Raw genomic sequence first — 69477 nt, 5'->3', positions numbered from 1 at the left:
AAAAAACATTTACCATCACTGGTATGGTGTTGAAAGTCTTAATAGGTTCTCATTAAACAATGAAAATTTGTTTGGAAGTAATAAAAACTTTATGCTAAGAGAAAGCATTTCAATAAAAATACAATATTAGCCCCTTGAAGTTCTAAATTCTTATGCACAGGCTTAACTCTAAGCACATGAGTAGTGAAATTGAAGCCGACAGAATTAGTCATGTATTTGCTTAAGTGTTCGCAAGATGAGGCCTTAGTTTTCAATATTTTGGTTTTTACCTATAGTAGTTTTGTAAAATTTTAATAAGATACCCTACTAGTAGCAGCATTTTAAAAATTTTATTTAAAAAATCCCAACATTTAAAAATTTAATTCATTATAAGTTTAAATCTAAAATTCCAATAGCATTTTTAAAATTAGTTTTACAATCCCCAACCTGTTGAAATCATTCCCCTCCCCCAAAGTTAAGTGATTGAAGTTCCTCCACTCTGACAAAGGGAAATATACTTTAGCAAATATTCCTGGAGTTTGCACACACAAATTGATCGTGCACAATTTGCACGCACATCATTGCAATAATATTGGGCCATGTACTTGTAGTCTCAAAAGGGTGATGTAAAAATGGAATTCTCTTACTTGCTGGATACCAAGGTGGAGTCTTATGTACTTGCTTTTCTGGTACTGAAAAAAAAAAAAAAAAAGAAACTTCTGGCTCCATTAAAGTCAATGGGAGTTGTGACACAGACTTCAAGGAAGCCAGGATTTCACCCCAAATTTTACATCTATTACTGTAAAATCAGTATGGCTATGAAAGTGCAAACATTTCTTTTCTGCCTCAAGTACCAATTAAAGATACTATATATACAAGGAATGCAGAAAGTAAATTATTAATTTCCATACAAGAAAAATAAAAAGATGCATCTGGATTCATGACTCAGGCAACCCCATTCACATAGCATTTGAGATACTGTCACAGACTCACCATGCTATTACAGACTGCTGTCTCCCTGTAGATCTGGCTCTTCCTGAGCCGTTGACATTCAGAGCTTCTCCCTTGCAGTTTCTTCTCCCAGGCCTGCTTTAGGAGTTCTTGTATTTTCCCTGAAGGAAGAGGGAAAATACAAGAACCCTTTGCAATTCCTTTCCCAGAACAAAAGACTCTCCTATAGCTCTCCTCTCCCTATTATCTTGCTGTCATTTAAAACACACAGCAGCCATCCAGGTTCTCCAAATTGGGTCTAATATCTAATTACCTGTCTCCCCTTCAGGTGTCACAGACTGGGCTAATTGGGCTCTCCAGTTCCCCTTTACTCTGTCACTGTCATCATGGGGTATACACCTGTGACAAATAGAATGACCCAAGGACAGAGGGCAAGAGCACCCTGATCCTTAGCAGTGAGTTTCAGCTGGCCTGACCAGTCAGGTTGCCAGGTGTTCAGTTTTCGATCGGAAGCCTGGTTGAAAAGGGACCCTGATGGCTACAGTCAGCACTGTTGACCGGGCCATTAAATGTCTGATTGGCGGCGCAGTGAGGCTAAGCTACGCTCCTTGCCTGCCATGGCTCCGTGCAGCTCTGGGAAGCAGTGGCATGTCTCCCATCTGGCTCCTAGGCATAGGGGCAGCCAGGTGGCTCCATGCACTGCTCCTGCCCCAAGCGACTACTTCACAGCTCCCATTGGCTGGGAACCATGGTCAATGGGAACTGTAAGGGCGGTACCTATGGAAAGGGCAGCATGCAGAGCCGTCTGACTGCGACTCTGCATAGGAGCCGGACAGGGGACATACCGCTGCTTCCGGTTCCTGCCTGAGGTAAATGCATCCTGTACCCCTGACTCTCTCCTTCACCCCATGCCCCTGCCCCATCCCTGATACCCCCCACACCACTTCTTCCCCTCTTCCCCAGCCCCACCCCCACCCCAGAGCCCACACCCCCAGCCAGAGCCCTCACTCCCACCATGCCGCAACCCCCTGCCCGATCCATGATCCCCTTCCCACCCTCTGAACCCCTTGGTCCCAGCCTGGAGCCCCTTCGTTCATCCCAAATCCCTCATCCCCATCCCCACACCAGAGCCTGCACCCCCAGCTGGAGCCCTCATCCCCTCCTGCATCCCAGCCCCCTGCCTCAGCCCGGGGCCCCCTCCCACACTCTGAACTCCTCGTATCTGGCCCCACTCCAGAGCCCACACCCCCAGCCAGAGCCCTCATCCCCTCTCGCACCCCAACCCCCTGAGCCAGCCCCGTTAAAATGAGTGAGTGAGGGTGGGGAGAATGAGCAACAGTGGGAGTTGGGGATGGAGTGAGCAGGGGCAGGGCCTGGGAGGAGGGGCAGGACAAAGGCCTTCAGTTTTGTGCACGTAGGAAGTTGGCAACCCTACTAACCAGCCCAGTGTGCCCCAACTATCGTTATAATTGCAATCTAAAAAGGTGCCATATAATGGTAATGGGTCACTGGAAAACTCATAATGCTCTAGTTATTACAATCCTTGTGTAATGGAGGTGCAAGCAACTGATGCAAAGTTATGGACATCAGCTGAAACTGTTACTCTTAAAATGTGTGTGTTAGTCAAACAGGAGTTACTCCATCCTAAACAAAGGGATGTGGTTGCTCCACGGGACTGTTGTCTTCAAAGTATTTAGAAAGTAATGAGAATGTATTTACAACGGGGGGAGGAGAAGAGAGTGGGGGCTACACCCCTGCAGAGCAGAGAAACTTTATCTCAGTTTTAAAGTCAGGGGGTCTAAATCTCAAATAAGCAATTGAATCAACTGATTAAATCCAGTATTAGTGTATCATGTCAGGTCTTTAAAGAATGCCAGTAACATACTGGTGATTAATAGCATTGTAAAATATATGTGTATACTAACACTGTAGAAAGAGTTATTAATACTCATTGATCCTATATTCTAAAGTGAGCGGCCATACAAAGGAAAGAACATTTTCTGCCAAGAGAGGAGGAAAAGTCCCAGATATTTATGTGAGGATGGGAAGCACTGCATGTGGTCATCCTGCCGTGTGAAACAAGTTCATTGAACTTTGGAAGATATAAGTAAAGACAGAAGCCATCTTTGGCACCCATCACTAGACAGAAACAAGGCAACAGAGCCGTTTGAAGCTGAGGAGGATGGGTGCTTCAACCAAGGGGGTTGAGTCTTTGGGAATTGAAGATAGGTGACATATTTGCTTAGGCAAATATTTAATCTAACAAGGATGAGTTATAGAAGCATATTTTCTTGTAACTATATCTTCATGCCTTATACTTGAATATACTATAACCTTGTGTATATTTTGTTAATAAATATGTTTCCTTTTTTACCATAAAACTACTGTGTTGTGTTTAAAAGGAAGATTTTTTTTTACCCCCAGTTAAATTAATAAGCTGTGATATGGTTTTTCTCTTTACAGAAAGAACAAACCTTATTATTTCTCTGAACTGTCCAGGAGAGGACTGGACACTGCAGGGTGCACAGTTTTGGGGGAATTAGGAACTAGAAGTAGGTTGGGATCATCTTATCTATTGTAACCAAGGTTGGTAGAGGCCACAGTGTGACTGGTGTGTTGTTGGCAGCCTGTGGGGGTAGGATCTGTAGCTATAAACAGACATGAAGAGTGTGACTGGTAGGCTGGTTGTGAGCACCTGAGATTGGGAGCTATGGCAGTAAAGCATTGTGAAGCATCCAGGATTACAGGGTATGCAGTGACAACCCCTCATTGGTCTGGATTTGCACTCCAAGCCCCCACTGGACTGTGGTAACACTACAGCCACATTCAGAATTTTTGGATTTAGAAAAAGGCTGTCTGTCATATTTATTGCTCAAGGTCTTGTTAGAAATTCACATCTGAATTACTATGGGATTATTAAATAACTCTGGATGAAAGAATCCTGCTATCCCTGTAAAATCTACCCTTTAAAACTATCACACTGAGGAGCATGTCATAACCAAAGCTGCACGCCATAAGACGTTTTTTATTAGTACAACCACAGTGACTTAACATTTACTCCAGAGGATAAGCAAACAGATAAGATTCATTTTTTCCATCTTGCGTAAAATGCTTATTAGGGAAGGATTATGCTTTAGCTTTGTACATGGTCTGGTAGCTTTGATAAATCGACAGCATTACAGAAAATAGAAGTGTGAAGATTTATCAGAAGAGCATGGGTGTGTGCGCGTCTTGGCAGCCGCTGCAACCCTATGGTAAAACAAGACTGAGGGATACAGAATAGGTCTAATTGGAACCTCAGATAACATTGGACGTCCTATTTCTTTCTCTATTAGAGGGAGCATGGTCTAGTGGGTGCGGCAGGTAAGTGGGAGACAACTCCTGGCTCTTTTCTCACTATTACCATATTATGCATTGTGAGCTCATGCCAGTTAACTAACTTTTCTGTTCTTCCATTTATTCATTTGTGAATTGGGACAATGCCCTCTTTATGGGGGTTTGAGAGATTCTGATCATTGATATTTGTGAAGTGCTTTAACAACTTCAGAGGAAAAAAGCCTTTTAATGTCTAAGTTCAAAATAGCACTCAGCTCCTACTGAGGGAAAGATACAAATGATACATGAAATTTAAGATCATGTAGGAAGTGAAATATCTCAAGTTACAAACGTGGGGTAAGCTTTAAAGCTTATTAACCCCACATCCACTGAACTCTAACCAATCAGTGACACTATCACACCTGGACTCTTGAGAATACAGAACAACCACTCAAACTGTGAGCCGGGGAGAAGGATATGTACCTTCCAATGTAATGAAATCTCTACTTCTAACTTTATCCTTTGAAAGTTTATTTGAGGTTTCCAGAAAGTCAGCCAGGGAATCATTCACTATCCCTCTTTCGCAACTACTGCTCTCCAGTCCTACTATTGAGTGGGGTGGAAAAATTGACACAGACATTTCCTAAAGTGTTTAATGTATTCATTTCCTCAGACAAACCTATTTATTCATAACCCAACTTTCCAGCCAAGCTAACCTTCCTCAGGGCTCTGCATTACTGACACAGTTTAATTACTATTTAAATAGAACAATTTGGTGCTCACGCGTGATTTTTCCTTGGCATTATTGTGTTCCCTGTGTGTGTTCCTATCAGCCCTGGACTGATTTGTAGCCATCAATAGTTCAGTAATGACATGTCTATCAGGCATCAAAGCCCACTTTTGTTTTAATAGCTTCAGCATATGAACAAACATTTTATTCTAACATAGAACTCTGATAGGGCCTGTCGGCCTTTGGGGATAAAAGGGAGAACCATGTCAAAATACGAGCATCACACTGTGACGGGGTTCACTCAGAGTGGCAGCTTCTGCTGGCCATATCGGGGATTAGCTCTCTCAGCCAGTTGGTACCTCTCCTGTCACTTTCTCTGCCTGCAGACCATCTCTAAATACTGCAGTGTCCTTTTCATGACTTAGCCCACCAGGCATGCCAACATGCATACTTCCTTCCCCCTGCCCCTTGAAAGGGGGAAATGCATCTCCCAGTTTTATAGTTCAGCCACTTCCCCAGTGGTGAGTGGGAGAAACCTGGACCCACCCACTGTTCCAGGTCCCAACCCAGGGACCCTATAGATAGCAGCCTCCTGCTGCCTCTCCTAAACTCCTTCACCAGTGCTGCTTCAATTCCCTGAGCCATTTCCTTGCAGCCCCAGCACCACCTTCACCCTCTTCTCAGGGTCTTCAGCCAGTAAGTACCAGCAGCCAGCATGTCCCTCTTGCTCCTCCAATCCCTGCCAGCAACTGCTCTGTCCAAGGTGCTACCTTCCTCCACCCCCTAGGAACACAATCCTCTCTCCTTAGGCTCCCTGCAGCAAGTGACCCAGTTCTTCCCTGCAGCTCCCTTTTATGTGATCCCATTGGGCCCTGATTGGTTGCACCGTGCAGCTTCTCTCTGATTGGCTGCTTCCTACACAGCCTCCCTAGGCTATTTGGAGGACTTACCCTCATTGCCCCTCTCAGACAGTGTGTAGCAGGCCAATGAGGCCTCCATTAACCCCTTGCTCTTCAGTGTGGGATGAACACCCCATCACACGCACCTAAAATTGCTCCCTGCAAAGACATCTTTCAACATGCACCTGTTCCACAGGATTTTACCTCTGTATTGGGTCCTGTGACCCAGAGTCCTCATAGTAAGACCTCCAGCTCCAAGAAGGGCTGTAGCCTTCTAGGATACCTAATTAGCAGAGAAATGAAAACCAGCTTCCAATCACATCTGCTTATTTAAGCCTTCTCACGTCAGAGACAAGCCCAAATGGGAGAGACTCTTTTGTGGGACCAGCTTGAGATGGAGTTCTATTAGCTCAAAGGTCTTTCCCCCTGCACACTCCAATGCCAGTACACAGAAACCACTGAATTAAGTAATTTTTACAATCAGTAAATAATAGTGAGCCAAATCAAGAGGGCCTTCATCAGTCCTTACACGACTAGCCCAATCCACATTTAGGCACCTAAATAAGCACTCTGATTTTAGGGGTGCTGAACAACCACAGATGTCCCTTTTGATAGTTAAGTGTCCAAATCACATTCCCTCAAAATCTCCTCAGGAAAAATCTGTGGTTTGCCTAAACAGATATTAGTCTCTCACTGGAGCATCTGCCTTCAGCAGCTTGGCATTTTCCTTGACAAAGCAGGGTGAGGAAGGCCCCTATCCTTACTAGTCTCTAGTACCCTTCAGTAACTGTAAGCTGATCCTTAATCACATGAGCAAGAGTAAAAGTACCCGCTACATTAGTATTCAGTCTCCCTGAGGCTTAGTACTTCAGAATTCTACAGTTACCATTTCTGCTTAAATAATAGTTTGTGATTACATTACCTCAAATCAGTGTGAACCATTCAGATAGAGCATCCAGAGACTGAAAAGCATTCACCAATCACATAAACATACAAGAACTTTGTGAAACACAGCTTTGATGAGACATGTGAGAATATTTACTGTTTTTGATTCACATGGGTTAACATCCCCCGTCCAGCAAAAAAACAAAACAAAAAACAAAACAAAAAAAGTCACCTTGAAAATCATCCCAAAAGGAATACTCCATTGACAAGGATATTTCATCTAGTTTTCACATTGAAAACCTCTTGGTTTCATATTATTTCATAATTCAAAATCCATAAGCAGACCTAGACTCTGAACTGGGTCTGCTACCTCATTCAAAAGATCCATGCATCTTATGGAATCTTTCAATGAAGAGAACTGGATCTGACATTCTAGTCTGAGATGAAATTCAAAATCAGCTCAGTTGTGCCAGTATCAAGTTTTGATGTGAACACAGTTATATTTATTAGACTTTTCAGAGGCTAATGTTTATTGGACTGACTTAATGATGCTTGGAAACTTATCATAATACTATTAACATACAGACAAACCAAAACAGAGTTTGTTCTAAGGCTTGAGATTTTATGTTGGCCTTTTTAAGTGAGCATGACACCTGATTCTTTTCCAGAGATCTAAATATCTGAAAACTGACACAATGCATTGGACGCCAGATTCAAAACTTTATTGCCATTTCCTAATTATGCAAAGAACTGAACTCAGCTTGATCATACATTTTATTCCATGTACTATAGAGTTAACCTCCATTCTAAAATGATGTATAAAGAGACAGTGAAAAATCAATTGCTCTTAGAAATATTCCTGAGAAAACAATCTGTCACCAGTACATCCATGGGATTTTAGTACTCAGTACTATTTGTGCAGCCTTTTAGGTATGTCACATTCACACCTAGGCATGAGATTTCTGAGGAAGATGATGTTATCACTCACAAAGTAACAAGGCAGATGTCAACGTGGCATAAGCAGACAACTGCATGCCTGCTTGCTCCATAAAAGCATAGCTTCATGTCACCAATTAATGGTACTGTCTCCAAGGAAGGTGGTCCTATTTACTTACACAAGCACATAATTTGGTCCATATAGGTTTGAGCTCCAGTCTAGTATGTGTACACAGGTATACACTACATATATACCATGAAGTACCACGTTTAATGGTTTGGAGTCAACGTTTCCTATGGGATGCTGCATGGCTAGGGTGCTCTGATCCACCACCATACCTTTTGTTAACAATGTTAGTAATCTCAGTGTACACATGCTGTTCAGGGATCATATATTGCCTGACCCAACACTGGTACATTGATAGATTATGGGCTAGCTGTGGGCCAGACAGAAGCAACAGACTGGACAGTTTGTATAAACATTTCAAATTGCTAGATACCTCTACCCATCCCTCTGCTCATCTGTTTGTAGTGAGGCCACCATCATGGTATCTGGCCTCTCCTAAACACCATCTATAGAGCTCTTTTTCCCCCTCCATCAAATTTGTGTATAGAAAGTTTTAAGTTACACATCCTTTGACTTTGCATTTGGCCTGCCTAGTAAGACAGTGGAGTTAATATATCGTAATAGTTTTTACTTTTGGCTATATTTTGTCCTTTAATTTGCTGTGATTATATAAAACAAGATAGGAGTGAACATTATACTCTAAATTAATGTACTTCACAAGTGCCCATAGCAAATATAACAATTTTATAAAACAAAGCAAATGTTAGCATTGCCAAGAGCCTAATGATAGATTACTGCATACATTAACTAACACTAACGTTAAAACATAGCAAAATTGCAGATCGACCCAACTGCTTTAAACTCAATGGTGCTGTGCAAGCCATTAAGCACTTGATTAATTATAATTTTATTTGACATTGTTAATACATAAAAGGTAAAGTATTGCCTTTTCCTAGTCTAAAATAAAATTAAGATATCTTAAATAACCTTAACATGATGAATTCATTTTAAATTAAGTCCCAGAACTGGAAGTTCTAAACTCTCAGATTTAATCTTACCTCATTAGACAAGAACAATAATCCTCCAACCAAAGATATGCTTTTACCAAAGCCTCATTGAGCTTTCTTAGGTTAAATTTCCACTTATTTAACAAGAGGCTTACTGCAAAGAAAAAAAATGCACAATTCTGTACTTACAAGATGAACTCAGCTTGCAGGTCATGGTAGTACCAAGATCTGAACTCTTTGCGCAAAATTATGCAGGCATTTTGCCATGTTAAATATGAATACTGCATTTAATACCTATAAACACACTGATACAGGGAAGGGCAGCTCTCAGGAGCAGAATGGATTAAAAAACAGCCTCTCTTCACAAGAGACCCAAATTCTGCTTGTAATTTATGTCACAAGTTTGCTTCTCTTCTCCTATCCTTTAACATCACTGCACAATCTTTAGTGCAATTTGGCATAATTAGCTTTCTCTCTTAAGCAGGGCAGGACTGGAACAACAGGGTTAATGCAGGTCAGGATTGAGGTGAATTAGCAGATCTGTGCAAAATCTTACATATTATGCTTAATTTCATAGTTTAAAAACCAGCTGGGACCACTGAGATCACTTTAAACACAGAGCTATTATTCAATTTCATGAGCAACAAATTCACTCAAATTATAAAATGGCTTTATTAATTATATGTTAATTATCACTTAACTAGTGGAACTCATTGCCACAAGACACTAATAAGAAAAAAAAGCAAGGTAAGGATTTTAAAAATCAACGTTCATAAGCCGCGTATGCTTATTGAAAACCCCTATGGAATTTAATAGGAATTAAACCAATAGGAATCTACAAAATTTAACAAGGTTCTATGAAAATTATTCTAAAAAATATATATAATTTAATAGACTATAATCTTGCTATAGATTTATTGTGAACCATCCTATAGAATTCTGTAGCGGGAACATACCCCTCTACTTCATTCTACAGGATAAGTCAAAAAGGTTATGGGGAAAATATTTTCTATTCAATTTTTCAGGACTTCTTCATAAACTAAATAAAAATAGTACATACAATTACACAGTACAAGATAGCATTACTTTTTCTGTCTCGGCATATAAAAAGCCATGCTTTCTCAATACATAGCAAAACATCAAAAAATGTTTTGGCTATATGGCTTGTATTTTAAATCACATTTTTAATAAATGTAAGGAATCACTAATTGCATGATGAGCGATTTATATAAAGCCAAATCTCAGCACTAGTGAGCCAGGCATAGCATCTAGCTGTACCTGTGCCACCCAATATAAAATCAGAAATCTATTTATAACCTGGTAGCACAGACTACTATCCAGGGATTGTCCACACATACAAGCAATACGTGCCTTGAAGAACTTGCATTTGAATGCACCTGCACATTGTTCCATGAGGGCAGAGCCCTACTGAAGAGAACATGCTGGATTCAGGCCTCAGAAAACAAGTAACATTTGAAGGATGGAGGAGGGAGATTTAAGAAAAAAAATTTGATTGTAAGAAAACTATATCCAAATGCCCCTCAACCTACCCATTATTTGTTGGTTAATTTCTTGAAAAAGTCTTGAAAAGATGGATTTTTTGGGTGAGTCCAGGGAGGATGTTTCTGGCGTTGGCACAGTGCAGAAGACGATGTGGAACTTTTTATTCTACTTTGAATTTCAGATGTTCCAAAGGATGGTGCTTAGCTCCCTACCCTTGAAAGAATATTCCATAACCTAATATCTCTGCTTATCACTAACATGTTCTTGATTTTCTTTACCAAAAAGGTTTTTTGGTCTTAATTTCATTCCACTATTTCTAAAATGGGTTCATGTACTGGAGTTAATAATTTCTCTCCATCTTTAGCATGTATACTGTATTTCTAGACCATTATCATGTCTTTAACTGTTTCTTAGCCAGCACACAAATATTTAGGGTCAAGTCTAATCCTAATGTAAGCTATCATAGCTCCACTGAGTCAAATCCTTAGCTAAGGAGTAGATTATTAGCTCTAATTTCTCTCACTTGTTCCTTCAGTCCCTACATTTTTATTGCTTGTCTCTGATTTCTGTCCAGTTTGTCCACTGTTTTTTCTTAATGATATGTAAAGAATGGAATGGAGCATCCTAAACCTGATCTCTACAATCCTAAAGACCCTAACCCTGTTCCCTCTGATTACAGGCCCTTAACCACACTATGACAGGATGTCTCTGTTTATTCAGCTAGAATTACACTGTTTTCCCTGCCGCTGGTGTATCACAATGCAAACTCAACTCGAATGGATTCTTCCTTATCATCCCTATGTTTCTTTTGGAATTACTAATCTCCCAGTTTTTTCTGTTCCATCAAATAATGTACTAAATCAACAGGGACTTAGTGTATGGCAAGCCAGAGTATAAATCAACAGCGCACTAACCTGCCACACACTAACTGGTTCTGTGGACCCTGCTACTGTGCACTGAAAGTTCAAAATTCTTAATGCACAGTGGCAGAGCCAATTAGTGCATGACAGGCTAGTACACTGTACATTGAGACATGGGCTTGCCATGCGCTAAGTCTCCCCATAGACAAACATCCTGGGTCTTAGTTGTTTCCCCAACACCATAGTGTACTGAGTTGTATTTTTACAAAATGACTTTTCTTGGGTTATTTCCTCTGCACATGCTGTAGTCTCTCTAGGCTCTTTTTAGTATTCCCCCTATACTACTTGTACTCTAATACCTCCCAATTTAGTCCCTGTAATTTGATATGCTGTTTGAGCTCTCCTTCAAGGAGATTACAGAGATGCTAAATAAGAATGACTGATCCTTGCACTATTGCCCCACTATCCTCAACGTGATACACCTCATCACCCTTTGACTGTAGTCCTTCAGCCAGATTTCAGTCCATAGGACAGTACTTTCATGCAAGTCAGTGTGACAGGTTGCTCTCTGCCTCCCAGGGTGCCACCTAATGTACCACTGAGACCCCTGGTTCCACCAGTCTGGGTTCCCTTACACTGCCCTGCTGAGTCAGGCCCTCAAGCTCCTCCAGCAAACATGCAGGTAGGGCCACAGCCAGCTGCAGAAAGACAAACACTGAGATCAGCTTGGGACTTTCACAGCACTCAATTGCACACCCCTCTGGGGTGCAAACTCAAAATTGTATTGTCTTGCGCTGCAAAGAGAACTGTACAGCGTAAGCTCATGAAAATCACCCCCTCCCTCAATGTGGAAGAAGATATGCACTCCTCCCCCACTGTGAATTGCACAAACTGGTTTAGAGAAAACAAAAACAAGTTTAGTAACGACAAAGGGTAGATTTTAGGTGATTATAAAGGGACAGAAAACAGATCAAAGTAGATTAATGAGCAAATAAAGCAAACAAATAAACTAAGCCTAAATATTGTTTTAAGCAGGTTGCTTTGTTTCTTGAAGACAAACTGTTCTTGCTTGCAGTATAGAACTCCAGGTATTCGTTTCACAGGCCAGACACCTTCTAGCCTGGGTATAGTCCTTTCTTCCCTAGATCACTTTTAGGTGTTTTCAGCAGTCATCTTGGGCGGGGATCCAGAGAAGAAGGAACCCTGATTTACTCACTTCCCTGCCTTAAATAGGATTTACATATGGCAAGAATCCTTTGTTTCCCAGTTTGATCCCCACCTCCTCTTAGTAGAAAAATACTAGTAGTCCAACATGGAGTCCAGTACCAAGTGACATGATCACATGACCCTGCAGTATCAAAGCAGCCATAAATACTCAGGAAGACTTCCCAGGAAGGTGGAAGATTAGCATCTTCAAAGTTCTGTTGTTTTCCCTAATGGCCCATTGGCTAACCAGCCAGACCAATTGCATTTTGTCTGGTGGGCGTTCCCCAGGTGCAAACACTTTTGTAATTGATACAGAGTCCATATTCCTAACTTTAGATACAGACATGATACATGCATACAAATAGGATAATCATATTCAGTAAATCATAACCTTTCCAATGATATCTCACAAGGCCCATCTTGCAAAAAATAAATCTTAGATATGCCATATTCATACCATAACAATATCTCCATGAAGAATATGGGGCATAATGTCAGTCAGTCTGAATTTTGGTGAACTGGTAAACATACACAGAAACCCAGCCCCACAAGCTCTTTCAGTGTGCAACATCTGCTGGCAACATGTCATAAAGACTAAGACCCTGATCCTTCCAACAGTTACACATCTGTTTTACATTTATACATGAATTGCCCTGTCCAACTCAATGGGACTAGTCACATAAAGTTAAGTGTGTGTGTAAGTGCCAGCAGGACCAGGGCCTGATATCTAGATTTATCACTCTCAGGAAACACAGAGATATACAGTGTGAATGTCTAAACTAAAGGAAAATATCTCAAAGAATAACAGTCAAAAGATTTCACAGGTTTCTAATAAGGGGTTAAAAGTTTATCAGAAATATTTTACATAAAGTAGAATAATTTATGTGTCTTAAGAAAAGGCCTGTGGTGGCTCACAATGCAGTGGAGATCTTTGAAAGTAATAGAGTAAATCACACGGCTACAATGCCAAGCAGCTTTCTGAATATATGCTTCTTCTCATCAGGGAAACATCTTTACCACAGAAAAACAGTGACCTCAAAAAGAAGAGTAGGCTTCAACCTTTTAAAGGGTGAGAGAAACACCTATACCTTTAATGAGACCAAATGAACACTCCAGGCCGAAAACCTGATTCATTTATAGTACAGAAAGTATATATTTAAAAAAAAAATCTACATTCCATATGCTCAAAAGAAACCTCTATGATACCTCAGACAAGACAGGCAAATTAAATTACTAGATTATTATGAGGAGGAGGCAGATGCATGTTTTATTCCATCCATTAAAACTGAAATGAGTAATAATATTGCTACAGATGAAAAAAAATTAATAATGTTTTTTTAAACTGTTACAAGAACTTGTACACCACACAAATGACTAAAGCTTCCATGGAGGAGATTGATTTGCTTTTACTAAAACAAAAATTGCGATACCTCATTGAAGATAGAATTGGTCTAATTAAATTCTGTTTAACAAGAGAAACATATACAGCTATTATATCATTAAGTGTAGGCAATGTGCCAAGGGTTATGGCTTGCAACTGGAGACTTTTAAAGTCTTCCTGTATCACTTCACTGCTCCACTATTTAACGTGTTTAATAACATTTCTTATTGATTTAGGGAGGCCTGTGACCATAACCAGCTTGGGTTGCATCAGTTCTCACCAGCTAAGGATAGTTGGGGCTGGTCAATACTTGGGATGGGAGATTTCCATGTGTTGCAGGAAAAGGTATTGAGGTATAGGTATGTTAGGTAGCACCATCTTCTCTGAGTCGGTTGTGAACTAATGCCTACATGTGCAGCTAGATGTTTATGCAATATGGGAAGTATTGGTCTTTCAGATAAAATATAAACTGTAGATCCTGACCTCCTATGGTCCTATTAAAGTCCCACAATATTTTGTTCTGCAGATTTAGAGGTAACAACTTGGCCAAATCTCAAAATGGGCAATCGTATTCTGCTGACTTAAGTGACACCCCAGTTTCACAGAGAACTTTGCTCCCTTCCTTCTGCCCCATGACATGTACAGGAATGTTCCTTCCCATAGATAAACAGATTCTGAGACCTACCAAAGAGATTTCCTCCACTTCTGAATTGCGATAGTCATTTCCATATATAGTTTTACATTGTTTTGCTAAGTTTGTGAAACACTTTGGGACAGTTCAGAATGAAAGCTATTATGTGAATGTAAGAATTATGGACCCAGGCAGAAGGAAGTCTCCAGTATTTTCTCCAGAGATTATAAACTGCTAAGTAGCTGAGGTTGAAGGCATTTAGTTACTGTACTACAGAGAAATAAGCCCCGGAAAGAAAGATAGGCATTTGTTTGATGATCATCTTGACTACAGATTTGGTTTGCACCACATATCATGTTGGTAATATAACAGACAGAAACAGATGCACATATACACACACTCTGTGTGTGTGGGTGGGGGGGTAGTGACATCTATAATAAATATAGTTTCACATGGCTCTGCAATGTATCAGGCACCTTTGACTGCTTTGCCTACTTCCCCTCGGTTAATGCATTTCTGCTAGGGCTACTTTCCAAATCATCATCGCCAAATGTTGATGTTTAATGGCTTCTACGGTACTAGTATATTTTGCCATTCACTACTGCTGTTGAGTTTGAACAAAGCTTTCCAAGTGAGTTGGTTTTATACAGATTCTCTTTCTGGGGCTTTGTCTTTCATTATCTTGTTCTTCTATCACGTTAGCCTTTGGTAGGGACATCTTCTCCCTCTTATTTCACCCTAGACATTCAGGGGCTCGGCTACTTTGAAGGGGCTCTACCAGAATTTTGTAATTGTTTTTGGGATCTCTTTTCTGGTACAAATCCTCCATCTACTCTGAACTGATCGTGCTCTTACTGAAGTCCTGGCCTAAGTTCAACCCTGTGATTATTTAGAAGAACTTGATTGTGACGTGGAGCCTTCCCCTGAAAGTTAAAACCAGCCTAGAAAGGCTGAGCCATAGGCAGCCAAAGGAGTGGCTGCAGGGGAAACAGCCAATTAGGGCAGTGGCTGCAGACAATTAGGGTGATGGCTGGACCACCCAATCAGGGCACAGCTGGCCCCTATAAAAGGAAGCTGCAGACCAGATGGAGGGGATCTGCTGCACGGAGCCCTAGGGAGAAGACTGGCTTCCTAGAGAGCTCCTGATGGGCTGCCAGGACTTACAGGCTCGAGACCCTGGGAAAAGGAGCTGGAGCCAGAGGCAGGAGCAGAAGGAACTGAGGCTGTGGGGAAGTGGCCCAGGGAATAGAGACAGTGATCTGGAAGGAAGAGGCAGCAGGAAGCTGCTGTTTGCAGGCTCCCTGGGCCAGGGCCTGGAGTTGGCAGCCCCCAGCTGGGCCACTAGCTGCTGAAGGAGTGGCCCAGCTGGGGACTGCCAACCTGCTGCAAGGAGTGGCTGGACTCCTGGTGGAGGAGTCCCCCAAAAGGGCAGGAAAGCAGATGGTGACATGGCCAGAGGGCCGTATCACAAAGCAGATGCTGAGAGAAACGAGCCGTAACAAGTCTTCAGGCAGAGGCGAGGACGGGAGCACGATGACCACCTGAGGTCACACCTGCTGGGACTGAGCTAATTCCCAAAACACCCAGCAGGAGGCACCAGTGTGGTTAGTTACCCCATGACATTGCTATATACCCTAGCAGAGATCCCTGCAGCAGAAACTCCAGCCAGGGGAAAGAGAGTGGCAGTGGAAAGCAGATGCAACCTGCACTCTGATCTGGGATTGTCAGAGAAGTGGGTGGGATTAGAAACGACCAGTGGCAATGTATTAATTCTAGAGCTGGCAAGAAATGGTTTTTCTGTCATATGAAGATTTTTGAGATTTTAAACATTTTTCTTGTTCTCTATGGAGGAAGAGACCATAACCTTTCAATTTTTTCCACAACCCTCCCTCCCTCAACAAAACACAAGGAGAGAGAGCATGCACATATCCGAGAATTGCCAAAAGCACAATAGATAGGGCACTCAACTGTGAAGCGGGAGACCAGATTCAAGAGTCCTTGCTCTGAACCAGTGAAAACAGGGACTTGACTCTGGGTTTCCCCCCACCCCGTAGAATGCCCTAGCCACAGGGCTACTGAGTTGATCTCTCTCACAATCCTTTGTGTTGGAGCTGTTCCACTTTGTATAAGTAATAGTGACCAGATATCCTGATTCCATAGGGACAGTCCCAATTTTTAGGTCTTTTCCTTACATAGGCTCCTATTACCCCCATCCTGATCCTTCACACTAGTTGTCTGGTCACCCTAATAAGTAATTACATATTAATTGGGCAAACAGGAGACTGATTTGGGATGTGGAGAATCAAGTTCAAGTCACTGCATCTTCCATGTCCCAGCTGAGCGCCCTAACCCAGCAAGCTAGAGAGTCTCCCTCCCTCTCCCTGACCCAATGAATATTTATTTAAACCAAGTGGAATAGCTTCAGCAAGAGAGAGAGAGCCTCAGCCCAGACTATCCTATAACTGAGCGGTTAGGGCACTCACCTGGGAAATGCAGCATCAAGTTTTCATTCTGAAAGAGCTTAAACAAAGACTTAAAGCTGGGTCTCCCACTTCCAAGGTGAGTGCCCCAGCCTGGGTCTCTCTCTTTCAGGATTTGATCTGAAATCCCATCCTGGCTCAGAAGTCCTCCCCAACCAAAGTTTTGTCAAAACTGATTCATTCCCACACAAAGTTTCAGTTTCAGAGAATTGGCATTTTCTGAAACTGAAAAACAAACTTTGTTAAAATCATCTCTAATTCATCACATTCTCCCAGCCTCCCCTCTCAACAGCACTCCTATGAAATTGACTTAAAGCTGGTCTATCTCAGCAGAAAACCAGAGGGAGGGCAGCTGGCATCTCATCCCTTGCCCTCTATGCAGGTGAGTCCACACCAGCTGAAGGGGGCCTCCCTCTCTAACAAATTTAAAAAGCAGTCCATAGTGGAGGTATTGCTACTCACTTCAAAGTGAGCAAGATTGGACCTTCATGGTATTAAATGTACTTTTTCCTGTTTTATTCAGGTAGAGAAGTCAAGGTATAAGGGTTTGTCCACTCAGATCTCTTTGCAGGATTTGGACCTATGTAAGTGATTTTGCTATGAATCATGATGTTTTGTTTTCCTGAACCTCAAAGACATCATCTTTGTTCATTTCGGTTTTCATACATCTTCTGTTTCAGAAATAAATTCACTAATGAATCCTTAGAGTTTAAGCCCACAATGCAAGTTTCAGGTCTCAAAACTCCACCAAGGGTAACTGGGAAAGCTTCTGAAGAATAATTAACAGAATCATCACTCTGCTCCATCAATTCAAGCATTTCCAGATACCTGCTTAAAAATCATCTAGCAACTCATAGAAGCTAAACATTCTCACATGAGCCCCCTGCTTGAGAATTTCTGTCCCTGATTTTAATCCACACTCCATCAGAGACCTCCCTCAATTCTCAAATGCAAAAGCTTGCATGGATTTGAAGATAATCTTTTTATTAGCAAATCTCTTTAACAAACATACTCAGCCAATAAGAAAAGAATGCTAAATACAAGGAAGTGGTGATATATTGAGAATCAAATTAATTAACACCACAAAAACATAATCCCTTAATCACTAAGTCTCCCCTTGAGTTTTACTCACTTATTAAAGTATACTAACTGATTTTAGACCAGATGTCAAATCCATATGCTGAAGAGAAAATACATACAATTAAAAGAGCTTTTCCCTTCAGTTTACATTAAAAATGAAAGCCTTGATCAAATCTGCGAAACATCTGAGAGGACACACACTAATCACAGGGCCTCTCATCACACCTGATTTATTCTGCCTACCTAAACCTAACTTTGCCCCTAACTTTTGCAAAAACATATGCAAAGATCAAAGAAACAAAGTGCCAAGAGATTTTTAGAATCCTGTTTAGTCCCAATAAGATTTTAGACTTTGATTTTCAAAAGTAACCAAATTTTTGGCCCCGTATCTCAGAAGATTGATTTTTTTTTAAGAGGGCAGAAGTGCTCACTTTTTGAAAAAAATCAAGCTTTTTATGTCTCAAGTTGGGCACCCAAAAAACTGAGGCACCCAAATCCACTAGTCGCTTTTGAAAATCTTGGTTATATTGCTTATTACACCATCTTAGGGCAATCCAGTTCTCAATTTCATCTAGTGGTAGGTGAAGTTCTCTAAGGGTTTGGCAGAACTCAGTTGAGTTCAAACATGTATCCTAAATTTAAGATTAACCATTTGTTTTTATCTGAAACTTAAACCCCCATTTTATACTGCCTTTTTTCCTTACTCCCGAATGTGGCTCCCATAGAGTCAGATCTTAAATCCAAAAGGAACCATATCACCACCTAGTCTAACTTCCAATATAAACACAAGTCAGAGAATCTCACCCAGTTTCACTTGCATTACGTTATTAAATTGTACCTTACTTTTTATTTGAATTAGTCTGGTTTTACCTTTTAGCCAGTGCTTCTTATTATACCTTTCTCTGATAGATTAAAGAACTCTTTAGAGTACCTGGTATTTTCTCCCCATGAAAGTACTTGCACACTGTAATCAAATAACCTCTCAATCTTGTTTTTTGATAAACTGAGCAGATTGAGCTCTAAGCGTGCACTGTAAGCCATTTTCTCCAGCCCTCAAATAATTTGTGCACCTTTTCTCTGCAATTTCTCCAATTTGTCAACGTATTTTAAAATCCGGACACCAGAACTGGCTGCAATATTTTAATATCAGTCTCACCAATGGGATATACAGAGTTAAAGTCACCTCCTTACTTCTATTCACTGCCGATCTTTTAATATATCCAAGAACTGCATTGGGTTATTTTTCTAGCCAACATATACTCATGACTACCCTGTCATCATTATTTACCACTCTGTCAATCTTAGTGTCATCTGCAAATTATAAGCACTTATTTCATATTTATTGCCAGACACCTGATGAAAATATCGAATAGCATCAGGCCTAGTACTGATCCCTGCAGAACCTCGCTAGAAACATCCCCTATCAATGAGGACTCCCCATTGACAACTACTTTTTGAGAGAGATCTGTCAGTAAATAGTTCTTAATCCATTTACGATCTGCTCTATTAATATTATATGGTGCCATTTTAAAAAAAATCAAGATATCATGCAGCACTAAGTCAAATGCCTTACGAAAGTCTAAGCCCTAACCTATGCTACCAACTTATGTTGGTATAACTGCATCCCTCAGGTGTGGAAAATGCACAGCCCTGAATGATAGTTATACCAACCAAACTCCCAGTGTCAACAGTGCTATGTTGACTGGCTTCTCCTGTGAACACAGCTACAGCCTCTCAGAGAGGTGGAGTACTTACATCAATAAAAGACACTCTCCTGTCAGCATAGGTGACATCTTCACCGAGTGTCACAGTGCCGTAAGTGTAGACGAGCCATAAGTATATTAAAATCAGCTTATATCAACTAAACCTGTAATTTTCAGCAAAAAATGAAGTGAGGTTTGTTTGATAAAAAGTTATTCTCAATAATTGTGTTTGCTTCCCATTCTTCCTCACTTCCACTGGCAGATACCTCTAGCTCCATCCCTCTTTTGACAGGTTGTGTTGGTCTTCCACTCAGGCCCTTCACCACCACCATTCCAGCTCCCATCACTTTGAAGCATCCATAATGGAATGACATGGATCTCAATTTGCTCTCATATATAATTCAAGTTTATACAGATATATTCTTGGGAAGATGTGCTCAGATTTGTACATGCTGCAAACCAAATGTCTAGGAGAGTTTTGTGGGCCATGTTCCTGTCAATCACACATTTCTGTAACAACTTATTTTCAAAGATGTACTATTAGGAATTTTCAAACCTCAGTGCCTACATTCACCCTTGTGAATATCAGCACAGTTATTTAGGTGCCTAAGTCTGGATTTAGGTGCCAACTTTAGGCACCCAAGTTTAAATATTTTGGTCCACTCATTGTCCCATTTAAAATTTTGCAGTGAAGAACCTGGATGCCGCCAGAGCAAAGAGGAGCTGACAGCACCATGTGACATGGCAACTCTCCCTGAACTACCAGTGAGTGATCCATGGACCACGGTATTGGAATAGCTACACTATGGCTCCCTCATAGCTACCTTTAGTCATGTATATTATTGATCAAATAAGGGCATTTTCTTCCTAAGTAACAATTGCATTAACCCTTCATGCAAAATATGCTTTTTTTTTTTTTATTTAAATCTGCCTCTCTGTTATTCCTTTCATTCCATTTATGAACAAAATCATTGCTACTGTCATGGACAAAGGGAATTTGATAAGAGTTCTCTTCCTATCAGACTCTCATAGAATCTTTGCTGCAGAAATGATGAGCAACTGATTAACAACAGGCACAAGCACTTCCAGTAATATCAAGAGTCTCCTCACTCTCCCCCATAGACATTGCTCAGGAAAAATCTCAAGAGGGGAAATTAAAATCTCACATGTAGCACAGGAAAATTCACTATATACCAAGTAAACATACACTGTTAAAAAAAATCACTTTCCCAGATAAGCCTCTTGAGAGATGATCTATTCATTGTTTGAGTCTTCAGGCAGCAGACTGAGTAGCATAAAAACAACTTCAAGAACCTCTTACGTTTTAAGCAGAATAAGAAATATCTGACTCAGAATTTCATAGCATTAGAGGGGAAAGGGGGAAGAGTCAAAAAGATATTATTTTCCCTATGTGATTTATTAGCTGATTAAATTAAGAACTGTAGGCCTGATGTATTGGGCCTCCATCGCTTTCATTTACTTTACTTGCAGTTTTAGGTGCCCAGTACTTCTGTAAATCTTACCCATGGTCTTTATAAAGTAAGCTATGAGTTTGCAGAATTTTATATGTATGCAGTTTTTAAGGGACTAAACGTGAATCAGATACACACTTGAGCAATCTCGTTAGGCAGGTCTCTAGTGGTGTGTATTTAAATAACTGTAGGATACATAAAGGGGATTTATCATTAAGTCTTCACTTAGGCATAACTTTGAAGTTAGTAGGGATCCTGAGTGAGGACAGCAGGATCAGGCCCTTGGCTGCACTGCAAAACACAATAGAGGGGAAAGTTTGTGTAAACAAAACATTGTTTTACACTCAATATCTAGATAGATACCAGAATTGTAATGGAGAACTGCCGGATTAAGGAGGAATCCTGAAAAGATATGAGAACTTGAAAAACTTTACTCACGTTAGCAGTCTCTTAGATGGCAATGGAGCTGCTCATCTGAGCCAAGTTACTCACCTACTTCAGATTTTCCAGATTCAGGCCACAAAGCTGTGGGCACAATTTTCAAAACTTGGGTGCCTAAATCCATAATTCGTAGATCCGAGCTGTTGCAATATACCATGGGAGTCCCATTAGACGCCAAACTACCATGCATCATGAGGCATGTAGTCCATTCAGGGAGCAAGCCCATTGGAGAGAATATGGGCATGAGAGACCTGGAACTCCAACTCCCATGAAGAAGCCTGGTCTTTCAGGCAGACAGATTAATTTACTGATAAGCATCTCTTTTAGGTTTTCCCAAATGAAAATTCTGCCCCCAAATAAAAAGAAATAAATAAAAATCAATCTTTTCCCACAGAAAAAAAATTCTGTGAAACTTTTCCAACAGGCAAATGTTTATTTGGAATTTTTTAAATCACCCCAAAATTTAGACATCAAAGAACTAGTCTGAGGCACTTAAAGGTTTTAGGTGCCTGAAATGCATAACTGGCACCCAAGCTTGAAAACAGCCTTGTCACGCTAATTTAACTCATCTTGCTACAAAACATAACACTTTGTAATTCTGCTGGGGTGTGGGTGTGTGTGCGCATGTGTTTTTGTAAAACATATTTCTGCTGTTTAACACTTTCAGCCTTTTTATTTTATACTTCTGACACATTATCAGGAAATTAATTGGCATGAGACTAATTCTCATCTCACATTCTTTTGAAGTCAGTGGAATTGAAGCTGTGTAAAAAGGAAGTCACTCTGGTGTAAACAGGGCCGTAGCAACAAAGAACGTGGCCCCCTCTGAACATATGTCCGGGGCCCCTTACAATGCAGAAACGATAAAAAACTAAACAACTAAATTAATAATATTTATCCGCCGACCGCCATTATGAACGCAAATACACATTCTTTGAATGGGTCCAACTAAAATTCGAAACTGACCGACAGACAACGGATGTAGCCAATAGCATGATGATGTATCATAATGACTTCATGGTTTTGTCAGTAAAACCGACATGGATTGTGCAATAGCGTCAATAAATGTCACTTACCTAGTTATACCTTACATTTTTTTTTGCCACTTTTAGGGGCCCCCTTCCTTGCGGGGCCCCTTTCGGTCGGAGGGTACAGAGGGCGCTCGCTACGCCTCTGGGTGTAAATAAGATTAGAATCAGGCCTCTCAGAGCACTGTTCTGCACTCACTTACATTTTCTGCAAAACTGCTGACTTCCATAGAACTGGGTATGGTGTAAATCAGTACAGATTGTTACTGATCAGAAAAGGGATGTTGAATCACAAACATCACCTACTACCAGCTACAAAAGTATTAGCCATATATCCTCGCAATTAATAAATAGGTCTATACTACTGTTGCCAAATCTTTACTTTGCTGTGTTTGTTGTGTGTTATAAATAACAGCAAGAATCTGAACAAGCATAAGCCTACTTAGCTTCAATTTGCCAACAATTTGATTTTTTTCCTAGAAAATATGTTCCTAGAGAAACAATGTGAATACAGCTATTACAGAGCTCATAGAAAAACTGGAAATCATAACTGTGACCGATTCTTTGAAAAGAACTGAACTTTGTAACTTATCACTGGTAGTGACTCAGTATTTTTAGTCTTGAAATTATAAAATTTAGCAGATCTTTCAGAATACCATGTGCACTTTGTTTGGGAGGAAGATAGGGGAACAGCTGTAAACTGCAAACATTATGCTAGATAATATTCTCACCATTGAAAAAGTAATCAGGATAGTGATCTGTGTTGCATTGTTGAGTTGTGCTTTTTCTGATTTATAAGTAAGCTTCTTTCTAAACTTGTTCAAGCTATTGTCATAAGCCAGCAGATGGCACCTACATCAAGCAGCCAAGTCTTGGAGAATCAATGGCTTAGAGGGGCAAGATGCCAGAGGCTTCCAGACTGGTGGGCAGAACGAGGATCAAGGGATGGATCTTGGTAGGAGTGGTGGGTGGGGACTCAGTAGAAAGGAAGGACTGTTACTCTGGATGTGGGTGTGAGAGCGCCTGGAGAACAGGACTGTGGCGGACACTGCTAGACTGGGACTACTGGTGAGCACTTTGGACTGAGGCTTCCATGTGTCCTGAGGGCAGATGAAGGCCAAGTATCTGAGGAGCAGCACCTGCTAGGCCAGAGGTCCAGATTGAGCAGCCACCAAGCATTACACCCCACCAGGCTAGTGCATCTCAGCTCTACGTGCACCTCCGGGGGATTAGAGAGCTCAGGTAAAGGATTTGGAGGATAGTGGTTTTGGGCACCTCTGTAGGTGGGGGACAGAATTGTGCTATCTTCCCCCACACACTCTTTTGCTGTTCCATTTGCTTAAGGCCCCTAGTTCCATTTCGGCCCATTGGTCTGTACCCATTCCCTTGGCTAATATCCTTTGGTATAAATGCTCACAAAACTCCTCAGATGTAATTTGGTTAGCCTGTCAGAAACTGCCAGAACCACATAAGCAAAGTGTGTTTGTTTGGGGCAGAGGGAAGGGAAAAGGCACATGCCACATAAAGAGAAATAACTGAATGATTGCAGACTTAGGATATCTACCAGCACCTGTGTCCAGAGCAGAGAAGATAGGGGTAGGAATGGTACAATATGTTATTACATGTACTTCTAAAGTAATTCTCATGCCATCTAGGTTATTAGCCTGTTTTGTTGGTCTTGTTTGGGCATCCTCTTTCAAAGATTATAATATTGGACATCTTTTAAACATAATTCTCTCATCTACACTACAGCTTTAATTGCAGATTCTCAGTCCTATTTCGTGGATCCCCTTTTTAACACTTTTGATTCCTTCCTTCCATTAGTGGGAGCCCTTTTGACATATTTTCAGAGTTTAAAAAAATCTGAGTTTTGAAAAGGAATTCTATTTCTACAGCCATCTGTCAAAGTTTCTCAGGTTCCCAAGAGCCATCCAGGAGGTAAAAACATTCAGAGGAGAAATGATGTTTGTGGTATCAGAATATATGAAGCAATTAACAGCTTTTGCAGGTGATTAGACACCAATGTGAAACTGGGGCCTCTGACAACTGCAGAAGCTGTTAATTGTGAGCATATTCTAAGGCCATAAACATTATTTGATGTCTTTATATGTGATAGGAAGAAGACAAACTAAGAATTATGTATCCAATGTTATAACAGAAGGGATAATATTAAACTTCCTGGAGCCATCTCCAGGAAGGCAACATATACTCTCTTCACCACAAGACAATCAAAAATATAATCCACTTCTCTCTAATATCACTAACCTCCTGACCACTGGATCAATCAGACAATCACACCTAAAACCAAATGATGATCAAGTCATTAGAGTATTATCAATATGTACAACTATGGGAAGATCAAATCAAAACCAAGAAAAATGGTTCCAGGTGCTAACAATGTGCAGATTGCACAGATAAGGCAGACTCACTAAATGGAGAATCAGCGACCATAAATTAGAGGTTGAAAAGGTAAGACAGAACACAGTGGAAACCCAGAGAGGGAGGAGTAATCTGCTATGATAGGTCTGAGTGTAGACAATGAAAAGGGGTACAGGATAAACTGAGAATATAGATACATATTGGGGTGAGCATATGGACAAGGTGAGGACAAACCTTCAATTTGATGGTGTAAGAGAACAGAAGCAAGTGAAGGGATTCAACATGGGAATGACATGGTGTAATGGGGGGGACCTCACTTCTTGAGAACCTCCAAGTGGCTAGGTGTGGAGCTGCAATCCTTTTATAACCTCTGTTGCCTCCTGCAAGCTGCCATCTGACCTTGACTCTCTGGCCGAGTCACAAAGTCCAACAGAATCCCTTCTGGGATAGGAAAGAATCCAGTAAATGAACCATCCCACTGCCTTGCCTAAGGTCTTCTGCTCTGGCCTCTTTAAATCTAGAAGTTTGTTCAGGTTCTCAAAATAAGCCCTGCCCCCTCATGGGGTTTATGCCACTGCGGCCAAGCTTGCTCACTATTCTAGGTTCCAACCCAAGGATCCTATAACTGACAGCTACACACTGCTCGATTTAAGTTATTTACTCTATCTTCCCTAGTCCTGTTCCTACCTGGCCTGTTTTAGCTTCACCCTTAGCTCAGGGTTGAGGTTCTTAGGCCCTCTCTCTCCCTGCCAACCCTGCATAAGCAAATGCAGCCAGGAGCAAATTCAGATGATCCCTTGAGCTATTGTGGCCAGAGCGGAGCACCCTTGTTGGGACCTGAAGAGCAAGGAAGGAACTGACCTGCTAAGTTCCTGCAGATCCTTTATCTGAGCCTGATGGGCTCTGGTTGGCTGCTTTTGTGAGGCCTCTGCAGGCCTGGAGGACCCACTTTCTCTGTGGCATGGTGTAATAGGACCACATAGCCTCTTGTAGGGAGCTGCAAAGGCCAGATACACCCCATCACACTTGGGGGTACCACAGATTTCCTCCCTCCCTCCCTGGTAGTTTACTCTGGAAGGGGGCAATTCAGGTCAATAGCTGCAGTTTTTAAAAATCATCACTTGTTTCTAGCCACTAACCTCCTACTTGCTACAAACAATTTTTTTTCCATGACAACCGGAAAAGATTCAGGTTGATTTACATGGCTTGGTTTTGTAGTACATTCTTGAGATGCTAAGCACTTTCTATTATCTTGGGCCAGACCACCCTATGTTTATTCTCTCATATATCCCACTGCTTACACCTCAGCTGCACCATTCTCACTGTGACCACGTAGGGCCTTTAACACGTGCTTTTGCTTTTAGGAGGGGGACACCTATTGTATTGGGATGGGGGCATGTTAGGATGGAACAATGACTCCACATCCCACATGTACAGGGGAGACAGCCAGATACCAGCTGTGATTAGGTTGGCATGGGAGGTGGCTTGAGGGTAGGTCAGGGGAAACACGAGGCCATGTACAAGAAGTCTGATGGCACACCCAATGGCCACAGATAACAGTTATGGGACTTGGGCTTGTATACTTCAGTCCAGCCTTTGAGCTAGGGAACTAACCACACAGGGGCTACTTGTTGGCTGAGTGGATTCCATCCCCCTATACCCCAACTATTTTACTTACACACACATACACACACACAGCCCGTTTAATCAGGCTGCTGAGAGAAGTAGGAAATGTGTTTCCCCCAAACTGCAAAACCAGCCTTTTGAGTCCTAGTGCCACTTTATTAAAGAATGAGAAAAATATTAGGGATAACTATTGCCGGTTTCCTTTTCCACACAGAGATGATAGCTTATAACAACACTTTATTTTCTAGACCAGATTAAATAATAAATCATTTAAGACCTTCAGAAGAGTAGCAGAATGTGTGGGTTATTTATTCCTGATAGTGAGTTGATACTGTATCAAAATTAAAGGTACTATCTGGAAGGATTCAAATGTAAAAAATCCCAGGCTTGGTCTACACTGATTATATAGTAGTATAACTGTTTCAGTTAGGGATGTGATTTTTATTTATTTTAAAACCAGAATTAAACACCAGTATGACTTCTTCTGTGGATGCAGCTATACCAGTATAAAAGAAATTGCACCAGTATAGCTTATTCCTTTCCCCCCAGGAAAACTAACTTCAGATTGGCTGGTATGGGTTGTATTATTTGTACTATACTGGCATATAATTGAAGTAATACGACATTTGAATGTAGACCAATATCAGAATGCAACACTATTAAAAAAATAATAATTTCCCAATTGCTTTCTAATTTTTTTTTCTCCTGAACTCCTTGGCAATGACAATTTAGAATACAAGTAAAAACATCCTAAAAGACTATTTGACAAAGAAAAAGTTGCTTTCCATAGCACTTTGTTTCCTTTTTTTTTTTTTAATCTGCCACATTTTTGGCAGGTAATTAGCAGCTCAGGTAACTCAGAGGAAGGCAATTTCCTTGTATTCACACATACCAGTGAGCGGTTGTACTTCCAAGCTAACACATCCTTGACATCTGGATTTTCTTCCACAAGATTTAAAAGATAGACAGGAAGGAAAGGCTCCCAGTTAACAAAAAGCTATATTCAGTTTTGTTTTGAGATGTTTTTCTTTGTAAATGTTTTCCCCCTCCCACAACTGCATGTTTTCAAGAAGGTATCAGTTTCCTGGACAGCTCTTTGTCACTAAACATGAAAAAGAGTGACTCAACATCTGACGTGTCTCTTGTGGCTAGGTGTGGAATTGCAAGGGCTTTCCCTCTCCATAGCCCAGCCAACGAGCCATTCAGGTGTGCCAATGGTCCCTTTTGTCCTGTGATTCAGCCCCCTGGCCAGGTCACTTTGAGTCTCCCCTCTTTCTGGGGGAAGCAGTCTTTAATTCCCAAATCTCTGACCTCCATCATTTCAGTGGCCCACATCCAGGCCCAATAGTCCTTCCAGTCCATTGTGTGTCTTCATGCTTGTCACTTTGGTGAGGCTGTAGCGGTACCCAGTCCCTCTCCCTACCATGGGTTCCAGCCCAGGAACCTGTAAACAAACAGGTAAAATCTGTCTTGTCCAATGTCTTGTTTCTTCCCTCAACTACTTCCCATCATGACCTGGATGAGGGCAGTCTGACCTAGCGGTCAGAGCAAGAGTCGGGCATTGGGTCGGATCAGATACCAGCAGATCAGAGTCTAAGACAGCCCAGATGGCAAACCAGGAATCAGGTAGAGTCAGGTTGCCAGAGATCAGCAGCAGATATTGCAGTCTTGAGCAGGGAGCACCCAGTTGCATGGACAGCTTCCTGTTCCTGTGCTTGGGTTAAATGGAGGCTGGGGACCAATCATGATCCAGGATTGGAGTCCTCTATTGGCATTCAGCTTCCACTCTAGTGGTTGTTAGCAAGTCACTGGGTGGCAGGTTGTGATTACCAATCTCCGAAGAACCCTGTGGACCATGGGTCCTGATACTTCTTACATCAGCCCTCCTTCTCTTCAAGAAGTTTTCAGGGGTTAAGCCCCTGGTTCCAGTTCCCAAAATAACACTGGAAAGAAAACTAAAGCAACAGAGTGGCACCTGACCCTCTGTCCCACAAGCTGTCTATAGTACTGGTCTGCATTCACAGGCAGCATAAGGCAATTTGGTCATTTACTGTGGCCCTCTCTTGGAGCTGAGAATTACAGATCTGTCCACCCTTTCTCCCTCCCACCCAGGGCTTCTCCCTTTTAAGACTGCTCTTCCAATTCTGGTGTGCTTCATCCATTTGGTAGGATGGGCTATAAGAGCCTATTGCTGCTCTTTAACACCTACTTGTCTAATGCAGGGTTCATCTACCCAATACATCGAGGGAAACATGTTATGTCATGGTTTAGTCTGCACAGTACTGTTTACAGCAAAGATATAGGTTATGGTTACCAAATGACTAGAGGATAGCTAATGTGATGCCAGTTTTCAAAAAGGGCTCCAGAAGTGATCCTAGCAATTACAGGATGGTAAGCCTGACTTCAGTACCAGTCAAACTGGTTGAAATTATAGTAAAGAACAAAACTGTTAAGTACACAGATGAACATAAATTGTTGGGGAAGAGAGTCAACATGGTTTTTGTAAAGGGAAATCATGCCTCACCAATCTTCTAGTATTCTTTGAGGGGGTCAACAAGCACGTGGACAAGGGAGATCCAGTGGATCTAGTGTTCTTAGATTTTCAGAAAGCCTTTGACCCAAGGTTCCTCACCAAAGGCTCTTGAGCAAAGTGAGCTGTCATGGGATAAGAGGGAAGGTCCTCTCATGGATTGGTAAGTGGTTAAAAGCTAGGAAACAAAGGGTAGGAGTAAATGTTTTCAGAATGGAGAGAGCTAAATAGTGGTGTCCCCCAGTGGTTTGTACTGGGACCAGTTCTATTCAACATATTCATAAATGATCTGGAAAAAGGAGTAAACAGTGAGGTGCCAATATCTGCAAATGATACAAAACTACTCTAGAAGTTAAGTCCCAGGCAGACTGCGAAGGGCTACAAAATGATCTCACAAAACAGGGTGACTGGGCAACAAAATGGCAGATGAAATTTAATGTTGATAAATGCAAAGGAATGCACACTGGAAAACATAATCCCAACTATACATATAAAATGATGGGGTCTAAATTAGCTAAAACCACTCAAGAAAGATCTTGGAGTCATTGTGGATAGTTCTCTGAAAACATCCACTCAATGTGCAGCGGCAGTCAAAAAAGCAAACAGAATGTTGGGAATCATTAAGAAAGAGATATAAAATATTATATTACCTCCATAAAAATCAATGGTATACCCACATCTTGAATACTGCATGCAGATGTGGTTGTCCCATTTAAAAAAAAAAGGAATTGGAAAAGGTTCAGAAAAGGACAACAAACTTGATTAGGGGTTTGAACAGCTGCCATATGAGGAGAGATTAATAAGGGTGATTCTTTTCAGCTTGGAAAAGAGACGACTAAGGGGGGATATTATAGAGGTCTATACAATCATGACTGGTGTGGAGAAAGTAAATAAGGAAGTGTTATTTACTCCTTCTCATAAACACAAGAACTAGGGATCACCAAATGAAGTTAATAGGCAGCAGGTTTAAAACAAACAGAAGGAAGTATTTTTTCACACAAAGCACAGTCAACTTGCGGAACTCCTAGTCAGAGGATGTTGTGAAGTCAAAGCCAATAACAGGGTTAAAAAAAATAACTAGATAAGATCATGGATGATAGGTCCATCAATGGCTATTAGCTAGGATGGGCAGGAATGGTATCCCTAGCCTGTTTGCTAGAAGCTGGGAATGGATCATTTGATGATTACCTGTTCTGTTCTTTCCCTCTGGGGCACCTGGCATTGGCCACTGTTGGAAGACAGGATACCGGGCTAGATGAAACTTTAGTTTGACCCAGTATGGCCATTCCTAGTCAAAGAAGACTTAAGAAGGAAGAAACACAAATTTCATTCATTTTCTATGATAGTTGGGTGCCTGTTTCCCTTAGGCCAGCCTCAGTCTTTTCAAACTGGCAAGCCCTTATTCAAAGTAAAAAAACAAGTTTGGAACCCCCTTAGTCTTACTATAAAAGATAAAAACATATCCATGATCATGATAATCCAATATACTTTCTGTGTGTTTCGAGAAGTTGGCAGAGAATACTTGACCTTGAAGGGCAAGGGTATATGGAGAGTGAGGGAGAAAGATTTTCTTTGCTTTAGATCCATAATACAATTTTCCTCGCCTTGTGACCCCTCTGATTGCCTTCCATGACCCTATTGTGGAGGAGTGGGGGAGTGTCACAACCCACTGGATGAGAAAAACTGCCTTAAGCTCTTTTCAAATTGCAACCATGTCATTTTAAAAATCTAAACTAGGAAACATTATCAAATTGATTCCACTTGTTAATAGGGAGAAGTCTGAAATTGTGCTTTGAGTTTCTGATACATTATGCTGGTCAGTAAACATGGTATACGCCAATTTAATATTATTATTATTATTAATAGCTATAAAAAGGATATATTTCTATTCCATAAGGGTGTTCAATCCTGACTCCTCCATGGCCACAAATCTTTCTAGTATTATAAAAACAGTAGATCTATTTTTTAAAATTAATATTAAATTAAACAGTGACATGGTTTTAGAGCTTTCTGGCTGGCTGCTAACATTACAACATCTGTGATACAATGTAGTGTTTTTGTAGCTGTCAGTCAAAGGATATTAAAGAGACAAGGTGGGCGAGGCAATATCTTTTATTGGACCAACTTCTGATAGTGAGAAAGAGAGACACACACAGAGATCATGATCCAAACAAGTTAATTAATTTCCTTAACTTTCATATAAGCCTCCCACTTTATGACTACCTGTATAAAGGGTGACCAGATGTCCCATTTTTAAAAAGACAGTCCTGTTTTTTGGGACCTTTTCTTATATAGCCGCCTTTTACACTGCCACCTGCCTCCCCCCCCCCCCCCCCGACACACACACATACCCTGTCCTGTTTTTTCAGTTGTTATCTGGTCACTCTACATATCTAGCTATTATAAAGTTATTGTGTAAAGTCTGTCACCATCCTATCTAAGCCCTGATGCAAGTGGTATATCTGATAGCAATTATTACATTGTTTAGCTGGTAGCATCACCCCTGCCCCCCCATTCCCTACCTGTTCCATAGGCAAAATTCTATTATCTGCATTAGGCAGATGATCAGACTTGATTATGACGACGGTCCTGTCTGATCTTAATAAAATAAATCTATGGTGGCAAGGAGCAAACCCTCTTTCCCTAGAAAGGATCTATGGAGAAACAGGAATTTGAAGCTTGCAGAGGTTCCAAGCTTTTAGACAAAATATTCACACCTAAGCCACAGTTTCTACGCAAAAGAATAAATGGACACACATCAGACGTCAAGAATTATAACATTCAAAAACCAGTCAAAGAACACTTCAACCTCCTTGGACACTCAATTACAGACCTAAAAGTTACAATTCTTCAGCAAAAAAACCCTTCAAAAACAGACTCCAATGAGAAACTGCACAACTGGAATTAATTTGCAAACTGGACACCATTAAATTAGGTTTGAATAAAGACTGGGAGTGGATGGGTCATTACACAAAGTAAAAGCTATTTCCCTGTGCTAATTTTTCTCTTACTGTTACTCACATCTTCTTGTCAACTGTTTGAAATGGGCCATCCTGATTACCACTACAAAAGTTTTTTTTTCTCCTGCTGCTAATAGTCCACCTTAATTGATTAATCTCATTAGAGTTGGTATGGCAACGCTCGTTTTTTCATGTTCTCTGTGTGTATATGTGTATGTATATCTTCCTACTGTATTTTCCACTTCATGCATCTGATGAAGTGGGTTTTAGCCCATAAAGTGTATGCCCATGTAAATTTGTTAGTCTCTAAGGTGCCACAAGTACTCCTCGTTCTTTTTGCTGATACAGACTAACGTGGCTACAATAGGTTACTCTAAATATTTCAGTGTAAAATTAACTTACCAACTAAATAAGATGTGCATAAGATGTTTTGTATCCTAGATCACCTATTAAGTATAATGCACGCTTACGAGGTTAGTACATTTGATTCACAGAGAAATAGATGTCCTGGATTTTTGTATGATTTCACTATGCTGCCTGTTAAAATCACATTGTTGAAGTCAACAAGCTGGCTAAATATCACTAGCTCACAAAACATTATCTGTCCCCATAGGATCGTCTGCACCAGTTAAGATGAGAGTCTTTCAAAGCAGACATCGCTTATAATTTATTATCAGAAAGACAAGGCAGAAAGAGAGAGGCAATATTACAAGAAACAGATTTCAAGGTGATAAATAGCTTTATACTTTTATCACAGGAAATCCAGTCTCTTAATTTGTTTTGGGAAAGCTGATTTAAAAGAAAAGATACATTTTTTCACTAGCTCCACTCTGAGCTCAGCTGGGGTTACAGATCGAGAAGTAACAATGCTCTAAACAGGGTTGTCAGTTTCATTTCAATTCTTCTCATGCATCTTAATGCAGGATCGGGTTTCCTGTAGAAGACCATGTTTCAATTCTTTTGACAAAACCCTTATAAAGAGATATTATGTTCAGGAAAAAGAATGTACTTGAATAATTTAAGAGCTACATATAGGCCTATGAAATATTAAAAGGGACCACAGTGTACTATGAGGAGTTTCACTAAGATGCTGGCTTGACATCAGTCTCACACTTGCACAATGTGCTGTTTGGCATCAACAGTAGCAATAGCAATGGATGAAGTCACAGGATGATGGAGTGAATACAGTGGAAAGGCAGACATCACCTCATCATCTGACCTATATTGTACTAAACACCTGATTTAAAACACGGTAGGCACTAAAAGATCATTCTTTTGTACATTCTGTGCACTGCAGCTGATTAAAGACAACTATCCAGAATCAGCACAAAGAGTTGTACGTCTCTTGCAGACAAGGTCATCAAAACATGCTTTTAAAATTTATTTATTTTTTAAGGAAGCAGAAGAAGCAGCATCACTGAAATGGAGAACCAGTAGAAACTGCAGTGCTTTATGAGAGTTTGATCCTTTATTCCATGGGTACTTGCTTGCATAAACAAAAATTATCTAGTACTTATTAGTGAACAAAAGCCTAATTCATGCAATACAAAAATTAAAATATTAATAAGAAAGCAGCACCAAAATGTGCTAGATGTTTTCCGAACATATAAAGAGTCTAGCACTAAGAGCTTACAATCTGTACAGATAAAATACAAAGAGAGTTGGGGAAAATAAGCAAAGTAGTCAAGATTACACTTGGGACACATCTTGTAAATGCCACTTTCATTATGGAGTAGGGGTTCATAGACTGGATATTGATATTGAATAAGTATATTAGCAAAACAACACTGGTATAGTCTAGGCAGAGGACAAATGCCTATACCACCTAGATGTTCCTTATATTATGCTACTAAGCAACACGCCTGAAAAGTTACAAATAAAGACAGACAACTTCAAGCCAAGAAGGGCTCAAAATTAGTTATGCTAAAACAAATATCCTTGAAATCTAAATGTCAAGGAATAACATCACATTAAACATTCAAAAATATCAAGAAAATAGAAGAGTTCTTCTACCTGGGCAGCACCGGACTGGCCAATGGAGAACTCAAGAAGGAAGGAAGGTTAAGGATAAGGAAGGTATTTAACAACATTTATTAAACTCAACAACGTGTCAAAATCAAAAATATACAGCACCAGAACAAAAACTGATTTTTCAGTTCAAATGTAATCTTGGTGCTAACATACAGCTGAGAGGGCTGGAAAGCTACTAAAAATGTTAGACAGAAAACTAGGGGCCTTTGCAAACAAGTACCTAAAAAAGATTCTGAATATGGGTTGGAAAGAGTTCATCACCACCAAAGAAATAAGAGAAATCCCGAACCAGCAGTTCATTTCCTCCAGAATCAGAAGGAAGTTCTGGATACATTTGGGGCACATACTCCAGATGCCAACACACAGGCTCCCACATGAAGCTGTTGAGTCAAAAACAACTGATGTGAGGAAACAAGAGTGCCAAAGAGAAAGTGTAAGAAGAACCCTTAAAGCAGAGTGGACAGAATATTCAGTCTCAACAGCATGGAGCAAAGGGAAGTAGCAGCAGCAGCAAATGACAGAGGAATGGAAGAGCCTGGTTTTCACTGTATGTGCCAACACTGGCATGGGCTGGATGTAAATTTCAGAAGGAGAGGATGGTACTAAGAGAAAAGAACCATTGAAGGGGGAGGCAAGGAGTGGAGGTGGAAAGAAGAGGTTGGAGAAGAACATGGTTGGTGCAATTTATCCACTTAATTTAATTTTATTTGATTAATTAATTAGTAATATTAATAATAATTATTGGATATTAGTATGGGTTTCGCTCGCCAATATATTTGATGAGAAGATAAAGTTTGTCCTGAATCAGGCTTCACAGAGTTTATAAAAGGAACTTTGGGGTATATGACAGGAGCTTTCACTGAGACAGATATAGTCATAAAGATCTTTTTATTAAAATCAATGAAACAATATGTAAATGTTAAAACAGTTCAAGATTACAAAGTATCATAGTTCTTTAAGAGATATTTATGATAATACACTGTTATAAGCTCACTCTGTGTAGTGCAGCAGCACTCTGGGTGTTTTTCACACCTCTGATAGAGGAAGCTATTGTATGTGTTTTGGTTTTAACACTACATATACTAGATGCTTTATAGGGTAAGAATGAAGCAGAAGGGAAATTAGATTCCTTTTTACTTACAGTTTTGAAAAGAAATAATACTACAGCCAATTAATAGTTAATAGCCTTCGTAGATGGGTAGCATCGATACGTAGATGAGGGTGGAGGCGATGAAGAGTAGATAGGAACAGATAGATGGGAGTATCGCCTATCTAATGGTGATTTGTTTCATCTTTTATAGAGCACTATTCAGAAATCCTTCCTCCTATGCCCAAATTTCATCTTTCCCCCACAGAAATGTTAGGGTACACCTGCCTCATAGGCTAACGTGTGCTTATGAATTACAGTTACGCATTTGTGGTGTAGTTGTTAGATTTGTGGGCAAAAATCCCTTTTCCCACCCTTTACTGTTATTGGTTCAGTTAAAGGTCTCCAGACATCTGCGTAGGTATTTTGTCTTATTATTACTCTTCTGAGTAAGGGTCCCAAAGGTTGCCTTAGCGTCATACAGGATGTCTGACCTGTAGGTATCTTGCATTTCAGCTACTGCAAATCTATAAATCTATAAGCCTATTACATACTTAATTTTATCAAAAAGACATTTTATATATACCAACAGATTAATCCTCAGGGCTACAATGGAGGTCAGAGGGAGACAGAACAGGAGAAGGCTGGAGGGAACAACCAGTCCAAAGAGAGATGTACACAATTCAGACTGAAATATGCAGACTGCTATCTTCAGTGGACTCCAAGAGATGTGAATGTGTGTCATTCCCTACCCATCTTTTCCACTGATGCAGCCACACTCCTTAGGTGGAAGGAGGAGGTAGTATCTGCTCCATAGTGTGGGCTTGATCACCATCTTTTGCTTTGTCTTCCCTAGCAAACATGACAGAAGGAGGAGGGGCCAGCTGGGTCTGGTATTCTGGAGATAGAATCTTCAGAGAGGGTTCTCCTGAACACACACATGTGGATTTGGTGGAGGTGGGAAGAATGGTATGGCTGCTATCACTGATGGAAGGACCTATTCCTTGCGCTTATTTGCTGTGGACAGGTATCTTCTTAACTTATCAAGAAATAACTAGGGGATGAATCAGATCTGTAGAATATTTGTCAATGACAATGATCCATGAGGCAGACGGAACTGGCTTGAGTCCCAGGTAAGAGGTTGAAATTCCAGGGTCGGATGGGTTCAAAAATACCTTTTCATTTGTAAATCGGGCCTTGTTGATATGGAAATCAATGAAAGGCAATAAACAAGGAATTCTCCAATGACATTTTTACACCATCTAATTTCAGAGTAAAATCACTATCTATAGCATTCTCTCCCAGGCACCACTACTTTAGGGTCACCCAGTTATGTGACTTCTTTACAGGAAGGAGCATATTGGCTGTAAAACCTAAATACAGCTTTGATGAGCTTCAGCCCTTTCTCTCAAATGCTTCTCATGTAGTTTTATACAGAGGACTCTTGTAATTGCTGTCGCTTTAAGGTAAAAAAAAAAAAAAAACCTGGAAAACCATTTTATAAAGGAATAGGAAAAATGCTCCCACATACCCCATATTCTGAGATAGCTTAAAAGCATCTTACAGTGAAAACCAAGGTAATGTAAAGGACTTCAGTTATCATCAATGGTCTGTAAAGAAGCAGTTTCTTTTGAAGAGTAAAGTAAGAACCACTGAAAGTCAACAGAATTAAAACAAGTACAAGTTGGAATAACAAGGGGCCTTTTTCTCCAAAGTGCAAGGTGTATACAAATGTTTAGAGTGAGTATAAAATGCTACCAGTTCAGAATACCTGTGGCTTATACCCACTGTAGACAAGGGGAAATAACTACCCAGAGTCCAAGGCAGTGGAGAATCAGGCCGAAAGTTTGATATAATTTTATGTTAGTTAAGTAAAGACCAGTGGAGATGTTAAGAGCAGAAGACAAAACAAAGAATGCTTCATCAGTTACCTAGGGAGCTGATGTTCATTGAAGGAACTAATTTTTTTTCTTGACCTTCTGCAAAAAGAGTCTAGGACTGATTCTGCTTTTTATTCAAAGCTTCCAATGACCTCTGTGTTACTAGCCAGGTAAGTCAATGGGGATTTTTCATGAGTTCCAAGTGTTTTATTGTAGTGAGACACATCAGCGTACCAGTTAAATAGCGGATCTGTCCTCCATCGGGAAAATACATCATACTCAGACTTAGAGATTGAATAGACATTTTTCATCTTTGATTGCTATGGAGCATGATCATACAAAAGGTCTTTATGGTATTCTGACAGTGCCTTGACTATTCCAGGTTTAGTTATAAGTGAACAGAACACAAAAGGAGTTAACTCTTCAGACCTATTAGCTGGCATTGACAGGAACCGGAATGGGGAGATTCACTGTTCTCTCTCAGCATAGTTCGTATCCTAGTAATAAGAAGAGAATTTGAAAGAAAACAAAAATCATCATTCACAAGGCACTCTGACAGGTCAAGTTGGCTGACAGCAGATGAATGAGTTACAGAGAAAAGAAACCGTTTTTAAGGGCCTGTTCAGCTTTGTATATTCACTGGTGAGAAAATTTACTAAAGAAAGAAAGAGATTTGCACATTTCATTGCAAGCGCAGGATGCTGTTATGCTGCCTCTGAGACAGAGAGTGTTTGAACTGTACTCTCTGTTGGACCTTGGAACTGGGTTGAACTTTCATGGGCTATTGACTTGGTTTGTGGGTTTTTCCCCTCCTAGCACAATCCAGCTCCTATAGTTTATACGGTTGTTATAACTACAGACCCTACAATGCTCTCTGCCTACAAGGGGATAGATCCTCTGCTGCTGTAAATTGGCATAGTTCTGTTGCATGCCAATTTTCACCAGTTGAGGATCCGGCTGAGGCAGAATCCTTTTTCCCCTGTAACCTTTATGGGTTTTTTTGAAACAGCCTTCGAATAAAGAATATTAATTTTATATCTACCGATTATATATAAACCTCAGTCTGTTTGTCCTTCAGCGTTCATTTTTACTCTAATTGGAACTTATGTATCATCTTCCAAAGATCTGTCTCTGAATGGATGCTTTGAGCATCTTTGTATTTAGCTCTGAAGTCTAAAGACCTATTCATCTTAGTTGATTTGAATATTAATTTTGCTATAATCTTAGACCCCTTTACCTTGCTGTGTTTGATTTTCTTTCCTTTTCTTCCCCCATCTTTCCTTCCTTTTCTTCATTCTTCAGATCTCAGCCTGAATATCTCAGAGCTTATTCATTATAAGGGTCACAGCCTGGGATCTACGGTAGTTATTTCATCACGTTAGTTTCTTTCTGAATGTTTCTTTTACTGATTATTCCTCTGCTTCACCATCCTTTAACTCTTCCCTTTGTCATGAAATTCTGCTCTCATCATCTTATGAGCTCAACATCTGAGTGCTAAATCCTGAATTAAGCATTTGCTTGCTTACTTTGGAGGATGAGGCTTCTGCTTTTTAAATATACTGTGAGTCACTTTATGAGAGACAAAGAGGCACCTTTCAAAATTCAGGAAGTATATAGCAGAAACATCTCTTTTCTGTGCTCAGCCACAACTACTGACTTTGCCAGGAAAACTCTGGCTGTCACTTCCCAGGAAAAGTTATGCATGACCAGAGGCAAGGCATTTTCCGTCACAAACCATCTCTAAAATGTACATAAGAACAGCCATACTGGATCAGACCAATGGTCCATCTAGCCCGCTAGCCTATCTTCTGGCAGGGGCTTCAGAAGAAATTAACACAATAGGAAGTAATCGTGTGGTCTACCCCTGTGGTGCACTCACAGTTCCCGGGAAACAGAGGCTAGGGACACTCAGAGCATGGTGTTGCATCCCTGACCATCCTGGCTAATAGCCATTGATGGACCTATGAATGTATGTTTCTTTTTTGAACCCTGTATAATTTTGTCCTCCTCAATATCCACTGGCAAAGAGTTCCACAGGTTGTCTGTGCACTGTGTAAAGAAATGCTTCATTTTGTTTAGTTAAAAAACCTGTTGCCTCTTGTTTTAAACTTGCTACCTACCACTGAAAAATTATCTGGGCCTGAGGATGAGTGGAATGTGATATAAGACAGTTTTTTCCTACTCCTTACACACATTGAAGCACTGGAATCTCTTGTTATTAAACCAACCAGTTAGGTTTCCCCCACTTGCAAGATTTGAAGCAGAGAGTCATGTAGGACATGCTCCCTTTGTTATTCATCCTTGTATCAAAACCTTGCAGTGTTCACTAATTCTGACACAGGCAGCTCTTAAATACTGCTAATAGTCATTTTCAAACCTGGATGCTTAATGTTACACTCCCTACATTCATATTTAGGCACCTAAATAAAAGTTACCTGATTTTCAAAGATGTTGAGCAACTGCAGCTCCCATTGCAATATCTTTGTTGTGAAAGTGCAACTTACAAATGTACTTTTTTTTGTTACATAACTGCACTCAAAAACAAAACAATGTAAAACTTAAGAGCCTACAAGTCCACTCAGTCTTACTACTTCTTCAACCAATCACTCAGAGAAACACTTTTGCTAACATTTGCAGGAGAAAATGGTGCCCTCTTCTTATTTACATCACCGGAAAGTGAGAACAGATATTTGCATGGTGCTTTTGTAGTTGCAAGTAGCAAGGTATTTATGTGACAGATATGATAAATATTTGTATGCTCCGTCATGCTTCAGTCACCATTCCAGAGGACATGCTTCCATGCTGACAATGCTCATTAAAAAAGTGAGTTAATTAAATTTGTGACTGAACTCCTTGCGGGAGAATTGTATGTCCCCTGCTCTGTTTTATCTGCATTCTGCCATATAGTTCATGTTATAGAAATCTTTGCTGATGATCCAGCACATGTTCATTTTAAGAACACTTTCACTGCAGACTTCACAAAACGCAAAGATGGTACCAAAGTGAGATTTCTAAACATAGCTACAGCATTCGACACAAGGTTTAAGAATCTGAAGTGCCTTCCAAAATCTGAGCGGGACGGGGTGTGGAGCATGCTTTCAGAAGTCTTAAAAGAGCAACACTCCGATGCGGACACTACAGAACCTGAACCACCAAAAAAGAAAATCATCCTTCTCTTGGTGGCATCTGATTCAGATAACGAAAGTAAACATGTGTCAGTCTGCACTGCTTTGGATTGTTATCGAGCAGAACCCATCATCAGCATGGACGCATGTCCCCTGGAATGGTGGTTGAAGCATGAATGGACATATGAATCTTTATCACATTTGGCACATAAATATCTCAACACCAGTGCCATTGTGAACAAGAAGTGGGCAGCATTATCTTGTCTGAGTGATTGGTTGAAGAAAAAGTAGGACTGAGTGGACTTGTAGGCTCTAAAGTTTTACATTGTTTTGTGTTTTTGAATGCAGGGTTTTTCGATATATAATTCTACATTTGTAAGTTCAACTTTCAGGATAAAGAGATTGCACTACAGTACTTGTATGAAGTGAACTGAAAAATACTATTTCTTTTGTTCTTTTACAGTACAAGTACTTGTAATCAAAAATAAATATGAAGTGAGCACTGTACACTTGGTATTCTGTGTTGTATTTGAAATTAGTATATTTGAAAATGTAGAAAACATCCAGAATATTTATATAAATGGTATTCTATTATTAGCAGCATGATTAATCAAGATTAATTATTTTAGTCGCTTGACAGCCCTACTTACAATCTACAAATGCCCAGTGGTCTCATGCTTGGAGGCTTCAGAGGCCCAATGGAAATTCCTAGAATAGGTTATGTAATGTTTTTAAATGCAAGAATAGGGTACTTTTCTTGCATCTGCTGGTTGCTGCTATCCATTGGGAGAAGCGCTAAAACTTCTGCTAGCATAGGGAGTGGAAGGGGAGTCCTCCAAAAATATCTGCAGGGAGGATAGTCACAGTGGAATGATTAATTTAACAACCAGTTTGGTTTTGAGGTCAATAAAATGAAGAATAGTAGTTTATATAGATTAATTGGGGGAAACTCTTTCCCTCCTTCCCTGTTGTAGATCATCCCATTTGATTGATCGCTGCATGAAGATTCATGTAACAGTGAGCTTCCCGAATGAGTCACATGCAGCATAGCTAAAATTCCTCACCTTACAAGTTGTTCTCTCTGCAATTTGGTACCAAGGCAGGTCAATGAACTCATAATTGGCTCTAATTAACACTCCCACTAGCTGTAAAGTTCTTTGAATGCTGCTGAGTGGCACTCACAGAAGTGCAAAATTCTTCCCTGCCTCTGAAAGCATCAAAGAAATGAAAAATTAAATCATTTCCTATCTAATCAGCCAGCAGTCAAGATAATGGAAATAAGGAAGAAACTCAGCCACATCCAAGGCACACTACAAGCAGTGATCACTGAATTTCATGGTAATGGCATCCAATACACGTACTGGAAAATATTTAACCATTATTTACAACTAGGCTAATGTCTCTAATCATTATAGTATTGGGATTTTCTAGTTTGACAATTGTATATGCACTCAGGAAGATATTATCTAATTCACTCTCTCAAGCATATTTTACTTTGCACTTAACTTTAAATGCCTGTCCTCAAAGTAGCCCAAAGAACTATACAAACATTCAGTAAAGCTCATACTATCCCTGGGAGTTAGGTTAAAGCCAGGTCTAAGCTACGCATAGCTATGTCGGTCAAGGATGTTAAGGGGCACAATTTCTGACAGGCATAGCTGTGCTGGCTGAAGTCCCTAGTATAAATGTAGTTATACCAGCAAATCTGCACTTCTGCCAACACAGTTAGTTTCGTTTGTTGAGGGGAGGGGATTGTTATACTGAGTCAAAGTATAGCTTTGCTAGTATAGATGTGTCCACACTAGGAATGCTTTGCTAGCATAAAATACTGATATTCCTATTGTGGTAAACACAACCCTAGTATAGATGTGACCTAAGTATTTTACACCCATTTTTACAGATGGGTAAATAGAGGTACAGAAAAAGTCAATGGAACTGGAACAATTCACACAATGAGTCAGCACTAGAACAGAGAAAAGAACCCAGGTAACTGTTGTAACCTCTTGGTACATGCTCTATGTTATATTACTCTATTAGAAGTCTTTCAATCACAGTTTCCAACTTTCACATGGTAAATAAGCACACCAACTTTCACAATAAGCCAAAAATCAAGCTAATCCCATTTCAAAACATGGACAAAACAAGCCAATCCCTAAGAACCCCAACACTCTATGTGAGTAGATCCCCATGGTGTGCAGTCTGGGACTCTGGTGGGCCTGTTGTACACCCCCGATTCTCTCCCTACCGTCGCCCTGCTTGCTCCCCCCCCCGCCCCTGCTTGCTGGAAGCCAATCAAAAAAAAGAAGCTACAAGCCACAAGCCAAACAAACTACAAGCCAAAAACTAGCCAACAAGCAACTCTCAAGCCAACTAAGCCAAAAACAAGCCCAATTTCTGCATTTTTCCCCTAGGGTTTGGCATGTCTGCTTTCAACATATGAATAAAATATAGGACTGTCAAAGAGTCTTTGATAACGTCTCTCAAGGCAACTGAAGAAACCAAGTAGTTATGGTGAGAGGAAGAATACTGTCACAGACCAGATAAGAGTAAGAAAACAAATATTAACACCACATGTGGAATTTTCATCATGGTGAAAGTTCAACAGTGAAGTGCCACAGGTATCTGTAATATTTTTTAGTGATCTATACAAGGGAACAAACAGTGAGGTACCAAGCTTTGTAGGACACAAAATTTAGGTTAGCCAAGCCTGGACAAGACTGTGAAGGATATTAGAGGGACCTAACAAAGCCAGGTGAAAGGAAAACATAACTGCACATGAAATTTATTCTTGATAAATGCAAAATAGCATATAATGAAGGGAAAACACTGAACTGCTGATACACCTGATTAGGTTCTAAACTAACCATCTTCTCAGGAAAAAGACCTGGCATCATTGTTGACAGCTCCATGAAGACCTGAATGTACAGCACACTTCAGAATCTTTCTTAGAACAGAAAAGGAATGGAATTGATCATGTATATATTCATTATATATATCAGTGTTACCCCTTGTCCTGGAACATTGTGTTCAATTCTCACCACCCTATCTCAGAAAGATATAGCAGAAATAAGGGCTCAGAGTTCAGTAATGAGAATGAGGAAAAGCAGGGAGAAAAAACTCCACCTGAAGAAAAACTGAGACAAATAAGAGGAGATGATAAAGGTGTGCAAAATGACAATTGGTGTAAATAAAGTAGGTCATCCTCTTTTATAATACAAGAATCAAGGGCTAGCCAATGAAATCTGAAAGGCAGCAAATTTAAAACCAGTACCCTTTTCCACATACTGCACAATTAGTCTGGGGAACTCATTACCACAGAGTACCATTGATAACAAGAATTTGACAGGATTCAAAAGTGGAGTAGACATTTGTGTGACTAGTGAGAATATTAATGGTAAGAATGGGAGGAATCATAAAAATGCCCCCAGAACAAAGAGGGAGGGATATAAATCCTAAAGGCCGCAAGTGAAACACTAACTGGAGGAGTTAGGAAGAAACTTGTCCTATGGGCTGATTTTCCCTTAACTGCCTATTGCAGCATTTCTTGCAACTTTCTCTGAAGCATCTAATACTGGTGGGTCACTGGCCTGATCTGGTATGACATTTCCCATGTTCCTATTTGTATTGCCATAAGCTTGGGATGATCGTATTATTTATGATTCTGAGCAGAGCAACAAGCAAGAGATGCAGGGACTTCTTAGTTACATTTTATAGTAATAAACATTTTCAAAGCACAGTATACTATTTGCAGTTTGTTGATGCCAAGTACAATTTTGTTTGCTGATTGTTGTTCTTTAAGTCCCTCTCCTCCCACTACCACTTCTTTTGAAACAACCAGATAAAGAAATGTTGCTTTCTTTCGCCTAAAACATGGAAGGTTTTTTTTTTTTTTGTTTTAAAATTTACCACTAATTTGGGATGATTTTTGCTACTTATGACTAATGCAATTTGTACTGGTAAGACCTTTATATTGTGGCATTTTATCTCATAAATGTATAGATGTAGAGGCTGGTTTTCAGATGTTCTGGGTGCTCAGTTCCCCTAGTTTCAGTGGGAGATGTCTGTGCTCCCTACTTCTCAAAAGTCAGGTCCCTACTGTGCCCATGCATTGTTACTGCAATGTTCCATAGCAGATCAAGATACAGCTGTGGCAACGATTCAGACTCATGAAGACAAAAAAACCAACCAACCAAAACAAACTAAAACAAAAAAACACAGTCCCAGGAATAAGACAGCATTTGCTATGTCCTTCTGAAAAATACAAGATCCCTATCTCCTAGTACTCACTGCCATCTTCAAACAACTGTACGCAGTTCTGCTGTATTCCCAGTTCCTGGAAGAAGTCTATCACGCTGCTAGCCTACAAAAAAGGCAAATGAGACAACCCCAGTAACTGAAGAGCCATCTCTCTCTGCTCCACCACCTACAAATTATATACCTGCTGCATTGTGGCTAGGATTACAGAGGACCATTCCTAAACTGCTTTTTTTCCTGAGTAAGGACTTCAGGGTTTGGTCCACTGGAAGTAAATAATCTGAAAACAAGAGGTGTGGAAACAAAGGTTGAAGGACGTAAATATTGTGGACTCTAGGAGACCCTTGCAACCAGTGGCAGAGCTGCTTGATAGGGGTAAGGGTGGAGATTCTCTCTCTCCCCCTTTGTATTTCTCTCTCTGATCTTCTGGCAGATACTCTGAAGGAATTTTGCAAGGAGAGAAGAGCATCCAAAAATGTACATTTCCAGTAACTATTACACCTGCTTGTTTCTTGACTTCTTTGAACAGGAAACTGTACACTTTCCAATCTGTACAGGCCCACAGCTGTGCTTATGAAGAACCTTTGATAAAGGATTTGTTAAAGGAAGGTGTATATTCCACTCAAGAGCTCTGAAATGTTTTGCTCGAAAGGCACTTTACTAAGTGTTTTGCCTTGACTTTCTGTACCTTCCAAACCTTTCCCCCCCCCCAAATGTTCTGCATCATCGGCTGAACATCATGAGGATCCCAGTCAAGGCTCCATTCTTGAAATGTGCATTATTGATTTATCTGTCAGGTATGCAGTGGTTTAGTTTGCTCAGGGTCTGAGTGAGCCCAACATTAATGGCTCAGTTGTTATACAAGTGTATAGTTCCCTGGTTCATAAATTTGGTATTGAAACTAAGTTGAAAATTGTTATTTCCACATACAGTAGATCATCCATGATATTAACATACATACTTCAGATTCACATAAATGTTTTTTAGATATTTTAATAGATGAACTGAAATAAGTCACCTCTCCCCTCAAAGGCTTCTCAAAAACAAAGGCCAGCTGGATCCAACAATACTATAGAAAACAATACAAAAGCTACCAAAAATGGATACAACCAAAAGTCTACTGCCACCATTGTGACAAAACATGTGTTCAGGCAAACTGCTCAGATACCAAAAAACAAAACCACAAATTAACTGAAAGCTATACAATTGAATATGCTGTAAAAATGAAGTCTAAGGTGCCAAAGCCAGGTTCTGGCAACCAACCAAATGGAATTCATTCTAAATAAAAGACCCTCTTTTCAGAGAAAGCCCTGTCATTGCTTCTGGAAAGTTTAACTTTAGGAACCTGCAAAATGAGCATCACTCTCTTTTGGCCACTGCAACAGAGTCATGGATAAGCAGCGGTGTCAAAGATATCTAATTCTCAGTATAGTCAGGGCTTTAAAAAGATTGTCCCACTATGCCCTCAGTTTTCATTCTCAGATGACAACAGCTGGATTCTATACTTCTTGAAGCCTCCAGTTAATTGTAAGTAGAACACATTATGTAACTTAGCCTGAAAATGATTGAAGTTGGGACGATCATTCTAAGGTCCACACTGGAGAGGAACAGCCATAAAAATCAAACCCTCTGTCGTGGAAAATGACCACCACTGAGTTGAGTTGATCAGACAGCCTGAGGCTCCTTTATTGATTAATCAGAGAATACATGCATATGCATGGAGAGACGACAGGTCCTCTAGCAAGAGGTAAGTCGCTCTGCCCTACAGCAGTGATACCTGGGTTTATAAAGCCGAAAACCGCAAATTATCATATGAACTCATACATCCGATGATACCTTATTTGGTTAATACAATAACATCTTCTAACCATCTGCTAAAACCAGTTGCTATTAATATACCGGTTATGAGCTAATTTGCAAGTCTGTTCTTTGTTACTTCCCCTTTTTACAGGTTTTTGTAATTGTCAGGACTTTGACACCTGGTTTCCACCTACTTGCGGTTTCAGCAGCTGTGTTCTGAAGCAAATTTTGAGGAACTTGGGTCCAAAAATACCTATTGGTGTACCTTTGGTCAAATGATCATGAGTTATATTTTACGCCCACACAAGCAACTTAATAGACCATAATAAACTAAAAGCTGTAATAACTTAACAGATTTTCTGGTTCCCCTTTATCCAATTCTAGTTCCTCTTTTTGGGGCCCTGACCACATCTTTTTGCCTCAGCGTGCCCTTTGTACAGAAAAACAAGTTTAGCAGGAGTTAAAACTCTTGCTTCTAGCTAAGGGCCTACTCTTACTTTATTCTCAGAAAAAAGCCTGAGGCCTTGGGTAAGGTGGGGTCGGGGGGGGTTTCCCTATCACCTCTCCCTTTAAATATACTCAACTGAGACTAAAAGTAAGTACTGTAGAGTTTAAAAAAGTAAAACAAAAACCGTTTGGTGTTTGTACTAGAACCATTCATGGGCACCTCCCTCCCCAGTAGATGCAGGTACTGCAGGCCAAATTCTGATGTAATCAGCAGTACGGTAAATCTGGAGTAACTTCACCAGCTGTCAGCTATGGATGTACTCTCTTTCAACTGAGATCAGAATCTGGCCCTGTGTTTTTAAGGTACAAGCATACTAATTAACACAGCCACAGATTTCAATATTCTGATAGACAATGCATTTACCACAACGTGCTACAAAGAATGGTATTTTCAAGAGTGTTACCAGGTGTGGTTATTAGTGCTTCAGTATGGGATGCGAGAGGCTTTACTTCAGTACTCTATCCTGTATATGGAATAAACCACCATGTGAGTTGTCACTACAGGACCATGGACAGTATTGTGTGAAATGTACAAAGTCCTGTGTAGGGAACAGTACAGAGCCACCCAAAGGGAAGCCCAGGAGAGGGGGAGTGGTATGTGTACTCTGCACCATGGACTAGGAAGAAATGGATTGCTTCCCTCATGTACCAGGCTCCAGTCTGCAGGCTGGTCTGGAAGGGGACAGAACTGGGTCCATGACCTTGCCAACTCTTTGCCTCCTTCTGGGCAAAGAAAGAAAAGCAGGCCCTACTCAGAGAGACTGTTACAAGTTCTCTGCCCTTGCATGAGTGACACAAAGAGGTTGAAGCTTCTTAAGGCCTTATGCCCTACATAATGGCCAAGTACAATCTAACTCTGTTTATGTTACACTGTAAACTTGCCTGTGTTTTCAAGGAGCTTACCACAAATTTCTGTCCTTTAGCAGTGTGCTTGGCTACAGATCTTAAATACCATACTAAGGAGCTAATATATAATACAGTTAAATTAGGACTGAGCTATTACAGATGGTTAACTATAATAGTGATAAGTCACATTATAATGTACTACATCTGAAATTAAGAGAAGATGATCTTTTTGTTTGGCTTTCCAGGATGTGTTTGCAATCTTCACTGTCAACCCTCATTACACGAGCCATCCATTCCTCTGTGGTCTTCCAGAATGCAAAGAAGCTTATTCCTATCATCTGCTGATGACCATGTGAATTCATTTGGATTAATATTGAACAGATACAGAGCACAATATTCGTACCTAGAAGCCACATAATGCATGAAAATAAAGCAAAGGGACAGAGACCAGGTTAAGTGAATCTATCACTGCATTTTGGATACCTGTTTCTAAGTGTGTAAAACTTTTCCTGGGTTCAAACTGTTATAGATTCAAAAGGTAGGTCAGGTTCCCTGAAATATTTGAGTATCTTTGGCTGTTTATGTATGGTTTTAATCCCCAATCCAGGGGAAAAAGTAGCTGCTGTTCATCCCCATAAATTCTGTTTTGGTGGTTTGTCCAAACCTGAAACGGGGGGTCAAACTGTGTGGTGCACATACATGCTCCTTTCACAGAATAGCTTCTGCCTTCAGCTACATGTCAGTATTGCCTACCATTAGCACCATTTCATTGGAGCCCGAGAGTTGTGGGTTTGATTCATCATAAGAGAGATGGTTCATGGAGCACTAACTATGATTCTTGACAGAAAAGTTGTTCTGTTTTTTTTTTAAATACACCCTTAAATGGAAGTTGTGTTTTTGCTAGATGAGCAGTGTTTGGAGACAATTCAAGATGGAAGATCTCAAAGGGTGAGAGCTACCCTATGCTCGCTCTCTCATGGATATTTTATACTGGATGGTCTGTTGTATTCTATAATCTACAGTAAAAGTCATATACATTGAAAGTACATGTTTTGCTTTCTGTGTATAGAAAACACTACCGTGGCTATTGTCCTTTTGATAATCTGTTAACCTGTAGTTCCTTCCCCCCTATTGAGCAGCCATCTAATAAGAAGTTTAAAATAATCTTGTGGATGGATGGACAATGAAAGAAAGAGCAACTCTGCTTTCTGACCAGAATCTGTTCTCTTAATAACAGTTTTCTAAATGTCCAAAGCTGTGAGCAAATTATTGCTGAATCCACGTTAATTGCTCAGTTTGTCTACCCAGCCACTGCACGACCAGCATCTAATAAAAGAACTTTGCAAACTCAGTGGTGTCATTCGAATACAATGCAGTTTTACATAGGTTACACCAATATATATATGTCCATCTATGACAGGAATCTGATAAAATGTATCAATTAATGATTTGACAAGTGTCATAAACAGATAGTTAAGGGTTAATGTCTCTTTTACCTGTAAAGGGTTAACAAACAGTGAACCGGACACCTGACCAGAGGACCACTCAGGAAACAAAATACTTTCAAATCTCGGTGGAGGGAAGCCTTTGTTTGTGTTTTTGGGTTCTGCTTTGTTCTCTCTGGGTCCTGGAAGGGACTAGACGTGCAACCAGGTTTCTTGCCAATCTCCCTGCTACAGTCTCTTATATATTCAGAATAGTGAGTATTAAGCAGAACAGGCGGTTATAGTCTTTTGATTGTTTTCTATATTTGCAAATGTGTAGTTTGCTGGAAGTATTTTAAATTGTATATTGCTGGGGGGAGGCTTCTTTTTAGTGTCTATAAGCTAAAAGACCCTGTAACTTTTACCATCTAAACTACAGAGACAACTTTTACTTTTTTTATTTCTTTTTATTAAAAGTTTTGCTTTTTAAGACCTGTTTAATTTTTTCCCCTTGTAAGGCTCAAAGGAATTGAGTCTGTACTCACCAGGGAATTGGTGGGGGAAAGGAGAGCGAGGAAGGCGGGGGAGGGAAGGTAAATTTCCTCTTTGTTTTAGATTCACGAAGCTTGAATCTGTATTGCCTCTGGTGAGGGAGAAAGGGGGGATCTAAATCTTCCACTGCACTGTTGCTAATATATGTCCCAATCCTCCAACGTGCGCCACAAGAATAGATCCCCTATGCCCTCATGGATACTCCTGATCTATTCTGGAGCCCTGTACTGATGCAGGGATCTGCCCATGCAGAGCTCACTGCAGTATGACAGCCCTAGCTACAACAGTGTTCTACTAGTGTATGAGAATTGCCACGCAGCTTAGCTTCTAAGATGCGTGAGATGCAAGCAAACAGCAGAAGTAGTAAAAGGAAAATAAGATATCATTATTTCAATTATAATCTAAGATGGTATTAGTAATACAGTTAATATATTATGTGATTTATATCTTGCTATTGTTTAAGAACAATTTCCTTGTAATCAAATAATTTTTAAATGAAGATATCACACAGATAGGGGAATGCCAGTCAATAACTGAAATAGTATATAAAGGCTAATGGAGGAAAAAGGAGGACTTTTAATTTTAAATTGACAATACAGTGCTCTTCTCAGCAGCAGAGGATAGTCGATAAACAAGTAGAACAGAGAAAGACATGCCAAAAGACTATAAATATGCAATTCCAAATCTAGTTAATGTTTTTTCCATTCAATTCCTACATTTACTTAAACAACATGGATTTGCTTAGTACCAAATTCCTTCAAAAGTAGCAATGATTAAACATTTCTAATCACACCAGTTCATTAGAGGATGCAATTAAGACAAGAAACACTTTACAACTCCTATTGTTTCAGTTCTCATGTAGGAAAATAAGTTACATGGTTGATTTCCCTTCTCCCATCCCACTCACGGCCAATTCAGATTGCACTTACCCAGACAGTGAACTTGACAGCAATTTCAAATGCCACAAGTGGAAATAGAAAGTTGAAGTCACCCACCAAACACTCCACAAAGACACCGCATTGTCCAATTCTCACTCTATGAGGTTTCTCTGATACCTGCAAAGAGATTTGGGTCATGTTCAGATAGGTGAAAATAAGCAGCACATTTACTTTCCACTTAGTCACAGACAGAATTAATATTGATTTTTGTGTTCTTTTACCAAGTGTTAGGGCTTAGAACTAAGCTTCTGAAACACAGAAAGCCAGCCTTACTAGATGAATGGAGAAGTACGTCTAATCTCTACATTACAGAGAGAGCTACTACACTTATTAAAATATTTATTGTTTAAAACTGTTAGGTTCCATCAGCTGATGACTATGTTGTGATTCTGTCATTTCTGAAAGGCAAAGTTAGAGATGTGAACAGAAAATGACTCATTTTTATTACTACTATACACAGAGTTTTAATAGAGTCCACAGGGAAATCTCCCAAAAAGGGAATTCAGTACCCTGCAAAAAAAAAAAAAAAAAAAAGCAATGCACTCATTAAGCTGATCTCTCACAAATTAACAAGTTTTGATCTTTATGGTAACATAGGACTGCACCGCTCTGCATAAGCAAATCCACGTGGAATTGCCCAACTACCAGCTCCTGAACTTATTTAGGCAATTTAACAAAAGAAAAAAGTTGTCTGTTCATTAAAATCACTTTTGAACTGTTTTTACCATTTTAGTGCTTCATGACAGAAGCCTTCAACTTATTTATTTTTCCTTTTGGATGTGAATGTCCAACACTGCATTTTCCAAGTTTTACGAACAGCAAATAATTTTTAATAGGGTATTGTGTGTAATTCACAATCAACTCCAAGTAACTGGAAAATCTGGAGGGTTCATGCTATTTAAAGTGGGTGTGCAAGAGTTAGAATTTTTTAACAAAGCAGAAGAGCAAGTATATGTACATATAATTTTGCAAGTGTACAAGTGGAGAAATGCTGAAATTCTGTTCCTGTATTTTTCTAATCAATCTTTTTCTTCCTCTAAAGAAGTTTTTCCAAAGCCATGGAAACAACAATGACAACAACAATTGGGAGAGGGAGTGTGCGCGTGTAATAAATGGCAGTCTGGCACTAATATGCTGCCAAGTTGTCTACTGTGTTGTCTGCCAAGTGCCTGCTCCCGAGAACAGACGTTGGTAGCCTTTGGCTCACTCTCTCTTGGAACTGAAATGGCCTCCAGAGGAAACAAAGAACAAAGCAGTCAGTGGGTGCTTTTGTGTAAATGAGACAATTTCCTGCAGGTTTTTGCTATGGAGTACATAATGAACGTGGTACATATTATTGATGCTCTGATAGTTTCTCCACCCAGGGCCGGCACCAGGCACTTGGGGCGGCCAATACAAAGGGGCAGCACTACATCCGCTATTGGGGCAGCTTGTTCGGGTCTTTGGTGGGAATTTGGTGGCAGGTCCTTCAGTCCCTCTCTTCCTTTTTGAGAGGGAGTGAAGAACCCACCGTCGAACTGCCACTGAAGGATTAAGCTGCTGTCAAAGTGCCGCCAATCGGCTTTTTTTTTTTCTGTCGTCTTCCTCGCCACTTGGGGTGGCAGAAAACCTGGAGCTGGCCCTGCCTCCACCTTATCCCCGGCTGTTTGTGCTCCTTCCCTATGATTGGCCACATATTCTGGAAGACTGCATGATTAATTTTTTAATGAAAAACAGCCCTCTCACATTCTGTGTGGAAATGCAAGTATGCCTGTTGGTGACTACAGCACCTGCCAGTAAGGCATTCAGAGCAGATGCTCAAGGGAGGATGACCAAGGTGCACAGCTGCATCAACCAGAGCCAATCAAACATCCCTCTTCAGCTGCCAGTACAACAGAGGTTCTTTCTCATCAGTGAAATCATTGCGCCCCGCAGGTGCAGTTGAAGCTTTGCTAGTGGCACTGCTGATGCATCTGCTGGGCCACGTCAGAAATGCGAACACTTGTTCTGACACACAGCACAACTATGAGAAAAGTGGAGTGGACCCTGAGTCATGCTGCTGCTCACGCGGCCTTTTCTGCACACAGATAACACTATGACAGTGCTTGTGGTGTTTTCCTAGGGGCTTACAGAGGCTGTTCTATCAGCCAATATACCAGACTGGTTACATGGTTTGGGACTGTTAGTGTTAATGGAAAAATATGCCCACACACATAGACTCATAGACTCTAGGACTGGAAGGGATCTCGAGAGGTCATCGAGTCCAGTCCCCTGCCCTCATGGCAGGACCAAATACTGTCTAGACCATCCCTGATAGACATTTATCTAACCTACTCTTAAATATCTCCAGCGATGGAGATTCCACAACTTCCCTAGGCAATCTATTCCAGTGTTTGACTACCCTGACAGTTAGGAACATTTTCCTAATGTCCAGCCTAAATCTCCCTTGCTGCAGTTTAAGCCCATTGCTTCTTGTTCTATCATTGGAGGCTAAGGTGAACAAGTTTTCTCCCTCCTCCTGATGACACCCTTTTAGATACCTGAAAACTGCTATCAGGTCCCCTCTCAGTCTTCTCTTTTCCAAACTAAACAAACCCAATTCCTTCAGCCTTCCTTCATAGGTCATGTTCTCAAGACCTTTAATCATTCTTGTTGCTCTTCTCTGGACTCTCTCCAATTTCTCCACATCTTTCTTGAAATGCGGTGCCCAGAACTGGACACAATACTCCAGTTGAGGCCTAACCAGCGCAGAGTAAAGCGGAAGAATGACTTCTCATGTCTTGTTTACAACACACCTGTTAATGCATCCCAGAATCATGTTTGCTTTTTTTGCAACAGTATCACACTGTTCACTCATATTAAGCTTGTGGTCCACTATGACCCCTAGATCTCTTTCTGCCATACTCCTTCCTAGACAGTCTCTTCCCATTCTGTATGTGTGAAACTGATTGTTCCTTCCTAAGTGGAGCACTTTGCATTTATCTTTATTGAACTTCATCCTGTTTACCTCAGACCATTTCTCCAATTTGTCCAGATCGTTTTGAATTTTGACCCTGTCCTCCAGAGCAGTTGCAATCCCTCCCAGTTTGGTATCGTCCGCAAACTTAATAAGTGTACTTTCTATGCCAACATCTAAATCGTTGATGAAGATATTGAACAGAACCGGTCCCAAAACAGACCCCTGCAGAACCCCACTTGTTATACCTTTCCAGCAGGATTGGGAGCCATTAACAACTACTCTCTGAGTACGGTTATCCAGCCAGTTATGCACCCACCTTATAGTAGCCCCATCTAAATTGTACTTTCCTAGCTTATCTATAAGAATATCATGCGAAACTGTATCAAATGCCTTACTAAAGTCTAGGTATATCACATCCACCGCTTCTCCCTTATCCACAAGGCTCGTTATCCTATCAAAGAACGCTATCAGATTAGTTTGACATGATTTGTTCTTTACAAATCCATGCTGGCTATTCCCTATCACCTTACCACCTTCCAAGTGTTTGCAGATGATTTCTTTGATTACCTGCTCCATTATCTTCCCTGGCACAGAAGTTAAACTAACTGGTCTGTAGTTTCCTGGGTTGTTTTTATTTCCCTTTTTATAGATGGGCACTATATTTGCCCCCTTCCAGTCTTCTGGAATCTCCCCTGTCTCCCATGATTTCCCAAAGATAATAGCTAGAGGCTCAGATACCTCTTCCATTAACTCCTTGAGTATTCTAGGATGCATTCCATCAGGCCCTGGTGACTTGCAGGCATCTAACTTTTCTAAGTGATTTTTTACTTGCTCTTTCCTTATTTTCTCTTCTAAACCTACCCTCTTCCTGTAAGCATTCACTATACTAGACATTCCTTCAGACTTCTCAGTGAAGACCAAAACAAAGAAGTCATTAAGCATCTCTGCCATTTCCAAGTCTCCCGTTACTGTTACCCCCTCCTCATTGAGCAGTGGCCCTACCCTGTCCTTAGTCTTCCTCTTGCTTCTAATGTATTGATAAAAAGTCTTCTTGTTTCCCTTTATTCCCATAGCTAGTTTGAGTTCATTTTGTGCCTTTGCTTTTCTAATCTTGCCTCTGCATTCCTGTGTTATTTGCCTATATTCATCCTTCGTGATCTGACCTAGTTTCCATTTTTTATATGACGCCTTTTTATTTTGTAGGTCATGCAAGATCTCAAGGGTAAGCCAAGGTGGTCTTTTGCCACATTTTCTATCTTTCCTAACCATCGGAATAACTTGCTTTTGGGCCCTTAATAGCGTCCCTTTGAAAAACTGCCAACTTTCCTCAGTTGTTTTTCCCCTCAGTCTTAATTCCCATGGGACCTTGCCTATCAGCTCTCTGAGCTTACCAAAATCCGCCTTCCTGAAATCCATTGTCTCTATTCTGCTGTACTCCCTTCTACCTTTCCTTAGAATTGCAAATTCTATGATTTCATGATCACTTTCACCCAAGCTTCCTTCTACTTTTAAATTCTCAACAAGTTCCTCCCTATTGGTTAAAATCAAGTCTAGAACAGCTTCCCCCCTAGTAGCTTTTTCAACTTTCTGAAATAAAAAGTTGTCTGCAATGCAGTCCAGGAACTTATTGGATAGTCTGTGCCCCGCGGTGTTATTTTCCCAACATATATCTGGATAGTTGAAGTCCCCCATCACCACCAAATCTTGGGCTTTGGATGATTTTGTTAGTTGTTTGAAAAAAGCCTCATCCACCTCTTCCGCCTGATTAGGTGGCCTGTAGTAGACTCCCAGCATGACATCACCTGTGTTTTTTACCCCTTTTAGCCTAACCCAGAGACTTTCCACCCTTCCGTCTCCTATGTCCATCTCCACCTCAGTCCAAGTGTGTACATTTTTAATATATAAGGCAACACCTCCTCCCTTTTTCCCCTGTCTATCCTTCCTGAGCAAACTATACCCATCCACACCAACATTCCAGTCGTGTGTATTATCCCACCAAGTTTCAGTGATGCCAATAATGTCATAGTTGTATTTATTTATTAGCACTTCCAGTGCTTCCTGCTTATTACCCATACTTCTTGCATTTGTATAAAGGCATCTAAGATACTGGTTTGATCTTGCCTCCCAGCTTTGCCCTGACCCTCCTTCCTCTCTGCCATTATAGCCCGTGCTCCCTCCTGTTTCCAACCCATCTCCCAGGTCTTGTTCCCCACTTACCTGTGGGCTTTGCTCACCTGTCCCCGTCGAACCTAGTTTAAAGCCCTCCTTACTAGGTTAGCCACATAATTTTAGCCTTTTTCAGGTATTATAGTCTGTACCTTTGCTGTTTGCCTATGCAGAGTAATACACACAGCACATCACCAGTCTCCAGAAACCATTGTCCACGCAGACTTTCCTACTGCACTAGTATCAGCTTCTTCCCAACACAAGATGGTATATGGACATTCTCTGAGGACATTCTGGAAGTATGAGGAGTTCTTCTTCTTAACCCATTACCAACCATGTTAAGGTGCTCTACAGGATGTCCCTCATGCTCTTTCCCTTCTGAAGTCACAGCCAACATGGTACCATTATCATCATGGACGCTCTCCAAAAAATAATTCTAAATGTGTGTCACCCACAGATCAACCCTCTCTCCCCCAACGGTTATACTGAACTAATGCACTGTGACAACAGACTATACCAATACCACTTCCTCTGTAGTCCTAAGGAATCCCGCTGTTTTGATCACCAATTTGTTCAGTCGCATCGTGAAAAAAATTTATGTGCATTTGATTACTGAGGCCTCTCTCACTGGCAGGCCTGTGAGGAAGTGACAATGAAATCATGCTGGTGCCTATATTAGGATTATCCCCTTGCATCTGCATGGGACCAAAGGGTGTTTTTGGACAGGCTCTTTTCTGTCTTCCGGGCTGCTATGCCCAGGGCCGGCTCCAGGCATCAGTGCGCCAAGCGTGTGCTTGAGGCGGCATGCCATGGGGGGCGCTCTTTCGGTTGCCGAGAGGGCGGCAGGTGGCTCCGGTGGACCTCCTGCAGGCGTGCCTGTGGAGGGCCCGCTAGTCCCACGGCTCCAGTGGACCTCCCGCAGGCATGCCTGCGGATGCTCCACCGGAGCCACGGGACCAGTGGACCCTCCGCAGGAACGCCTGCGGGAGGTCCACCAGAGCCACGGGACCGGCAAGCGGCAGAGTGCCCCCCGCGGCGTGCCGCCATGCTTGGGGCAGCGAAATGGCTAGAGCCGGCCCTAGCTGTGCCTACTTCTCTTGTTCATACTGTGTGCTAATGACTAGACTAGTAAAGGTGTTTAATGGACACTAGTTGACAGAGACATCAGGAGGACAGGCTTGATTCCCCACAGCTGGACAAACAGGCTATTACAGAGATCTAATTCCACTCTTTGCAGCTGAGATTCAAACATACATGGATGACAGAAAAAAAATCAGGAAGGCAGTAAACTCCTTAAGTGCACTTAGTGACTGTATCTATTGCTTTGACTTAAGAGATTTACACAATATACACAACATATTGCTTTGTATGGGGATGAGACACTACCTATTCACAGTCTGTTCAAGGACATTCCACAATGACAACAAGAGGCAAAATTCACAAAATCCATTGTTATAAATAACGCTCCTAGCTCTAGTATTTACTAGAAACAGGCCCACGCAGCGAAGTTCACATCCAAATAATTATGGCAAGTTGTTGTGGTGAAAGGGATGAATACTCAGATTGAACAAATGGTTTCTGGTCACTGCTGCAATCTGGGACTCCAGGACTTGAGGGGAGAGTCTGGGAGCAGTTGATGCACCAGGCCATATCTTAAAAGCCTTTCAATTTGTAAGGCAAGAGTTTAAGTTCTCACGAGGACACTGCTCAGAAGCTTTGAGAATACCTATTGTAGATTGGAGAGGTGCAGGAGTGCCATTTAAAGTATGCTCCTTTTATACAGAGGGGAAAAAATGCCTATTTGCTTTGGAAAAAAAGGGCCTTTGTTGGCAATTCTGGCTCTAAAGAAACATAGCTGGATGATTCCTATGGGGAAAAACTGTGTTGCTAGTCCAGATAAGCAACTGTAAAGAGTAAGAAAAAACAGGGGAGATATGATGAATGGTGATCAAAGCTCTAACTCCTTTAAGTGAATCTCCTTTGAGAACTAAAGGGAAGTGAGTAGAAAGTGACTTTAAAGAAATCTCTACAGTTTAATCATTTCTTTTCAGTTTTATTTCTTTTTGATTTTCATGCAAAGACTGGGTGGGAATCTTAGAAATCAGTAGTGAAATTGTAAGTGTCAGAAGGGGAAAGTGGGAGATCTCTTTTAAAGCCTAATGATGAATTTTTAAGGAGTTAAGTAGAAACACAAATTTAAGGGCAGTTTGCAAAGTATAATCTTTTGATGGAATTGTCTCTTTTCTGATACAGGCAAAATGTGGTTTTTGTCTGAAAGTAAAACTAAAATGGATATTTATCCGTGTGTAGTGAGCTTTCTGAATAAGGCTTGTGGTGACCCTCTCTCAGTCAATCTCATTTACACTATTGCAGTTGTGAAAGTTTCACTCAAATCAAAAGCAGCTTGTCAGTTTCTAGCAAACAGACAATACTACCAAAATCAGGCTAAACTTCTATTTCTCTGTCTCTCTTACTTGACCCAAAGACTGAAGTCACTAGATGTCCACTGCATCTTTCTCTGCTACAATTAACATTTGGGTGGTAAGGAACTAGGGCTGTCAAGCAATTAAAAGTGCAATCATGATTAATCATGCTGTTAAACAAGAATAGAATACCATTATTTAATACCATTTATTTAAATACTTTTGGATGTTTTCTACATTTTCAGGACTGATCTGAGGACCTCACTAAACCATCCAATCGGTAGTAGCGACAGGCGGTGTGTACAAAGGGCAGGGACTTAATCAACATGAGCTTATGACCCGCACTTACTGGGAATTCCTCGTTCATGGGGAATAATTGCAATCTCTGATCCCCATCATGAATGGGATTCAACAGGTTACCCGCACCTGTCGGCGTAGGGTAGACACACACTGAGCCAGTCAGTGTAGAGCAAGTGCAGCCCTGAACATCTAAGGGAATCACAGACCTGTTATTGCTTGGTCTTGTGTGACTGAATGCCACTTGTCCCTCTACATTTTCAAATACAGTGACTTCATTTATAACACAGAATACAAAGTGTACAGTATTCACTTAATATTTATTTTTGATTACATATATTTGCACTGTTAAAAAAAAATACTATCTTTCGATTCCCCTCATTACAAGTAATGTAGTGTAATGCTAAACATTTGTATTCTTCATATCTGGCACATAAATACATTGCAGTGCCGGCTATAAAAGTGCCATGCGAATGCCTGTTCTCACTTCCAAGTAACATTGTAAATAAAAATTGGGCAGCATTATCTTCCGTAAATGAAAATAAACTTGTTAGTCTTAGTGACTGGCTGAACAAGAGATAGGACTGAGTGGACTTGTAGGCGCTGAAGTTTTACATTGTTTTGTTTTTGAGTGCACTCATGTAACCAAAAAAAATCTGCATTTGTAAGATACACTTTCACAACAAAGAGATTGCACTATAGTACTTGTATCAGCTGAATTGAAAAAATACTATTTCTTTTGTTTATCATTTTTACAGTGCATATATTGGTAATAAAAATAATAATATAAAGTGAGCAATCTGCACATTGTATTCTGTGTTGCAATTGAAATCAATATTGAAAATGTAGAAAAAACATTCAAAATATTTAATAAATTTCATTACAGGGTCAGGGCACCAAAAAGTATGAAAATAATGGAATGTTTTAAATTATATATATTATATAAAAAGCAGCAGACAATACTTCTTTAAGGTCATTTAAATTAAAATGTCTATATTCTTAAATGTCTCTGACAGCTCTAGTAATACTATATCTTAATATGTAATAGACTATGAAGTGCACCTTGATATAAAAGCAGCTTGGACAAAGAGCTATCATCAAATTTCTCACCATCATTTTTCTTTTCCCCTTGATCATCTGGTGACAAAACAGCAATGTAGTCAGCTGCCTGTGTGGGAATCTCCTAGATTCAAAGCCATCCTTGTGCCTCCTTCTTCACCCACATGAGCTTATGAGATTTCTTTTCTCTTAATCATGCCATGATTCTGTTTGATCTGCTAATCATTATCACCAGGGTACAGAAAGTATATTCTGCTGCTCTTTAAAATTTGCTAAATATACATGCTGAAGTGACATGAGACAAATGCAGGAGGGAAAAACAGAGCCAGGTGAATCAGAAGGCACACAGTGTACATCTCTAACAAAGATTTTAAAGGGTAATAACAGTCCTTTAATGTGTGACCAATTACACCATTGATGTGATTATGGTGATTTTTAAGTATTATAGCAAAGGACCTAAGCTGTGGTAGCTGTAGTCACCAATTACCAGTTTTACAATAGAAAGTTTTCTTAGTTAACAAACTTGCACTAGTTTATATTACATTATTTGTAAGTAATATTTCTCTGAAGGACTATGGGCCTGATCCAAAGCCCTCCGCACTCAACAGAAAGACTCCCAGTGGTTTTGATTAGCTTTGATTAGGCCCTGTGGTTAGAAGCAGGAAGACACTATTTTAGCACAATAGTGCTTTGTACTGGACAGTACTTTGACAGTGTCAGACAAATCAGGATGGGGGGATGGAAGGGGAAACATTTATCTGAATACTTCAGTAAGTCAAAGAAGGTTCAGTTCAAGTTCAAATCTAACAAGGGAGCTTTGGTATGTGTGGGGCTCTTAAGTTATCTGATCTGGTCCTTTCATACGTAAAAGCAATAAAATATACTAAATGGTGGTAGAACCAAGCTTACATGTGCTACCATGCAAATAGCCATGTGTACTCAGGTAAAGTGGTCTATGCAGTGTGGCACTTGGAAAAGCATGAGCTGGCTGAATCAAGTGCTGGATAAATGACCCCCAAATAGAGTAATCAACTTTGAAATGCCAAAAAACCTGCACTCCTCCCCACCAAAATCAAACCTGCTGCAACCCTAACCCTTCCCCCCACCAACAGCCATTTATTGCAGTGGTTCTCAACCATGAGTGCGTGTACCCCTGGCAATACGCAGAGTTATTCCTAGGGGTACGCCAACTCATCTCGATATTTGCCTAGTTTTACAACAGTCAACATAAAAAGCACTAGTGAATTCATTACAAACTGAAATTTCGTACAGACAATGACCTCTTTATACTGCTTTATATATTATACCCTGAAATGTAAGTATAATACTTATATTCCAATTGATTTTATAATTATATGGTAAAAATGAGAAAGTAAGAAGCAATTTTTCAGTAATAGTGTGATGTGACAGTTTTGTATTTTTAGATCTGGTTTTGTAAGCAAGTAGTTTTAAAATGTACTATGTGAAATTCTATACTTTGGGGAAGCGTCCTGTAACCCCCATATTCCTCATCTGTATATAACTGTGATCTTGTATATAAAGCAGGCTACGTGAGGTATCGGGGGAAGGTTATGATCTGCCGATTTCTCTATCCATATATGTAGATAATTAATGTATATGAAGTTATGAGAATTCTGTTGTATGGTTGTCACTAAAACATGCTGTAAGTGGGGGAATAAGACAGATATTAGCTCCCCAGAGGTAACAGCAAGGAAAGTAACCAACAGCTGGGCAGGGTGACAAATAATCCATCAACAACCATTGTCCAGCAAGGGAGCTACAATTCAATGACTCGCCTGCATGAGGCCGCACCATGGGAATTACTTAAACTTGCCTGGAGACTCAACAATGCCCAGCCAGCCATGCCTGGACTTGTGCTTTCCCAAGCACATGGACTGAGGGTATAAAACTGAACACAGGGGGCCCAGGGTTGGCCTTTCTCCTTCACTCATCTTTGCAAGCAACAAGTACAGTCTGAAGACTCCAACTGAGGGGACTGGCCCAGATTTCAAGAGCAAAATCTGTATACTATGGACTGCAATATCCAATGGGGTGAGAAAAACTGCTTAATCTAGATGTTGCCCAGTTTAATAGGGTTAAGAGTTTAGACTGTATGGTTATATTTCATTCTGAGAACTAATTCATGACTTTTGCCTATCACTTAATATCACGTAACATTTATCTTTTGTAGTCAATCAATTTGTTTAACTGTTTATCTTTACCAGTGAGTTTGTATGAAGTGTGTGGCAAATCTGCTCAGGTTTTGCAAAGGCTGGTGTATATCCACTTTCCACTGATGCAGTGGTGAACCAATTAATAAATTTAGCAGTGCAAGACAGTATATTCTTGAGGTACAGTGCTGGTAGCTGGCAGGGATCTGGCTCTGGTGCCTTTCTCTGTGATTCATGAGTGCTTCTGGGAGCATTCATGCAATCTAGCTGGGCGTGGGGTCTCCAAATGCTGTTCTGCTGAGTGATCACAGTGCCTGGAGAGGTTGCTGCTTGTTACTAGCAAGGCATTGTGAGAGATAGCCCAGGCTGGGAGTGTTCAGAGGGGCACAGCTGTCCCACAGTCCCAGGCTGCGCCCCAGGGAATTTGTCACAAGGTAAAACCTGGGGGTACACAAGACAACTCAGACTCCTGAAGGAGTACAGTAGTCTGAAAAGGTTTAGAGCCACTGACATAGTATCTAGAGAGATGACGCATATAGAGAAGATTGATAACATTTCATGTCTCCTCACACTCATGAGACTCAAATCCTCTCTCTCTCACACATGCACGGTGTGCTTGTGTGTTGGTGGGCAGACAGCTGCTGTATTTTTCAACAGCTTTGATCTGTTATTGCTTAAACTGTTGAAGTGGGAACACTGCAGCATCTTTAGCTGGACACAGGCTTTTAACATTAGATATCCCAGGGTATCACGACAATAATGCAAATCTTTAGGCCCACATAAAAAAACCCAGCAGATTAAATTATGTTTTTCTGGCAATTGGCAAATCTATTAAAAAAAATGGCCAGGCTGATTAAATACCAGCCAGGTGGTAACCCTACCCCAAAAACAACTGTCTGCAATTCGATCAAGAGTTGGCTGATCAACGTTCAGCACCACCAGTCGGGCATGAAGGAGAAAGAGCAGAGAAACAGGATTTTATTTTTAGCTGAAAATGAAGACAAAGGTCCTTACTTGGGGCATCTTCCTAGGGATTTAGGTCTCCATCAGGTGAAAAAGAAATACAATGCTGCTCAAATATTTCTAATTCATCTGCAGAAAATTAGTGGGGGATAAATAAGTTTAAGCAGCACATGAGAGAGACTAGCACTCTCCACCATCCTTCATTGCATATGCTCCCATGAGTGCATCTTTGTGTGACAGAAGCATAGACAGATCAGCCCTAGCAAATGTATGGCTTTATAAACCTGACAAGTAAGTTTAGTTCACATTACTCGTTCTGAAGAGTCATTCCGATAGCTCACTGCTGTAAGTTGGACCTGAATTTTTGTTTCCCCTAGAATTGAAGTAGCTTGTTATGATACAGTGGAATGAAATACTGACTCAGTGAGACTAAAGCACACTTAAATAGCATCGCTAACATATAGGTTTCCAAGAACAGTAATAATAGAGCAGACTATCTTCTTTCTACTATTCCTCTTCCAGAAGAGGTCAGTAACTTATGCTTTACAGGATACCAAAAACAGAACAAAAAAACAAAACAAACAAAAACACACACAGATATGTGCCTTGCCATTGGTACAAAACTTTTACTGTTGGTAAAGAGGGTGGGGAAAGAAAAGTGAATTGCTTCTTTATCCCTGTGGATTGTATATTATCATTGAAGCCTTCACCTCCATCCCCGCTCCCCAACCCCCGCATTTTCCCCACTTAATTCAACTTCTTTTGTTTTATATTCAGCCCTCTATAGTCCATACACAGACTTTTTTAAACTAAGTTGTAAATTTGTCACTGTTTAGTTACATTAAGTGTCTGAGAGTTCTTTTATGATGGTGAACGCATGAGAAGCATCTGTTTCTACCTATGCCACTAGTCTCAGAATGACACCAATTTCTACCCATCCTTCCTTTCTTACGGTCCTAAAATTTCCAGTAATACAAGACTGGCCTTTATGCCAGGCTATTCAATTCCCTCATGTAGATAGTTTCACAATGAACCTCCTGGGAGATTGATTAATAAAACCAAATTTAAATCAACTGAAATCTTCCACCCTGATTCATGCTGGGTTCCAAGTGTTGGTGAAGAGATCTTAGGCCATATCTTCATTACCATTTATATCAGCAAAATTTATGTCACTCAGAGTTGTGAATATTCTACCCCTGAGTAACAAATTATGACAGCATACATGGTAGTGTGCAAATCACTATGTCACCAGGAGAACTTCTCCCCCTGACAGAGCTACCACCGCTCTTTGAGGGTGGTTTAATTATGCCAACAGTAGAGAGCTCTCTCCCGTCAGCGTAGAGCAGCTAGATGAGAGATTTTAGAGCACTGCAGGTGCATCAGTACAGCTGTGGTGCTGTAAGCATTCTAATGTAGACATAACCTAAATCCTGCTCCCTGCAGACGTGCATTCCATACCCCCACCTCTGAGCTCTGGAGAGCTATCGTTTTCAGAAACTGAACTGGGCCTCTCCGGAACTGGAAGCAAGAGCCTCCACAGCTTGAGCTAAAGGAATAGGTCTGGTAGCTGGCACTGAGAGGGATGCATAACACACACTGAACAGTGGATTACATTCACACTGTGTCATCATTTACACCTGCCAGACTGAGTGAAGTGGATACAACATATGACAATCAAAATGGTAGCACTTTACACCCATTTTGCAGAAGTGACTATTTAAGGTGCAAGACAGTGGGGACAAAAACAAAACAAAACAAAAAAAATCAGACCCATTGTCTTCTGCTGAGATCTAGACCAATGAGGGACTTTGAAATTTGTTCCTTCTCAGAGCATGCTAGAACCTGAGTTTCCTGGCTTTTAGAACACAGAAAAGTCTGTTGATCAAGTCTGTAAAGCTATGGATCACTACAGAGTGATTAGGATGAGAAGGGACCACCAGATAATTTAGTCTGATTTCCTGCATACCACAGGCCACCAACATGACCCAGCACCTGCACACTAAACCCAACAACTGAAATTAGATGAAAATATTACAGCCTACAGGAAATTAAACTGTTATGTGCCACATACAGAGAATAGGTGAGATCAAGGAGCACCAAACCTTGAGGACCCTGCAATAGCAAGGAGTTGTTTATTTGGGTTTCTCATTTAATCCTGATAAGTCATCCACACTCCAGGTTGCGGAGGGAGGTGAAAAAGTCATCAAGAATTACAAAATTCCTTCTCAACTCCACATATGGCGGTCAGTCAGACCTGAATATGGGAGTAAGAGCCAGCCAACAAAGCAGGTCAAAGAAAGAATTTTCAGTGCCACCACAGAGAGCTGGCCCACCCAGTCCCGTGCCCCATCTCCAGGCATGGCCATCTCTGATGCTTCAGAGGAAGGAGACCCCAAACTACCCAGAATACATTGAGAGGGCAGGAGAAATTCCTTCCAAGCTGCTGGAGGTGACTAACTGAAGCCCTGAAACACAAGCCTTTAGGAACATAAAATATAACCCAGAAGGAACCTATTGTAAGTCTGTTTCAGAACCACACTCCTCCAATGGTTAGAAACCTTCTAACTTCCAGCCTGAATTTGTTCGTGGACAGTTTATACTCATTTGACCTTGCTAACATTGTCCTCTACGTTAAATAGCTCTTCCTAGTGTTTACCCACCCTGATGTATTTATAGAGAACAATCATATCCCTGCTCAGCCTTCGTTTCACTGGGCTAAACAAGTCAAGTTATTCCAATCTCCTCTCATAAAATAGAATCATAGAAGATTAGGGTTGGAAGAGACCTCAGGAGGTCATCTAGTCCAACCCCCTGCTCAAAGCAGGACCAACCCCAACTAAATCATCCCAGCCAGGGCTTTGTCAAGATGGGCCTTAAAAACCTTTAAGGATGGAGATAGTCCCTCCTGTAATGTTGCACCCCATAGTTCTTTATGGAAATATGCTTATGAATGTATATATGACATAACTGGAACATGTTTTATGCTACATATGCCATGTAACATATCTCTGCAAAGGTTATTATCTACTGAATATATTCATCCTATTTGTATGTATGTATCATTTTTGTATTCGAAGTTATGAATATTGGCTGTGCACTTGTTTGATTTTAAGTAGCCTTTGTAAGACATTTGGTCAGCTTCTTAAGAAACAAATTTGCAAGATAAGTGCCCAATCAAAAATAGTTAATGGACAATGGGACCTTGGAAGACTCCAATCCATGTAGCATGTGAGCAATGACTGCCACCTGTGAAGTTCTGAGTCATGCATGGACATGTGACTTGCCCATGTGACTCCAAAACTCCATCTTGTAGCTGGATTCTGCATAGGAGAGAGGAAGGGGTCTTCATCCACAAGAAAAAAAAATCTATTTAAGTCCCTGGGGAGACCCCTCCATTTTGTTTTGAGCTGGCTCAGGAGATAGCCTCTCCACCCCCAAAGTATCCCTGAAAGAAACTGTTAACAAAGGACAGTAACCACAGGGGTGCGAGTGATTGCTGTACCTAGACTAGAACGAGGCTAGTCTGTAAAAGAAGTTTACTGGAACATCTCTGAGGGAGAGATTTCATCTGTAATCACTTTCTTAGTGTATTAGGTTTAGACTTGCATGTTTTATTTTATTTTGCTTGGTAATTCACTTTGCTCTGTCTGATATTACTTGGAATCACTGAACTCCTACTTTCGTATTTAATAAAATCACTTTTTACTTATTAGTTAACCCAGAGTCTGTATTAATACCGGGGAGCGGGGGAGCAAACAGCTGTCTATATCTATCAGTGTTATAGAGGGTGAACAATTTATGAGTAAAACAGATTTATTTGGGGTTTGGACCCCATAGGGAGTGGGCACCTGAGTGCAGAAGACAGGAGCACTTCTTAAGCTGTTTTCAGTTTAGCCTGCAGCTTTTGAGGCATGTGGTTCAGACCTGGGGCTGTGGTTGTAGCAGGAAAGCATGTCTGGCACAACCAGGCAGGGTTTGGAAGTCCCAAGCTGTCAGGGAAAATCGGCTCAGAGGTAGTCTCAGCACTTCAGTTGGCAGTTCCAAGTGGGTTTCTGTGATCCAACCCATCACACCTCCATTCCCCTGATCATCTTTTTCACTCTTCTCTGCATTTGTTCCAATCTCAATTAACCTTTCTTGCACACGAGTGACCAGAATTGTTTTACCAGTGTTTTTTACAATAGCATTAATACATTCTATTTCTATCAGAAACACCTAATTGAATATATCCTAGGATGTCATTTGCCTTTTTCATAGCTGCATCATATTTCTGGCTCATACTCATCCAGTTGTCCAGCGACCAACCCACACACACACACAAAGCTCTCACCTCCTGTGTTGCTTCCAACTGATGAGCCCCCAGCTTGTACCAAAAATTATAGTAATTAAACCTTAAGTGCATGACCTTGCCCTTTGTACTATTGAATTTTATCCCATTTCTGTCACTCAAGTCTTCAAGGTCATCCAGATCTTCCTGTATAATATCCCGATCCTCCTCTGTATTGATGCTGCCTCCCAACATTGGATCATCAGCAAATTTCATTAGCACTCTCCAACTTTGTGTGTCAAGGTCATTCATAGAAATACTGAATAAGATTGGTTCTAAAACCATTTCTTGAGGAATTCCACTAGTAACCTCCTTCTAGTCCAACACTTCACGTTTCAGCACAACCTGTTGCCTTCTCCCATTTAACCAATTCCCTCTCCACCTTAGGAATTTTTTTTTACTAATTGCCATCTTCTCTAATTTAACTAATCATTTCCAATCTAGTACCATGCCAAATTCTTTACTCATATCCAATTATATTAGATCTACTGCATTTCCTTTATCTTAACAAAAATCAGTTATTTTCTCACAGAAGGAAATCAGGTTAGTCTGGTACGATCTACCTTTGGTAAACCCATTTTGCTTTACACCCTCTTTTCCATTTTCCTCCACAAATTGAACTATTCTGTACTTCAAAATTTGTTCTAAAGGCTTGCATAGGACTGAAATCAGACTATGAGGTCTGTAATTGCCTGGATCACTTTTCCCCACCCTTTTCACAAATTTCAACACTAGTGTCATTTAACCTTTTATAAATATGTTTGATGTTATTTATTCTCCAGTCAAATACCACCAAATAGCAAACATTTATAATACATCTATCTATCAGACAAGGAATTTCCCATGCCAATTCTTTCAATCTTCTGGGATGGAAATTAGCTGGTCTCCCCGATTTGAGTGCTAATATATAATAAAGTTTTTCTTTCACTTCAGATGTGGAAATTTCCATATCTATACACTCATTCCCATCAGCCGTCCTGCCTTCATGTCCACATCCCATACTGTCATCCTTATTGAAAATCAAGGCAAAAGTATTCATTTAGTTTTTGAGACATGCCTAGAATTATAGTTAATCTCCTCCCCATTCACACTGCATTGTTTATTTCCTATAACCAGCTCTTCTAGGATGTCCTTACTGCTTACCAAAACCAAGTCTAAAATTCTGTCACCTATTATTGGTTCAGTGATGCGCTGATGAAGAAAACATATCTATCATATGCAGAAGTAACTGGACTCTACCAGAATTAGTAGCATTTATTTTCAAACTATAGTTGGGGTGATTCAAGTCTTCTATTATAAAAAATTCCCAACAGTATTTCCCTCTCTAATATTATTAGAGAAATCTCTATTCATATCCATGGGAAGTTTTCATGGTATTATGGTAACTGGGGTAGAGGATGTTTCAACTAGAGGAATGGAGGGCACGGATCAACATTCACTTCATACTCTCAGTCTGTACCTGTCCCAAACTGGGGAAACAAACGATCCAACAGGTGGACCAAATTTGCTGATGAATCCTGGTTACGTGCCACCAGAGGCATGTTGTACATACAATAAGAAAATGACCATGGGGATGCTTTTTCTCTCTGTGTTGTGGACAATACAACATAAGATGTTGCTTTATTTTTAAATTCATGTCACATGCCCAGATGCTATGGGACAATATTTTTATAACATTCCTAAAAATCATTAAGAAAAATGTACATTTTTCAAAAAAAACAGTCCATTGTAGACTATACCTTAGGGTGTATATATTTAGTCTGAATGTGTTGTGCATCCTCTCCCTCTTCTTGAGGTATTTTCAATTATTCACACTAAAATACAATTTTCTATCAAAGATTTTTATACTTATAGCATGGTGGAATTATTCAGAGAACTATGACTACCATTAGAGTATGTCCTGAGGATTATACCAGCATATTACATAGTCACAAATTTCAACACCAGTGTCATTTAACCTCTGGCAATATTAGTCTAGAGAGGAATCTTAACACTTTACATGAAGGATGGTACACTGACTTTTAGAAGCGATGGACTGTGATGTCAATTTTGGAGTAAATGGTGTAGGTGAGGCTACAGTACAGAGTCAAAAGCTGTAAACTTGTCTATGTACTGTAGCAATGATGCTCATATGTTTTCAGACTGTGAACTATTTCCAAAAAGGAATTCACTTCCACATCATCATATGACTTCAATGGGAGCTTTACTTTCTTTAGGAATGGATCCAAAATATGCTACCCTGAAGAATTTCACCAAATTTTAACAAAAGAAAACTCTTAGCTTTGATTTTTAAGTTTGAGCTGAGACCAGAGTGACACAGATGTCATTAGTCTTCACTACTCAGTTAGCAATTATTTTCAGCCCTGTAATACTCACTACACCTAACACACTGTTGTCACAATCTCTATTGTATACAAACTCGTAACATGCTGGCCCCAAAAATCATTGTGTGGTGCATGTACAGAATGTGCACAAAGTTATAAATCTGTGCTAGAATTAAGTCTTAACATGTTTGGCAAGCAATACATAAAACCAGTCTGCCCTATCCAAAGCAATGTGTATTTGCATGTCTGACTAGTCTGGTCATCAGGCAGAGATAACGGAAATAAAATTTACACATAGGTAAATAGTTATCAAGCA

General features: G+C 40.4%; 1 long non-coding RNA gene across 2 annotated transcripts; it reads left to right on the top strand.

The window, feature by feature from the left end:
• Positions 1–17344: 17344 nt before the first annotated feature.
• On the top strand, positions 17345–49033 carry LOC115653949. Of its 2 annotated transcripts, none has more exons than XR_004001046.1 (3): positions 17345–17414; positions 20303–20378; positions 47825–49033. It is a non-coding gene; the product is annotated as an uncharacterized LOC115653949 (long non-coding RNA). The 2 variants fall into 2 exon arrangements; XR_004001047.1 differs by having other exon boundaries at positions 20303–20399.
• Positions 49034–69477: the final 20444 nt, after the last annotated feature.

The sequence above is a fragment of the Gopherus evgoodei genome, chromosome 6 (assembly GCF_007399415.2).
Source record: "Gopherus evgoodei ecotype Sinaloan lineage chromosome 6, rGopEvg1_v1.p, whole genome shotgun sequence".
NCBI lineage: Eukaryota > Metazoa > Chordata > Testudines > Testudinidae > Gopherus > Gopherus evgoodei.
This window is presented reverse-complemented; position numbering and strand designations above follow the sequence as displayed.